This window comes from Amblyomma mixtum, chromosome 2 (assembly GCF_055824585.1).
Source record: "Amblyomma mixtum isolate Tamu chromosome 2, ASM5582458v1, whole genome shotgun sequence".
Classification (NCBI taxonomy): Eukaryota; Metazoa; Arthropoda; class Arachnida; order Ixodida; family Ixodidae; genus Amblyomma; species Amblyomma mixtum.
The window spans coordinates 174946444-175007391 of NC_143013.1; the positions used below are offsets into that span (position 1 = coordinate 174946444).

At 45.8% G+C, this 60948-nt stretch overlaps 1 protein-coding gene and 1 long non-coding RNA gene across 2 annotated transcripts; both read right to left on the reverse strand.

The window, feature by feature from the left end:
* Positions 1 to 21111: 21111 nt before the first annotated feature.
* Positions 21112 to 29615, reverse strand: LOC149361704 (uncharacterized). The gene is made up of 4 exons (XM_089568129.1): positions 29393 to 29615; positions 29045 to 29205; positions 25060 to 25961; positions 21112 to 21115 (listed from the first exon to the last, which is right to left on the reverse strand). Exons 1-4 carry the CDS (start codon positions 29613 to 29615, stop codon positions 21112 to 21114), a joined length of 1290 nt encoding a protein of 429 aa, XP_089424255.1.
* A 3613-nt stretch (positions 29616 to 33228) lies between these two features.
* Positions 33229 to 58810, reverse strand: LOC149361705 (uncharacterized). The gene is made up of 3 exons (XR_016288970.1): positions 58775 to 58810; positions 43541 to 43631; positions 33229 to 33685 (listed from the first exon to the last, which is right to left on the reverse strand). It is a non-coding gene; the product is annotated as an uncharacterized LOC149361705 (long non-coding RNA).
* Positions 58811 to 60948: the final 2138 nt, after the last annotated feature.

A 60948-nucleotide genomic window follows, 5' to 3' on the forward strand; every position in this document is an offset into this window, starting at 1 on the left:
GTCTCAAAGTTTTCATTTCTCGGGGAGTCGAATGGTTTTTATGGCTCAATATATACTCCAATGAGAGTGTACTTTTGCCTGCCAATTAGTGTTAGGGCGGACACGTATTCGGTGTTGCTGTGAGGTGGGACATGAACTAAGGAGGCCGGGATATCCTTGCCAAAGCCTATTAGCAATCTGCTGACGTCATCAGGTCGTTGTGAATAGTGAATGTGGCATCCGTGCACTCGAAAATTTTCCCCGACGCGCGCTTCAGAGATGACTATGAAGGGGAAGTGGTACGCTCGCACAAGCTGCCGGAAATCGGAGAGTTTCTAGCGTAAACTGCGAGCGTTACACTAATACATGGTGCATATTCGAAAGCAGTTATGGATGGTCAGCTGTGGTGAAAGTGTCACTGTTGCAGCCATGATTACTGGTTTCTGGCATTACGTCCCTGCGGAGCGATCGAGGCCGACACCAAAGGCTCCATTGAAAGGAAAGCTTGTACTTCTGGGAGAGGTCGTGACGAGGGGCTGGCGCGGACAAGAGCCTTCTTCGCTGCAAACAGCATCGGAATCAGTAGGCATGTGATGTCTTGTTCGGTGCTTCCGTTTTGCTGGCTTTAGCTGCTGATCCTGTCGGGCTGCGGCGCCTTAGACTGAGAGCGGCAGTGGCTGTTTTTCGGGGCTTGTGTCGAATTCTCCGACAGCGTTGAAGTAGGCGGTGTACCGGCGGGCTTGTCACGTTTGTTTTTTGGTGCTGTTGCTGCTATTACTGCTGCTTATGTGTTTCCATCTCTCTTGCCTTGTTTCGTTGATGCATCTTGGTTAAGGTCTGGCGCATTCGAGAAAACCACCTAAGGGTAAGGAGATGGATCATAGCGCTTTGGTGATTTCCCTTGAACCTGCTCCATAGTGCGTGCAAGCACAGCAGCTTTTTCTTTAATGCACCCTCCGTATGAAGCAGGATGCGGGCCATTGCAGTTCGCGCAATTAGGTTGCGATCTTGGTGTGCTCTCAGTGTGCGAATGGCGGCCAGCACAGTCTTTGCAGCGAGGAGGGCCTGTGCAATGACTCGAGATATGCCATGCCTCTCACATTTGTAGCATTCTGTTACTGCTCCGACACATTCAGTTACAGGGTAACTGCACAACGCCGGTGTTACCTTCTTAGGTAGGGGTGAATATATGGCGAATTCCAAGGTAGCTGTTCTACGGTATAGCTCTCTGACCTTTGTCTTCAGGAACGTGAGCGGTGAGCCTCCTTGCTGAGACAACGCCTTGGTCGCGAAAGTAGTCTTGCCAATCTTTGCTCGGATACGTGACTGGGACGCTTTTAATCTTTTCATAAGCACCCGTGTATCTGTTAGGAAAGCGGGCCTCCGCAGCTACTCCAGCCAGTTTAGTGAAGGCGAGAAGAAGGTTTGCAGCGTGTAGTCTTGGAACTGTAACTATAAGGCTTCAGCCCTTGTTAATTAAATGGCTGAGAACTTTTTCTTGAGCTCACGCTACAGCCGCCGACGCTACGACGCTGGGAGTCACTTTCCATAAGCTTGCTTTTTCCATGGTAGACCTGAAGACTACAGGAACACCAGTAGCTCTCGTTTTCTTTTAGGATACAACAGTGAAGGATGTCTGATCTATCTCTGTATTATCGCCCAAGGGCTCGCAGGTGGCTTGTTCTTTCCCGCAGTCTCTTGTTTGGTGGGCTTTGGTATACAGTGGCCACCGGAGCAGTGGTTGACACGGCTTCCAAGAGTGCAGCCGGCGGAGATGTTCCACGTCAGAGCGGGTACGGCAACGAGCCCCCAGAGGATCGCTTGACGTGCTTTTCACGGTGAGCGGGGTGCTCCAGGTCGTCACACGGCGATTACACAAACCAGAAAAGATCTAAGAGTACTCAGACTGAGAAAAAATACTGAAAATTAGGGACTGGGCTCACAAAGCCGGCTCGCTAATCGTCGTCTTCCTCTTCCCCATGAACCGCAGTAGACTCTCGATTAGACAAATCTCATGGGGATAAAAAATGCATCCATCCCACCCGAAATTCGTATGACTCAAAAGGGACAAATTCGCATGCAGGAGCACTAGAAATGCACTCACGCGCATCTGCTTACAGTGGAAGGGCGGTTGACGAAAGCAGGTATGAAATATATTCGGTTGTAGATTCGCTATATTGTACCAGCTCAAAATAATTTGAATGCCCTTTATGGTCTTCGAACCACTTAGCGCTTTCAAGCGCCTACAACCTTACAACGAGCACGTGGACAGGTAAGTTGATCGTACCAGGTGTGAAAGATTCCTGATGATTATGATAATTAATGTATGCCCTTTGCCTATGTGTCTGTGACAAATGTCGCCAACTTTGGTCTTACGAAGTAGTTTCCAGCGCAGCCCCTAATTCACCGCCACACACTACCTGTACGACGACCTCTATCTACCAAGTGGCGCGGTAAATCTATTGCCATCAGTTCTGAGTTCAGCCGCCGAAATTCTAGGAAATGTGGTGAAATGCTGACGGCGGGTCTGTCTTGCTTGCGAAATACCTCTAAATAGTCAAACTATGCAATCGGCTGCCGAAATAACTACCTTGCATCGAATCTGTGAAGGCAAAGGATTGCAACTTTTCTACGTCAGTCATAATGTGGGCTGTGGTTGCCTTGTGCGTATTTTAGAGTTTGTTATGGCAATACAGAAAAATGAGACTATAGCCGAGTGGTGTGCGCAATCAGGGGATCAAGCCATTGGTTGTGCAATGGTTTCGGTTCTGGCCAAGTTCGCACCGCTCTTATACGTGAAATCCTATTAAGCACATCAACTCTAATGAAATCCATCCAGAACTAAATCCGTCCCGCTTTGTGTGCTGAAATGAACCAGCCGCATCAGTAATTGCAGTGACCTCCGATTCTTCGTGCCAAATGCAGTAGCGTGCTGGAAGTACCACACACAGTTCAGCTCAGATCATCACGAAAGTAGCCATTGCCCTAACTAAGCACGTAGGCATATTCCAGTGTGACGGCCGAGCTCACTTCTGCTCTATTTCCACTGCCAATCGGAGATTCTAGGCGTATCTAGTTGCGCCGACGCAGTGATATCGCACTACAGCCGCTATCGCAATTGCAACGGTTGTATGGGACGTTTCAGGACGACTGGAAGCAGGTTGCAGGTTGCATAGGTTTTCGGTGAAGCCGTGAAGGACATAATTTGAGTCAGGATTGGCTGCACTGCAGTGCAGCATTGGAAATCGCTACACTGATTGCTCATGTGCGAAAGTACTGGGGTGTCCAACGCGGGGGTCACTGCATTGACAACTTCATTTGTCAAATGGAGAACTGTGACAGTAAATGATCAGGGGGCCTGGCACCGTTCCACAACGTTTGCTTCATAGGCGAGGATGTCATGGTATGTCAGTTTCGCAACTCTCATTGTTTTTCGACTCTGGAGCTTTCTTCAAACGCATTCTTGTTCCGGAACAATAGCGGGACGCGATTTTCACTTCGTCTCGGAACACTTGAGCTTGCACTCGAGAAAACAGTTGTACTCAAGCCGCATCCGCTCAAGTTGAAAATTTTCAATTCGCGCAGCCGCTTTTGCTCGTGGATCGATCGGTTCCGAGACACCAGTTAGGTTCGGAACTTCGACTTCGCCATTCTTACCTTTGAGGCATGGTTCTGATTGGCTGAATATTTCTGCGCCTCTCCTGCAAACGCTGATTTAAACTCTAGCTTCTCCCACAGTCCACATAACTAATGTAAAATTAGTAAAACTTGAATACGTTTAGCTTCTTACTAAGTATGTATGCTATCATCGTTATTGCGAACCTTGCAATGTGTTATTTAATGAAGGGTTAGTAAAACGATTCGCCAACAGCCCTGTTATATTAACGTGGGTTTGACAGCAAGTGCATTTGGATCTTCGTGACGTAAGGTGTACTTACTCTTACTACAGTCGCAGGTTCTCAAGAGCTAAACGGCAAGGGCCACTAAGTTTATCGGAGGGCCAGATTGATGATGTTGCCGTACTGCTAACCCCTCTTGTGATGCCGCACCGTGGCTAAACAGTATTACCTGGAACTTGGCAAGCCATGCGCATTCCAGGGGCTAGATGGTGTGTCGTCCTCCTCTCTCGAGCTGCCTGCTGCCTTGCAGGTTCCAGAAGCGTCTTGCGCGTCTAGTAAACTTGCCTTGCGTACGTCAACCGTTTGTCGGTGACATATTTGGTGAAGCAGCTGGGTAATGTCCCAAGTACGCTGACTTTGAGGACACCCTTCACGCCAGCTGTCAACGCGTGACCACAACCCCAGTCCACAAGGCGAGCCGCCGCCAGCGAGGCCTACAACCCGAGTTCGGCCAATTAACAACACCTGTAAAGACCATGATGTCAACCACAGGTAGCCAGACAACTCAGCATTCCGGGAATACCCCACCGTTGATCCTTAACACACCTTGGTCGCCAACATCGTTCCACGGTGACAGGTTCGAAGACGTGAAAGACTGATTGGCCAGCTTTGACGGTGTGACGGGCTTCAACGAATGGGAGAGCGCGCGTAAATTGCGGAACGCCTACTTCAAACTGCAGGACTCTGCGAAGACGTGATTTGTGAACCACGAAGCTTCCTTCACCAGCTGGTAGGTTTTTCAACGAGAGCTCTTAGCGCCTTTCAATACCATGCGTCAGAAAAAGGAAAGCTGAAATCCCCTTGCACTCGAAGTCGCAGCAGCCGAACGAAAGCAACGCCATATTCACCAAGGACATGACGCGACTGTTCAGTCGCGCCGACCTTACTATGCCCCAGGCCGAGTGCGCCGCGTAAAGAGGCAGTTTTATGCCGGGCTGGTCCGTGACTCGCCAAGAACGGCGGCCGACTTTGCGATGGAGGCAACCAGTATGGAGCGTTCTCTGTGGGAACGGGGCGCGCTACGGTCGTGAGGCTAGTGTAGCAGCCGCTCATCATTGCTTGTCTACGTCGCTACAAGGTGAGGAGCTTTGATAGCTTGTGGTGAACCTTGTGCGCGAAGAACTAGGACAGCACACTCTCTCTGAAACCGCGATTTTACTGGAGGCACCAACTACTCCCATAAAATCTGACTTGAAACCGAACCTCCCGTCTTGAACCCGAAGCTCACGTGCTAGTGATCGCTACATTTACGCAGTAGCTGTTGGCTAATCGAGGTGGACGAACGCGACCGAAAAAAGACCCCTGCTATTACACCGGACGGCCTGTACGAATTCTGGGTGCTCCCTTTCAGCCTGTGCTCGGCTCCTACAATATTCCAGTGCATGTTGGACACCGTACTTTACAATCTTAAATAGCAGTCCTGTCTCGCTTACCTGGATAACGTTGTCATCTTTTCCGACACGTTTGAAGAGCACCTGAGACTCCTGGGCCATGCTCGAAGCCATTCGTACGGCTGGTCTTTCCCACAAGCTTGAAAAATGTCTTGAAAAAAGAAACTCGCACTTTCTTAAAGTTCGAGTTTCTGAACCACATCATGAGCGCTAAGAGAGTTAGCTCAGACCCCGATAAGGCAGCCGCCTCGCTGCTTTTCCTGTGCCCACCGATAAGCGAAGTGTGCGCCATCTATGTGTCACTGCGCCTATTACCGGTGTTAGCTGCAAAACGTCTTCCAGATCGCTGAGCCTCTCACGCGCCTCACTAAAGATGCCGAATCGTTCATCTGGGGCCACGAACAACAACAGGCCTTCGAAGTTCTCCGAACTCGTCTCCAAAGTACGGCCATCCTTGGACACTTCGACGAGTCAGCCGACACTTAACGGCACACCGGCGCCAGCAATATCGGCCTCGGTGCGGTCCTTGTGCAGTGGCAGGATGGCCTTGAACGTGTAATCGCATACGCAACTCGCACCTTGTCTAGATCCGAGGCGAACTATTACACCACCGAAAATGAATGCCTGGCATTTTTGGGGGGGGGGGGGGGGGAGGTGAGTGGCGAAATTTCGCTCGTATTTACATAATGCCTTTAAGAGTCGTCAGTGACCACCTCTCTCTGTGTTGGCTGGCGAACCTGAAAGATCTCTCGGGATGACTTACACGTGGAACCTTTGCCTTCAAGAATTCGGTGTCACCATCGTCGATAAGTTCGGCAAGAAGCACAGTGATGCTGTCTGTCGGGTGCTTCTATCAAGGACACCCGAGCTGTCCCCGAAGGCGATTCTGTTTTTCTTGGCTCCATCTCCCCGTTCATTCTCCCAAAACGCCAAGGAGACGGCATTTAACTACGGTCCCTGATAAAGAATCTGGAAAGAAGCGCTTTCTCTCTCCCCGAATCTGGTCACGCGGACTGTCGTCCTGTTTACGCGATGGCGTTCTGTAAAAGTGAAACTAAAGCCCGACGGAAGCTGTCTACTAGTTGTCGTGGTCTACGGCCTTTCTCTACGAATTCTTGCAGGCGTGCCGTAATGACCCATCTTCTGGTCACCTGGGTTTTTGCCGAACTTTCGCATGAATACGACAAAAGTACTACTGGCACAGGGTTGCTGCCGTTGCGAAGCGTTACGTCACAACATGCCGCGAGCGACAACGTCGCAAGACGCCGTCGATGAAGCCATCAAGACTACTGTAGCATATAGATCCCCACAACTCCCCTTCCACCAAGTCGGCATAGATTTATTGTGCCCATTTCCGCAGTCCTCGCTGGGTAGCTTCTACACTGTGGCAGCCAACGACTACCTCAGTCAATACTGAGAGACTAATGCTGTTCCTCGTGGTACCGCTGAAGAAATTACAAAACTTTTCATTCAAAACATTGTTCTTCGTCACAGTGCACCTACCATCATTCTGACAGGCGAAAAGTGCTCACCTCCACCCTTGCGCAGGAGCTTATGCGCCTGAGAGGAACAAGTCACTACATAATAACAGCTTCCATGTATGTCGACGCGGACCACAGGAAATGGGACGCCGTACTCCCTCACGTCCCATTCGCCTATAATGCTGCGATCCAAGGAGCAACGCCCTTCACCCCAGTTCGTTCAGTGCATAGTCACTAAACCACAACCATGGTGAACGCAATGCTGCTTCCAGCTGTAGTATGACCTCCTCTGTTATGGGCGCTGCCCAATTCATTTGCCATGCCTAGACCGCCCGCCAGCTCGCTCGACAGCGCATCCGGCACTAGCAAGGCCACGACGCTCGCCGCTATAGCTTCCGCCACAGAGATGTGCTGCGTCACCAGCCCGGCGAAAAAATCTGGGAGTCGAGCCCTGTTCACATGCGAGGGCGCTTTGAAAAGCTTCTACGCCGATTCTTTGGCCGCTACGAGATGCTCTGCCAATTCAGAGAGGTCGACTGCGAAGTATTTCACCAAGGAAGAGTTCGCTTCTCTAGACGGCCGAATTCCGAAATTGTCCACGTCGCAATGATGAAGCCGTACCATGCTTCTAGCGTCTCAAGCGTGTGTACACCACACGCCACACACATGCGACGTTCCTTCTCGTCCGGCTCCCCATTGCTGCCGCATCGAGTCGGTACCCTTCAGAGAGGGGGAGTAACACGTCTGGTGGCGTCGTAACGCGGCTAAACTGCATTACGTGGCACTTGGCAAGACTTGGGAATTCTAGGGGTTAGATGGTTTGTAGTTTGGTTTATGGTTTATGGGGGTTTAACGCCCAAAGCAACTCAGGCTATGACAGACGCCGTACTGAAGGACATATCGACCACCTGCGCTTCATTAACCTGCACTGACATCGCACAGCCCACACAAATCCGCCTCCATCCAAATTCCACCGCGACAGGCGGGATCGAACCCGCCTCTTTCGTGTCAGCAGCCGAGAGCCATAACCACTGGGTCACCGCGGCGGCAGATGGTTTGTTGTCTTCCTCTCTCGATCTACCTACTGCCTTGACAGTCCCAGCAGCGTCTGCGTCTAAGTAAACTTGTCTGCGTACGTCAACCATTTGCCGGTTACAATATATGTAAACTCACGAAATAGGTACTTACTTCAATTTACAGTGAACGCATTGCAGCGGCGTGACCATTTTAATTAGTGTTCTTATTAGAGCGCAGCAATTAGGCGCCCGTTTCTACGTTTCGCAGCGTCGCCGTCACCGTCGCCGTTGTCCGTTTTAACTAGCAGTAGCATAATGAAAAAAAAACATGAAATAAAAACACAGAACTTCAGGGACCCAACAAAATTTGTTTAAGGGTCCCGACCACTATAAGCTGTTACATATGATGTAGACGACAGCAACAAATAAGGCAACTATATAGCAATAAGCATGTTACAGCAGTAGGCACTGGATACTAGTGAAAACATCAAATAAACATGTTATAATTAGAAAAAAAAACACAAAAAAGCACTAAAGAATGTACACTAGGTTGAACTTAGTAGAAAATGTTTTGTTTTTGAAAGGCATGAAGTGTAGGTGAAATTTGAATGTTATAATCAAGACTATTCCACAAATGAGGACCCGTAAATTGCAACGTTTGCCGACCATAATTTGTGTGTATGGTAGGAAGCAAGAGCCGATGTCTTGTAGTAGACGTGTTGGTGCGTAGTGAGCGATGAAGACGTACTGTAGTTAAATTGAGTGTGTTGTGAAATATCTGATAAATTAAGGAAGTGGTATTATAAGTTACTAGGTCGTATACACTTTGGATACCAAGAAAGGCAAATAATTCATCTAGATGAGTATGCTGAATGTTTTGCGCGACAATTCGAAGAGCTATTTTTTGAAAAACATATAAGGGGGCGATGTGAGATGAATATGTGCATCCCCAAACAGATATACAGCAATTAATATGTGAATGGACAAAGGCGTAATAAAGGTTAACAAGTACATCAACCGGGAAAAAATTTCGGCATTTGGAAAGTGCATGCAGGCCGTATGAAGCTTTTTTAATTACTGAACGGACGTGTAAATCAAACTTGAGATAATTATCTATCACAATACCCAAAAATTTTGTGTTGTTGGCATGCTGAATAGGCCGGGTATTGTAAATTACATCTGTATGCTGAGAAACAATTCTTCTGCCAGAGTGAAAAAGGATAAAAACGGTTTTATTAGGATTAAGGTTGATTGCATTCGCCATGCACCATTTATGTACATTTTGTAATTCTTTGTTTACTTTTCTAATCAGGGCACTTTCATCACGATCTGCTAATACTAAAGTCGTGTCATCAGCATATAATACAGTTTGGGCATAAGTTATTTGGGAAGGCAAGTCAATGATATAAAGTAAAAAAAACAAAGGTCCCAACACGGAGCCTTGGGGAACCCCGACATTAATCACCTTTGCACTCGACTGTGAATTTCCGAAGAAAACAACTTGATGAAGGTCCTTTAGGTAACTTTCAATGAGTGTTAGGGGTGTGCCGTTGACGCCGTAACCAATTAACTTTTCTTTAAGAATACTGTGATTTAGAGAATCAAAGGCTTTGGCGAAATCGATAAATATGCCTGCTGCTAGGGAACCTGAATCAATAAACTTCCTAACTAAGTCAACAAAGGTCGAAACGGCAGTTGTTGTGGAATATCCTTTTCTGAACCCAAATTGGTAGGGTGACAGAATACTATGTTTTTCTAGGTAGCTGTTAAGTCATGCTGCTAACAGTTTTTCAGCGACCTTGCTGAAAAACGGTAATATTGATATTGGCCTGTAATTCTGGATGGTATCTTTTTCTTCTGACTTGTATAATGGAAGAACATTCGCTACTTTCATTTTTGCCGGAAAAACTGCTGTCGAGAAAATTAAATTGACAATATGGGCTAGCACTGGAGATATTATTTCTATCACTAGTTTAGCACTTTGGGCTGAAATGTTATCAATGCCACAAGAAGCATTACGCATGCCGGTTATTGCTGACTTTACCTCATCACAATCTGTAGGAAAAAGATGAAATGAGCGAGTTGGTCGAACGAGGCATGTGGCACAGGGTTCAGTGGGATTTAGATTTTCTATTGATGAAAAGTAATCGCTAAAAGCTGCACAGATATCCTCTGGGGACGTATGCGTTGTACCATTATATGTTACTTTATCAGGCAGTTGTTGCTTTCTTTCTCTGCCAAGGTATTTGTTCACGATGCTCCAGTTTTTATTTTTATGCTTTTATGTTTTATTTTGTTTAATGTTTAAAGATAACACACCACCGTCAGCACGGCGGCCCTAAAAATATGAGTAGCTGCAAACATCTGTAGGTTGTTTGGTTCTTCCCACAGGATTTCTCTATGTTAGTAACTGTACCTAACAGAGTGGTAACTACTTGCAGTTACTCAATATCGATGGGCTAATGTGAGAAGCACTAAGTTTCCCTTAGTAGATATACCGCGACCGCTTTTTCTAAAGAGCGGACGCCTCACTGCTCGTGGTCCTACTCACTCAAACTGAGGCTTCTGGAAGTGCTCATCTACTTGTTGGTTTGAGCATCCGCCTCGCATGCCGGAGGTACGGGGTTCGATCCCCAGTGTCGCTGGATACCCACCGGTGATACAATGGGTACAAGCTTCCCCTGCCTGGTGCTCTGCCTTTTTTGGGTGAAATGCTTGGAAAATGGGTCTTTCACACAGCCTTCTTTAATGAAAACTGCCTTGTGCCACGGTGGTCTTTGGACAAAGCTGCCCTTGTGCCATAAAAAATCATCATCATCATCTTTCTAAACGAAAATTCGCTGGGGTGCATTGGGTTTGCAAGGCCCTCAAACAATGCTGGTCCGTCGATATACGGCGAGAAACTGGAAAGGCAAGGAATTTGACACAAAGAAACTCTGTTGAATGAATGGTGGTTAAACGGAGGCTGTAACGGGGGGGCGACGAGTGAACGAAAACTAAATAGGGAATTCGATATTTACTGCGGGGAGATGGGACGGATGGAGTGTAATCGCAGTGTCAAATGTTTGAACCTTCCAGACAGACTCGGAGCTCTTGGAGATAGAAATGCTTTAAGGCCCATTTGCTATACGCTCTGGCGGTCAAATAAAATAGAAAATCCATGTGCGTTTATTTTCTGTTGGCCCCGCTTATGCCAGAAATAAGCGGGGCAGTAAGGAGACACGATGCGTCGTTAGAGGCCAAAAATTGCAACAAAAAATAGTCTATAATCTTTGCTAAAACTAAAAAAGGGGCCTAAAAAATTTTCAATGATATAAAATAGGTGAGGGAAACAGATAAAAAAAAGCGAAAGGAAAAAGGCTTAACCACCCCATATCTTGAAATAGTTGTCTCGTTTCCTAGGCATCATTTTAAGTGCATTGAGTCAACCAAAATTGGAAAGCAGCTAGCAAAGCCACCAGGAGATTGTAGAAGTAGTGTGAGGCGGTTGGCTGCTTGACTGCTTTAGGCGACTGTCTGCATGAAAGCCGATAGATGTCATCGCCGAACTCTTATGTCCCTTTTTCACACCTGTGCAGGACAGGATGCTGTGAAGAGGGGGGAACTTCCAAGTGCGGTCCCGTTCTCTTTCGGTGTGGAATTTTGATGTGCTCACGACCTCGTGCGTCCCAGCGGGTATATTCCTTGTCGGCATGAACGTAAATGTTGATGCTGTGCTGAGCTCAGCTACGGAGAAGCTTAAAAAGATTAGCGAGCACCCACGGGACCTGGGCATCTACAGGCGCCTGCTCCTGGAGAAGCTTGTGCGCCAGTGTATGTGCGTCAAAGACTGCGACTTGTCTGATGACGATGACTCTTCAGACGGAGGAGGCAGTGCGTCCCAGTATGAGCCACCACCAAAGCACGGACGCCGTGACGAGGTCGAGAAAAAATTGCCGGAAGACTTGTAGTACTGTCCTCCACGTTTACTGACGACCCTTCCCTTTTGAACTTTACAATGACATTGTTTTCCGTATATGTAGAGCGCGCTGGTGGTATTTATTGTACTTAAGCCTGAAAAGAGAGTGCGAATTTTTGTTTCTGCTTTTAGCAAATCAAGTTTCGTATTGTTACTTCATGTGGTTGTCGTATCTCGGCGAAGTTTCCTTTCAGAACACATGCTGTAAAGTAGCTTTCTTGACATCTGTCTTTGTCGACATCCTCAAATGTCTCGGCTGGACTGCCACCGCCTGAAAGTTGATAGTGTTATAGTTTCGTTACGGTTTTTTAGATTATACTTAAATTACTGAAGTAATAGAACAATTTAGAGGGCTCAAGGACGTACGATGACGGCAAATTAATTTGTCATTAGCAAAGGACACAAAATATACTCAAACGAAAACCCGCGTTCAGTGCCTCAGTTTTTCTCACCTGCATTCTAAAAACGATGCCTCATAATCGTCCAGTCCCGGCGAAGTTTGACTGGCTCGCCAATCTCCGTCCTATTTGATACGGACACTGAACTTTAAGCGCCGATTTTTTCCCGCCTAATGGAAAGCTTGCGGTCTAAGGTACTCGATTCCGCTGCGGTGCTATAAACTCTGTTGGCGATTTTTATCGAGAATTGTCGGATCAGTGCGCGCGCCCGTTTTTATTTTTATTTGTCCCGATGATGGAAACCGTAAACAGCGAAGATGATGCCGATTGCACGATGTCAGAAGTGATGTGCCAAATAGCTAATATCACCCCCCCCCCCCCCCCCAGACAATAGTTAGGCATTTTGAATATACGGTAGCATCTTTTTCAGTTTCCGCAAGCGAAGCTGTTACGGCTCTTGAGGTTTTAGTTTTACTAGACCATCATCATCATCATCAGCCTGACTACGCCCACGGCAGGGCAAAGGCCTCACCCATGTCTGTCTTATTAACCCTGTCTTTTGCCAGTTGCGGCCTTTGTATCCCCGCAAACTTCTTAATCTCATCCGCTCACCTAACTTTCTGCCGGCCCCTGGTGCGATTGACTTCTCTTGGACCGTGGCTCCCGCTTTTTCAGAGAAATGCAATCGACTTGCGCCATCTGGTGAGGAAAGCTAAAAGCACATCTTCGGCGATCCGGAGGTTGCGTTGCCTGTCATCAAAGACAGCACTGGAGAGAGCGTAAAATTTAATGAAACATGAACACTCCAGAAAAAAAATAAATAAACGGTAGATTTGAAACAACTCTGATCTTTAAGCGAGTTGTGATCACGCGGTGTGCTACACCGATAATGCTGGGTTTCAGCGGAAGACAGATAGATGCGATTTTTAATGCCAAGTTAAAATTATAGATCCTCTTCGACACTACGGTGCTTAATTCTCTCAATAATAGGCTAGGTCTCTTCACTTCTACCATAAACTCGAGACTCGTTTTGGTCAGCGGTTGGTCCCTTTAAGCGCATCTGCAGGCTCTCTAATATGCTGCTGCTTGTGCTGAATTAAAAAAATTCTACTCAAAAGTACACCTGCGCCCCTTCGAAACAGAAATTATTTCTACGATCATTGAGGTGCTCACTTGACAAGTTCTGCCATTTTTTTATGGCTATTCTCATCATATTTATTTATTTTTTACCCTCAGGGCAAAGCATTACAGAGTGGAGTGCGTGGTACATAAAAACACTGAAAATACAAACAACAGCAGAGAACAAGCAAAGTGTCAAACTATAAATAACTCAGAATAAGTGATAAACACAATATATCATTCAATAGAAGCAGTAACAGCAGTCCGAAACAACACAGGGCCATCAATTGTGGCAACTGAAGAAGGAACGTGGTTCCAGTCATATAACGTGCCGGGAATAAAGGAATCCGAGAATGTTTTAGTTTTGCATGTAGAAATGCCTGCCTTATGTATGTGATCAGTGCGGCGTGAAATATATTGTTACGCCACGTAGCGGCTTACTGAGGACTTGGAGGAAGAAGAGGGAGGCACGCGCAGACTGATCTGGGCTCTGAGCCGTTTCCAGCCAGCTGTGTTCCGTCCAGCATTCACCTGTATAAAACCGATTTCATCCGCTACAATATGAAGGGGGAAGAAGTAATTCGCAGCGAACGGAATCATGATCAAACATTTTGTGAAAAAGGCGCAGGCGTGCAATTTTGCGTCGTGATGCAAGTGAAGTTAGGCCCAATGTATACCCTTCATAGCCGTTACGCTTGACGTACGCCGGAAGTCAGAGAGAATAAAGTGTGCTGATTTGTGTTGTACCATCTCCAGTTGGTGGATCAAACTCCTAACACCAGGGTCCCAGACAGATGGCGGATATTCTAGTTGTGAACGTACGAGTGTGGTATAGAGTAGAAGTTTGATGTTAGTTGGGGCTCCGTGAAAGTCATGTCTCAGATATACGAGCATGCCATTAGCTTTGTTAGTGATGTGCTCAATGTGCGCATGCCAGCTAAGGTTAGACGTAATATGAATTCCGAGGTACTTATATTTTGTAACTGAATCAAGTAGCACACCATTAAGAGCATATACTCGAAGATCACTATTAACACGAGAAATGCGCATAAGTTTGCACTTTTCAGCATTTCGAAGTCACATTCCAAGTTTTGCACCATGTTGAGATAGCGTTAAGGTCAAATTGGATCATGTGCTTGTCGTTATCGTTTGTTATTTCTTGAAAAAAAAACGCAGTCATCGGCAAAAAGATGTACAAAAGAAGAATGATTGGCGGGTAAGTCATTGATAAATATAAGAAAAAGCAGGGGCCCAGGACGGTGCCTTTGGGAACACCGAAAAGAACAGGGTGCATGGAGGAATTTACAATGTTGACGGCAACAAATTGCTTTCGATGAGTAAGAAAAACTTCGAGCCATTTTAAAATGTTAGTGTCTAATCCTACCAAGCGCAGTTTTAGTAACAAAAAATGATGGGAAACCTTATCGCCTTCGCGAAATCTAGGAAGATGCAGTCGGCGATCGAGCGACGGTCTAAAATTGCGTGAAGTTTGTGCGTGAATGAGAGTAGCGGTGTTTCGCATGAATAGGACTTCCTAAAACCGTGCTGAGAAGGATGAAAAAACGAGCTTGATTCAAGGAAAGTGACAATATGTGAAAAGAGAATGTGCTCTAAGATTTTGCATGGAATGCTAATAGATATGGGCCGCTAGTTAAAGGCGAGTATTTATTACCGGATTTACACACAGGAACCAGCTTATCAATCTTCCAATCAGCCGGTAGTTTGCCGTTCTCCAATTATTGCTGAAATATTTTAGTTAAGGCGAGCGATGAATACATTTTAGTACTTTTCAGGAACTTTGTAGTAATTCAATCAACCCCAGCACTGGAGCATATCTTAAGATTGTCAATTATTTTAACTATACCACCAGGATGGTTGACTACTGGATACATTGGGAGGAAGTTATTATGAGCCAGTTGAGGGAAATCCGTAGTTTCATCACCATCATATATACAATTGGTCAGAATTTTTTCACATAACTTGAACAAATCAAGTGCTAGTATTCTGGACTGGAGGGCTAAAAAATTAATTTTGTTAAAGCTCCATATACCACCTTGGCGGAAAATATATCATTTAGGAGAGAAACAAAAATAACGCGTCAGAGGGATAAAACAGGCCGCATAAACACGTCGTACTACCCTTTTAGAGCGTGGAAATATTTTCTGCAGGTGTGCCTCCCTGTTGATTTTCGTGTGTGTTTTTACAGCTAGGCATTTATGCAAAATTGTACCGGAGGTAGCAAAAATTCTGAAGACACTTAAGCTTCGCCTTTAAGGGTATGACGCGAGAGCGGTTCTTCCTCTTGCCCACGCACACACGGATCGAAATGTGGGGACTCGGCTTCTTACCTTCTCTAGATTAATAGCTTAAAGGAACACTAAACGGGAATAATAAGTCAAGGTATACAGACAGGTTAACGTCTCGTTAGAGCAAATATGTCAATTTTACCGAAAACAAAACTTCAAAGCCAGAAAATTGCGTAAAAAATTCAGGGAGACACTTCGTTGACCTAAAGTGCGTTCAGGCGAAAGCCTTAAGCGCGGTGTTGCTGCTTGTGTCATTGATGTGTGGTTAAGATGTTAGCCTTCGCCTGTAAGAGTGGAACGCGACAGCGTATTGCAACCCTGCAAGCTAGTCCACAGAACGCAAGCGCCCGTTCAGCTCCCCAAAGCAGGTAAAGCCGTGACTACGGACAACTTAAGACCCATCTCATTGACCTCGTGTGTGGGAAAACTCATGGAGACGATGGTTCGGGATCGCCTCTCTCCATACATGGAGGGTAAGGGCCTCTTTGCAGACACTATGTTCGGGTTCCGCCCGCACATGTCTGCACAGGATGTCCTACTCCAACTACACAGGGACATAATACGACCCACAGCCATGCAACAAAACGACAAGGCCATTCTCGCCCTCGATCTTAAGGGGGCGTTTGACAATGTTAAACATGCCACCATACTCTTTAACTTGAACACCACTAACTGCGGGGCGAAGGCCTTCGCCTATGTCAGAGTCTTCCTCTCTGCGCGTCAGGCACTCCTCCGGATCGAGGACGAGGAATACGGCCCGTACTCTATGGGTACACGAGGTACAGCACAGGGGGCGGTATTATCACCGCTCCTTTTCAACATCGCCATGATGCACCTGCCCGGCCGACTGGCTCAGGTGGAGGGCATAAAACACGCACTCTACGCAGACGATATTACAATCTGGACCACCGAGGGGAGCCTTGGGGAGATGGAGGACCGCCTTCAGCAGGCCGCCTCCATAGTCGATGCATATGCTGCCGACTGTGGTCTCCAATGTGCCCCGCCAAATCAGAGCTTCTACACGTCAGGACAAACCACAAGGACAACACGTCTCTATACATATCTCTGTCGGGCGGTCCCATCACAGAAGTGGCAGAGCTCCGGATCCTGGGTCTTTTCATCAATAACAAACTTAAGCCGGACTCTACTATAGCAAAACTCAAGAGCATAGGTGAACAGGTAGGGCGCATGATCCACCGTGTTTCCAATAAGCGGGGTGGTCTGCGGGCAGGGAAGCGCTACGGCTCGCCCATGCATTCGTGACCAGCCGGATCCTCTACGCCGTGCCGTACCTACGCACCACCAAACAACAAGACGAGCGCATTGACGCCATCATCAGGAAGGCAACAAAGCGAGCATTGGACCTCCCGGTGGCTACCTCCAACGCCAAACTGAAGGCGTTGGGAGTGGTAAACTCCTATCAGGAGTTGCGGGAGGCCCACCTCGTGAACCAATATACGCGGCTATCGCAGACGGTTCCTGGGCGCCGCCTGCTAAAACGCTTACACATCCAACACACATGCATACCAGAGGGGACGGAGAACATCCCGGTGCTGTGGCGCCACATGCTCTTGGTCGCTCCGCTCCCTCGTAACATGGACATGGCTTCACATGAAGGCAGACGACAAGCGCGGGGTCGCACGCTTGAGAGGCAGTATGGATATAAAGAGGGCGTTTACTACGTGGACATCACAGGGCTGTCGCCCACGGGATTCTTCACGGCTGCCGTAGTCCACCGGGGAGTGAATGTCGATGGCCTATCTTTTCGGGCCCCAAATTCAACGCGAGCGGAGGAAGTCGCAATAGCTCTCGCTGCCGCCGATCCAAAATCGAGAACAGTTATCACGGACTCTCGCCGGGCCTGTGAACATTATCTTGCAGGCGAAATATCCCCTCTTGCCTCCCAAATTCTAAGACGCGCTCCCGCCGATCCAACTCGCACAAAAGTGATCTGGGCTCCTGGCCACCAGGGTCTACGAGGCAATGAGGCCGCTGATGCGGCCGCCCGAGCGCTCACATACCGGGCTCCTCATCCTAGCTCTCCTGGCTCAGAAGCTCATAAACCGCTTCTGCGGTTCCGCGAAATCCTAATTCATTATTGCGACAGCCACCGTCTCTACCCAGTACCTGCCAAGGGGCTGAGTAAGGCGGAGGAGCGAACTCTGCGGCGCCTGCAGACAGGAACTCTTCTGTGTCCTGCCATAGCAAAACACTTCGATCGTAACACAGATGGGCGCTGCCCGCACTGTGGAGAGATCTGCGATATCTTTCACATGGTGTGGGCATGTACTCGGAATCCTCACCTTCCCCTTTCCCCCACCCCCACCCGAGAGGCATGGGAGACTGCCCTCCTCAACTGCTCCACACTGGAGTCTCAAAGGGCTCTAGTAAAGCGGGCGCGAGACGGGTTCTCGTCATGCGGTGTCCCGGACTAAGGATACCGACCATGTAGCAGGGTTTCTTGACCCTCAAACTCTCTTTATAAATTAAAGTTTTTCACCACCACCACCGTTCGGCTCTACGCCTTGCTCGTCGGTGAATTGGTTTTTGAGGAAATGAAATGTATCTGACTCGCATATCTCGGTGGGCACCTGAACCTCGCCGTAACGGGAAAGGAGGAAGATGGGAGTGAACGAAGACATCCTATTTACTAGACGCGCCTTTGTTCATTCCAAACCATCAAGCTGGCATGGCGGAGTAGTTAGCGTGCTCGTCTCGTACTCCGGAGACCCTGGTTCGATTCCCCAAATCGACGAATTTCCTACTCGGTTTTATTTACCTATCTGGCCTTGCTAGAAAGGATAATTAGGCTAATTGTTATATAACTAATTAACTAGATTCAGTCCCACTTACTTGGAGCATCACTATACTATCTCTTCAACTGGTTGCATGGTTGCCAGATAAAGTACAAATGGCCCCGTTTGAAATTCGCGCACTCTGACGTGATGTGCATGTTCACCAATTGAAAAGCGTGATATTTCTGTCGACAACTCCTGATTACAAGGATGAGGAATTACAGGCTTTTGCCTTAAAACTGAAGTACGCATGGCGCCACCTCCTGCTGATTCGTACAACTGCAGAAGGTGACATAATTCTACGCTTTCTCGACGAACGCTATTTTGCCGCCAATTGGCCGTTATTCTCTAAAATACGAGGAATACAGCGTGGCCAGTGTAGGCACAAACGGAGGCTCTAACGGGAAAAATATGCATGACGCCTGCGGTTACGCATATTTTTCGTCTTTTCGGAACTTTCGGTTCTCTGGTCGATGGATGGCTGCTCGATGCTGTTGTTGGCCTTGGTGGCAGCACTTTCCGCGCTACTTGGACAGCAAACGCGCCCAGTAAAGATGCCCTTGTTCTGCCGCTTCATTCTGCACGAACTCACTATTGTTGCGTATTGCCTTTCGGTGCCTTTTTTGACAGTTGCGGGACGCCTGCCTTCAGCAAAATGTTGATGTAGCGGTGCCGCCCAAGTCATTGACCAAGTTTATCACTCCGACCTGGTGCTCTGGGGCTTGCTGGTGACTTGGGCACCACGGCGCTGCTGCTAGGCTATCGGCAGCATCAAGGCCGCGAAACTTAAAGAAGCACCTATCGCCGACCATCTTCACGAGGCACGGAGGCACGAACGCGATGAAACGGTCCCACACGTTTTATTGCGAAAGCAAAACTACTTTCACTTTCAGCTCCTAGCGTGGCGAGGCCGCGGTAGCTACCATTGACCTTTGCTTGACCTCTGCTATGACGTCATACCATCTGCCGCAAAAACCAGGGGCCCAATTTGTGCCGTCGCGAGGCGAGGCCGTTCTTGGTAGCTGCTGCCTAACTCCTGCGCCCGCCGCGCGGGGCGCGCCTGCGGTATGACGTCACAGCTGCAAGAGCAGGGCTCCAACTTGTGCCGTCGCGAGCCGAGGCCGCGCTTGATAGCTGCTGCTTAACTCCTGCCTCCGCCGCGCGCGGCGCGGCTAGCGGGTTGGATTGGATTGGAATGGAATGGATTGGATTGGATTGGATTGGATAGTATAACCGATGCATCACCACAAGTCTAACCACAAGCGCCACCAGCAGCTACACTACCAGCTGAACCATGGCGTAGCTACGCATATTGCTTTCGCAATTACCGGGCTTAACCGCGGTGGCTCAGTGGCTATGGTGCTCGGCTGCTGGCCCGAAAGACGCGGGTTCGATCCCGGCCGCGGCGGCTGAATTTCTTTGGAGGAGAAATTCGAGGCCCGTGTACTGTGCGATGTCAGTGCACGTTAAAGAACCCCAGGTGGTCGAAATTTCCGGAGCCCTTCACTACGGCGTCTCTCATAGCCTTAGTCGCTTTGGGACGTTAAACCCCATAAACCAACCAAACCAAGATAAGCCACAGCCAATTTTTTTTTCTTCTTTTAGCAGGTTGGCTATCTCGTTCGTTCGCCATACGGGTGTTGCAGATCTGACGATGCGCTCCTGATCGTCCTTCCGTGCCCAGAAGCCGATATCGATCCTTTCTTTTCTTTCCTGTTACTCTTGTGTGGAGATGTGGCCAGTAATCCTCTCCCTGGCTTCTCAAACGAGTAACCTTGGAAATCCCTTGCAGAAGTCATGAAGACCGTAAGGGACCTGATAGAACGATCTAATGCCCAGAAGCCGATATCGAGCCTTTCTATTCTTTCCTGTTACTCTTGTGTGGAGATGTGGGCAGTAATCCTCTCCCTGGCTTCTCAAACGAGTAACGTTGGAATTTTCTCGCAGAAGTCTTGAAGACCGTAAGGGACCTGATAGAACGCTCTAATGCTCAAAAGAGGTCCAACACACAGTATATGGCATTGTTTGTGAACTAAAAGCCTAGCAGCCATCATTGTCTGGGACAATATCTGATATTGGAGTAAGGTTCGAAAACATTTTCAGATCACATCGCTAATTGGCACAGTCACCTAAATAAACTATGTAAAATGGTTGCCCGAGTAGAAGAAGAAGCCTCTGCATTACGCTCGCTGAATTTAATGCTGAATTTCAATCTACATCAAACAGTCTCCCATCCAACTCGCATACTACGCAAAGCAAAAAGCATTCTCGACCTAATACTTGTAAGCGAGAATTTCCCAATACGCCAGACTAAGCTTGACATAATCGACGGAATTTCTAATCACAGTATACCAGCCTGTGAGCTACCACTCGATATTGTAATAACGACCCGCTCATCCCAATCGACTGTAAGTAATTTTAATAGAGCCGACGACGCTAGTATATTAGCCCATCTTGCACACGAGTTTCAGACGTTTGCCGAAGCAGAATCTAAAGCAGGCTCAGAGAAAAACTCTCTCTGGGTACAGCTCAAGGAAATCATTTTTTACTCTATATGCAGATATGTCCCCTAAAAAAACAAGCGCGTTAAAGCACAGAACCCATGGATCACGCGAGAGGTCATTCATGCAAAACGCAAAGTGAAAAGGCTGCGCCGCTCCATTAATAACCCCGACGGAACACAAAAATTAGCCAGTGCAACTGAAATATTCAAGAATAAAATGATGAAATCAAAGGAATACTACTTTAGTGTTACGCTGCCTGACTTCCTTACCTGTAGCCCACACAGGTTCTGGAACCACTTCCGCAACAGAAACACAGCAGGACACGAACAGACACCAGAGGTAAACAGTGCGAAGGCTAATTACTTTAATGCCTTTTATCAGTCTGTATTTACTACAGATAATGACGTTACTTCCCAGATGGCAACAACCCGAACTTCAGGTATCAGAAAAATAAACATAACTGATGACGTAATTTTCTGTCTTCTCTTGCGAAGATCGATCCGAAGAAAGCCAGCGCGCCAGATAACATACCCAATGCGTTTTTAAAAAGATACGCGGAATGGTGCAGCAAATACCTCGGCATAATATTCCGCAATACACTTGCTGTGTCAAAACTACTGGATGACTGGAAGCTGGCGAAAATCATTCCGATCCATAAAGGAGGAGATATTAGAAGTGCATCAAACTTAAGGCCCATCTCACTGACTAGTACAGCATTTAAAGTTTTCGAACACATCATCTCCAAACATCTAACCGATTTTCTAGAGCATAATAAGTTGATACCATCTGACCAGCATGGTTTTCGCCGAGGGCTGTCGCCTATCACTCAATTAATCGAAGTCGTTCATGACTTGGCCCTCAGCATCGACACCTGCAGTCAAACTGACATATTGCTACTAGATTTTTCCAAAGCGTTTGATTGCATGTGCCATAACAAACTAATCGCAAACCTGGAATGCATACTTGGTGGGAAGGCAGCGCAAAAAAATGACAACCACAGGGGAGGATAAGACAGCGTTCTTTTGTGTCTTGGGGAGCTGATGGGTCCCAGGAAGGCGTCCTCATCGTCGTCTGGCGGCGGTGCATCTACAGGGGCTGGTGACAGGCAGTCGGCGTCAGAGTGCTTGCGTCCGGACTTGTAAACGACAGTTACATCAAACTCCTGGAGCCGCAGGCTCCTTCGAGCGAGGCGGCCGGAGGCGTCCTTCAAACTGGCGAGCCAGCACAGTGCGTGGTGATCGCTGACCACCTTGAACGGTCGTCCGTACAGGTAGGGGCGGAATTTCGACGTAGCCCAGATGATGGCAAGGCACTCCTTCTCAGTTGTCGAATAATTAGCTTCGGCTTTGGACAGGGAACGGCTAGCGTACGCGATGACCTTCACCACTCGGTCAATTTTCTGAACGAGGCCAGTGCTAAGCCCACACTACTTGAGTCGGTATGAATTTCAGTCTCGGCGTTTCCATCGAAGTGCGCGAGGATCGGTGGGGCTGTAAACGACGCTGAAGTTCCTTTTAGGCTTCCACTTGCGGCGCTTCCCATTTAAATGGCTTCGTCAGGTGGGTCAGTGGCTCGGTGATCCCCGAAAAGTTCTTCACAAATCGTCGGTAGTACGCGCACAGTCCGAGGAATCTGCGCACAACTTTCTTATCGGCCGGTGGAGGAAACATTGCGATAGCAGCTGTTTTCTGCGGGTCTGGGCGTACTCCCTCCTTGCTAACAATTGTGGCCCAGAAACAGCAGCTCTTCTTAGGCAAAGTGGCGCTTCTCTGCTTTCAAGGTTAGCCTGGACGATTTGATTGCGTCTAGTGCTGTTCGAAGCCTTTTTAGGTGTTCCTAAAAGTTCGAAGCGAAGACAACGACGTCATCTAAATATACCAGACAAATCTGCTCCTTCAGGCCTGCTAGCACTGTATCCATTACTCGCTGAAATGTGGCTGGTGCGGAACAGAGACCTAATGGCATCACCTTGAACTCCAAGAGGCCATCTGGAGTGATGAATGCGGTCTTCTCGCGATCTCTTTCATCGGGATCAATTTGCCAGTAGCAGCTCTTAAGGTCCATCGATGAGAAAAAAAATTAGGGGGCACTTTGTCTCTCTAAAGTGCTGCAAGGCGAAAGCGTTTCCTGGCCACTGTTTGTTTTATTTACTTCTTATTTTTCATATTTTGTTTTTATTTATTTTTGCTCCTTTTCTTACTTTCATTGTTTTTATTTTTATTTTCGCATGTTATTTTTATTTTGTTTTCATTTCAGCTATCTTTTCTTATTTTTATTTTTATTCATCTTTTCTTGACTTTACTTTTTTATTTCGTTTATGAAGCCCATGCATTCACTAGATGCGCCTTTATTCATGTTGGAACCTTGAGCCTTTTAAGCAGTGACGCCGAAAGGCGGACGAATCTGCCGACGCGTCTGTCGACACGGCTGTGACGCGTCTGTCGACACTCCTGCCGACGCATCTGTCGACACTTCTGCCGACGCGTCTGTCGACACGGCTGCCGACGCGTCTGTCGACACACCTGCCGACACGTCTGCTAACGACAGTATGAGGCATTATAGGCTTTCGCCTTAATACCTGGCGTTGCAGAGCCGTTCCAGTGTGTCGTCGATGCGAAGGAGGGGGTAGACGCCCTTCTTTGTGATGTTGTTCAAGCGCCGGTAATCAACGCAGAATAGAATTGCACCGTCTTTCTTTCTCACTAGAACAACAGGTGCCGCCCAGGGGCTCTTCGAAGGCTGAATAACGTCGTCGCGCAGTATTTCTTCCACTTGGTCCCGGATGGCTTGTCGTTCTCGCGGCGACACTCGGTAGGGGTTCTAGCGGAGATGTCGGGCGTGCTGGTCGGTTATAATGCAATGCTTGGCAATCGGCCTTTGTCGGACCTTCGGCGATGACGAGAAGCACTCGCTGTAGCTTCGAAGGAGATTGCGGATCTGGTCTTGTCTGTTCCGGGGCAGGGCTGGGTTTATGTCGAAAGCTGGCGAGTTCACTTGGTCAGGCGAATCTTCTACGGATGGGTCGGAGAGCGCGAAAATTCTCGTACGTCGGATATTGCGTCGAGGAATGCAGTCGTCGTTCCTTTGTTAACGTGCCGGTATTCTTCGCAGAAGTTAGTCAGCAGTACTTCTGTTTGTCCTTTGCAGAAATGTGCGATGCCTCTTGCGATGCCGATTCCTCGGTACAGAAGCAACTGCATGTTCCCCTCGATAATGGCTTCACTGGTATTCGCTTCTGTGGAGCCTACGGTGATGATGACGCTTGATCGGGGTGGGACACTCACTTGTTCCTCCAGGACACTAAGCGCAACGTGATGTTCCGGAGTTCTCATCGACGGGATGGCCTCGTCCGTGGAAAGTGTGATAATTTTGGATCGCAGGTCGATGATCGCTGGATGTTCATTAAGGAAATCCATGCCCAAGATTACTTCGCGGGAACATTGCCGTAGCACTACAAAGGTCGCCCCTTCCCTTGTATGTCCCTTGAGAGTCACTCGCGCTGTGCATCGAGGTGGCCCCCTGCGGTGCGAATTTGGGGGCCGTCCCAAGCGGTCGTTGCTTTCCTCAGCCGCGCAGCGAATGGTCCATTCATCACCGAATAATCGGCTCCCGTGTCGACTAGAGCGGTTACTTTCCGGCCGTCGATAACCACTTCTAAGTCGGATGTCCTGGCTCTGGAGTTGAACATCGTCCTCGGCGTCGGGCCACGGCTTCTTCGGGTGTGTGAATCGTGGGTGGGTCGTGTGGTCGAAGCTTTTCTTGATGGCGGCGTCGTTTTGAAGGTGGTTCGCGTCGTGGTCGAGGTTGTCTTTGTATGCGGCGTCGGCGTAGTGGGTGCGGCGTCTTCATACGGCGTGGTCAGTGGAGGATCTTCGTCGTTTCCTCGGCAAGGAACCTGACCTCCACAGGTTGCTTTGTTTAGTTTCCCCTACGGGGGCTAGGGGTCACTCCTCGGACAACCGCGGCGTAGCTGCGGCCTGGTGATGCAAAACGGTCGGTGGACGGCGATGGGGAGCGGGAAAGACGGCTTGACGACACGTACTCCCCCCTTTGCAGGTAGTCGTCGATTTCCCATGGTCGCTGGCCGGGGAGCGTTCGTGGGGCGTCGATAGCGAAACCTCGCAGGCCGATGCGCCTGTAAGGGCAGTGGCGAAGTATGTGGCTGGCGTGGACGCAGTGGAAACACAGTGGGCGGTTGTCGGGAGTCCGCCACTCGTCGCATTTCCTAAAGGTGTTGCGTTGCTCGTAATGTAGGAGTGAGGGAGCTTGGGGCAGTCGTTCCTGTAGAGCTGGTGCGCGCCGAAGAGGGGTTGGGGGGTCTCGTCGAGGCGGGGGACTGCGCAGTGCTGCAGCGTAGGTCATGGCGGTAGCTTCCTTTGATGTCGTTGGTGACGGGGAGCCAAGTGCATGATGCACTTCTTCACGGATGATGTCCGTGAGCGACGCCACCTGAGTCTCCTGCGTCGGCTGTGTTGGGGATGGCAGCAGGCGGCGAAGTTCTTCGCGAACAATTTCGCGTATTAGATCACGAAGGTTATTTCTACTTGCAGGGGTATCTGCTGGGGCGCTTGCCGACAGCACTTTAAGTGGTCTGTTGTAGTGACGGGTACGGGCGTCAAGGGTCTTTTCCATTGTTGAAGCTTCAGCTACAAACTCGGCGATGGTTGTTGGAGGATCCCGGACCAGACCACCGAAGAGTTGCTCCTTCACGCCTCGCATTAGGAAGGAGAGTTTCTTTTCTTCGTTCATGTCAGGGTTGGCGCGCTTGAAAAGGCATTTCATATCTTCCACATAAGCAGTCACGGTCTCGTTTGGGCGTTGAAATCGCGACTGCAGCAGAATCTCCGCTCTTTCCTTGCGTACGACGCTAGTGAACGTAGTCAGTAGTTGCTTCATGAAGGTCGCCCAGGTCGTGAGGGATGATTCGTGGTTTTTAAACCACCTTCTGGCGGAGCCGTCCAATGCAAAATAAACGTTCCGAAGCCTAGCGCTGTCGTCCCAGGCGTTCAGTGCTGCTACACGGTCGTACATGTCCAGCCAGTCTTCCCCATCTTCGTGTGGTTCTCCACGAAAAGTCGGTGGCTCACGGGGCTGGCGAAGCACGACGGGCGTTGGCTATGCACCAGGTTCCATCTTGAAGGGCATAACAGGTCAGCACCTCCACCAGATGTCACGTAGTGGTGACTGCAGTCCGGCGAACAGGAAAACAACGAGGATGTCTTCGAAATGGAACTCTTTATTCGGGCTGACTTGCGCCCGCAAAGAACTGAATCACTCGGCTGCGGCGTGGAAAGAGAAGTTTATTTTTTTTCGAAAGCAACAAAAATACATGACAAAACGATTGAACTGAAAAGTCTGATCATTCAAGCACATGCGCAGTGCCGCTGCACTGAGCACGTCAGTAGGGCAGTAATGAGGCCGACACTCGACCGCCGCGTAGGGCGATGAAGTACGTCGACCACTTGCGCAAAAACTCAGCCTCGCTCATTGACAGTGCGTCCACGCATTCTTGCTCAAAGAGGCGCGTGCGGAGGCGCTGCAACATCGGAAACATCGCTCTTTGCGGACGGCCATTTAAGGAAGCCACTCCGCGCTGCCGCCACAAAACGAACATGCCGACACACAAGAGTATATTTAAAAACAGTTCGCGTGAACTAGTGCGCGCTTCCAGGCGGGTTACAAACATCCGTGACACTTGCATCCAAAAGGTGCGCGCCCCTCAGAGACCGCATTGCGTACATCGGGCAGAGGGCGCCACGCCTCACGCCGCAAGGCGGTCTCTTGTGGGCAGGACCCGCCAGCCTCGCAACCAGCCGAAGTCCCTGATATCTGCAGGAAGTGGAGGTGAGGTCAGTTGGCGCCAGCGCGCCCGTCTCGTGAAGGGCATAGCAGGGTAGCAGGTCAGCACCTCCACCAGATGTCACGTAGTGGTAACTGCAGTCCAGCGAACAGGAAAACAACGAGGATGTCTTCGAAATGAAACTCTTTATTTAGGCGGACTTGCGCCCCAAAGAACTTAATCACTCGGCGGCGGCGTAGCAACAAGCGTGCTCGGCTGTCGTCGAACAGAATGAACGCCGCTGTCGGCCGTGTTCTTTTTAAAGCTCATAGCGAACCTTCGAGATAAAGCTTTAGAAGTTACTAGAACATTCTGGCTGAAACTAGAATCGGCTTCGTCCGGATGCGATCAATCGAAATCATTCTAGGCGCGTCTTGCGTCACAAACGAAGCATAAAGCAGCGCGCCGACAGCCTTGAAGCATGAACAAATAAACACAACAACAAACACTACAAAGACTCGCGGCATTATTAATGATATCACCACTCAGATTAACTGTAACATTAAGCTATTTGCAGACGACTGCATCATCTACAGGAAAATAGAAAGTCCGGAAGACCACATCGCGCTTTCCCAGTCACTTGACACTGTGGTGGATTGGTGTGATAAATGGCAGATGACTGTTAATTCTAAAAACATCAGTGTACATGTCAATAACCAGGAAAGAAAGTATCCTCATCTTTCGCTTACAGCATTCACGTTACGCCATTATGATAGTCTCCCTGCATAAATATCTTGGTGTTACACTAACCGCTGATGGGACGTACTACACATAGCTAATGTGACACGGGCAGCATTACGAAAACTGTTTTTTCTGAGATGTATCCGACTCGCACCAGCATCTACTAAACTCCTCTCATACAAAACTTTCATAAGACCTATTTTAGAGTACGCCCACACTGTTTGGTTTCCGCAAACAACCACTAACATAGCAAAACTAGAAAAAATACACTGAAATGCACTACGGTTGATCCATAGCAAAAATAAGCGTACTGACTCCCCCTTCGATCCTTGCAGCTATTCCAGGACTCCCGGCGCTCTGAATGAGAGCAAAGTACGCACGTTTAAAATTTTTATACAAACTGTTGCATAACGATTATAATATCAACGTGTCAAAATATATTTTCCCGTCTCAGGCTTGACCGACACGACACAAACATGCACTCTCTCTAACTGATTATTCCTATCACGCAGCTGCATTTAAACATTCATTTTTTCCTGCCGCCATCCGAGAATGGAACGAACTGGATGCCTCGATTACCCATGCGCCGACCTCAACAACATTCGCTGCAAGGCTCGAGGCCAGTATTGCCGTAGAGTAACGCTCTCAGTGATACACATGGGCCTCTGAGTATTCATAATCCGTTTCATTTCCGTTCCTTCTTTTCGTGTTAATCAGTGCATCACCCCTTGCGTAGTAATAGTTTGTCTTCCTGTGTTCGATTGTCCGCTATCCTTCAGTATTATTATTGTTTCTATCATATACGCATCTTGTCTTGAGCGCCAGGTTTTTTTATTTCATTTTTTATTTTCCTTTGTACGTGCATGTTGTTCACTGTTAGCCGTGTTTGATCACTTCATATGATAACCTCGTCTAGAGCCGATTGTACATCGTTTGTCCTCAGGTAGGCAAATGAACCACTGTTCTACCAGATTTTATCTTGGCATGTGTTCTTGCCGCATTGTGAAATTTCCTTGTGTTGTGTGATGTAGTTCTTGCCTCAGTGTAACTGTTGTGTATGCCCACCTGCTAGGGCCCCGTAAAGGGGCCTGCAGTATTGAAAATAAATAAATAAAGCATACTCGTATGTCTCCACTAAATCTACTTATCTAAGCACAAGTCATCCTATATAATGAAATAAGCGTCGTGCGGTATCAAAGATAGCAAACTTTACGCACGGAAAGACAGACGGACCGGGCAAAACAAAACTAGCAGAAGTCGCTTATGTACTTTGGGCCATGCTGCGGTTGGTGACAGTTCGAAAAAATTTCGGGGGGGGGGGGGGGGGGGGGGGCGAGTTCCATAAGCACCCCCCTGGCTGCGCCCCTGCGCTCGGCTGTTTCTTTCCTCACAATGATCGTGAATTTATGCCTTCAATAGTTCCTTCTTGAAGATGACCCATGTCGTTAGATCAGAATCATGGTTTGCAGACCACGTACCGTCTTTGCAAAATGCAACCGAACAACCACGATGCCAGCGGCAGCGGGCACTCAGCGGAGCGGCGGCGCTGCTGTCCCTCTCGCTGGCCGCTGCTCCTCGGCTGCGAGTGTAAACTCGGTGACCTAAGCCAGCGTTCTCAGCGTCCTCCTTTGTATGATAAGAAGTAAACTTGTGGTATGTGCGGCGAGAAAATTCGCACCTTTGGTGCGCTGTCGTACTGAGCGAGGGCCCTGGCTGACGTCTGCCAGTTAACACTCGCAGGAGGAGAGCAGCGGCCAGCGCCGTCGCTCGGCTGCAAGCCCGCTCCGGCCGCCTGCGCGGTTGCTCTGTTACTTTTGGCAAAGACGGCAGGTGCTGAGCCTTCCAGTGAGAATAAAGAAGCGTCCTATTTTTATCGCATGATCCCTAATTTTGAACGATTCCACGCGCTCTAAATTGGTCCAATAATTCTTCGGGGTCTTCGCTAAGCGATCCATTGAGCTTTGGCGGCGCCCGCGGCTGCTTCAGGATGACCAGGGTCGACATCTGTGGCGAGGTTATGGCGCACGTAACAGCGTCTTTTCGCTGTCGGGTGCGCTCCGGCAGGGTCCTGAACTCAGGTTCCACCCTTTGGAGACATTTGCCGGCTCGGTGAACTGGTGACACGTCCTCCGGTGTGAAGCGCAGATGGCTGGCGTCACAGCGTGCAGGGGCGGCCACACAGGACCTCCACTGAACTGTTGACACGCCCTCCGGTGTGAAGCGCAGATGGCTGCCGTCCCGGCTTGCATGGGCGGCCACACAGGACCTCCTCCAGGTGTCACGTAGTGGTGACGGCAGTACAGCGAGCAGAAAGACAGCGAAGAGGCCTTTAAACGAAACTCTTTATCTGGGCTGACTTGCACCCGTCAAGAACTGAATGATTCGACGGTAGCTTAGCCACAAGCGTGCTCGGCGGTCGTCGAACAGAATGCCGGCCGGTCTCGGCTGTGCTTAGCTTAAAAGCTTATAGCAAACTTTTGATATACGGAGTGCAAAATTAACACAACAGTATGGATCAGGTTTGGTTCGGTTTGGTCTTATAGGGCTTAACATAGGGCTTAAGCTATGAGGGACGCCGTAGTGAAGGTCTCTGGAAATTTCGACCCCCTGGCGTTCTTTAACGTTCACTGACATCGCACAGTACACAGGCCTCTAGAATTTCACTTCCATTGAAATTGGACCGCCGTGGCCGGGATCGAACCCGCGTCTTTCGGGTCTGCAGTCAAGCGCCATAACCAGTGCGTCACTGCAGCAGGGAACAAATGGAATCCGCTCCGCTGGACGCGATCAATCGAGATAAATTTGGTCGCGTCGTGCAACAGAAACAAAGCTATAAGGACGCGTGCCGGCAGCTTTGAAGAATGAACAAACCAACAGTACAAAGGTTCGTGGCATTGTCAGGAGTAACACGTTGGCCTGGGATCAGTGATCATGATGTTTTACATTACACCCTAATCTTCACAAGTTCCCCTTTACCTAACCGCTCTCAATACCTGTAAGAATTACATTAAAGTTATCATCGCGAACATCAACAAAGAATCGCACAGTTTAGTGACACATCTTAATATTTTTTGAACGGACATTGCACGAAAGCTAGTGCTTATTTAAAAATACAATTTCTTTCTTGACCAAGAATATTCATACTAGGCGCGTTTTCCTTAACCACAAAGCCCCGCAGTATAACAGCTCCATCAAGAAACTTGCTAACGGAAAAAAACGTCTTTCCCAGCTTCCAACCGCGATCTAAAAACAATCTATTGGTCAGCATAACATGCAGCATGCTATCAATATTCATCGGCTCTAAAGACTGCTAAGTTCCCATTTTCTAACACAACCCTATACATACATACCCTATACATACATATACATTAAAATCTGGCCCCAAAATTTCTTGAACACAATGAATAAACAAACAAACAATATCACAAAATCGACATCAGGCCATCCGGCGTAGAAAACCAATGTGCTTAAATGCTCAGTAACGCTTTCAGTAAATAGTTTTCATTGTCCTGGCCAAGTGATTAGCCTAATTAACACTCACAGTATCATGAAACGACCCCCATACCATACGATTCTGTTGGCAACAAATGTATTGCTCAACTTAAATTGAGTTAAAAAAAACTCTACTCAGAACTCCAATATTTCGAAGTGCATTTTCAAACCCAGTCTGGATTGTGCATCACTGCCGAGCGCTAGAATAGCGGGTAGTTCATATTTATAAATCAGGTCAGGTATGCTGTGGGCGTGTGTTCTCTCCCCTTTTGTCCGTCGTCCTGGTTTTGCGCTACTCTTATGTTACCGGTCAAACGCTTCACCCATTCAATTAGAGGCCAATATCACTTCCATCAGTTTCTTGAAAAATAATGGCGTTTGTTGTCTTCACTCGCGTTAACTTTCTAAAAGATGTTAGGTTTTTCCGCATTTAAACAATGATTTCTGCAATGATTTTCATCTACACAGAAGTCGTTTTCTCGTTCACCAACAACGTGTACGCGCTTCTACATTCCAGTTCGTAATTGATTGCATTTTTCTCGACTTCTCTAGCGCATTTGACAAAGTTAACCACTTTCTTCTTTTGCATGAACTACGTCCTCTAAATACTGACCCAATTGTGTTTGACTGGATTATCGCTCTCCTCTCGAAACGTTTACAAATGTTCACTGCTAACGGCGCTAGCTTCATACGTGCATCCGTCAGATCAGGAGCACCACAAGGATGAGTTCTGTACCCTCTCTTGTAATGACTGCGTAATGTCTCGCAAATTAACCGACGATTCTAACTACACTGAGGTCCCACTTCTACTGGCTTAACTGAACAGCGGAGTCAACTGGTGGTGTACACGAGAGATAGAACTCAGCATTCGATAATGTAAGTCGATGCGCTTTCGCACTTTAATATTGTGTGTCCTGCATACGAACTAAACAACCTTCAACACAATGTCCTGGAAATCAGAATTGTTTACAGCCAAAGCCAATAGATCTCTGGGATATCTAAAAGGCAGTTTTTATCTTCCACAATCATCAATGAGAATGCATCTTTACACAAATTTCGTTCGTCCACAGTTAGAATATGCCTACTGAATATGGCATTTTATCACAGATAACTCAAGCACTAGAAGCAGTGCAGTATAGATCAGTCTGTTCAGTAATAGCTAACTAGAGCTTCAAGCCAGTGGGACGCAAATAACAGCAGCACTAAGCATTCAACCACTCCCTACCTGAAGGTAGATAGCGCGGATCTGTATCACGAAATGTGTGGCTGAAACGAGTCACTCCGAACATTTTCGATTCCAAATTTCATCTTTTGCTCGCTACGATCAACAACACAAAGTTTACGTGATTCGTTGCACAGCGGCAAACTTTACCAATTCATTCCTCCCAAAATCTTGAACTGAGTGAAATAACTTTAATGCATCATTAATAGACATTAATGTTCTGATTAACAGTGCGTTAAATAAATTATTACGCCATTCCTAAATTCATCTTCATTCTTTCCCTTCGTTGCAACTAGCCATACTTACCAACTGTTGTAACATTTTTTGTGCATTTTTGATCCCCATTGGGCCTTTGGGTTTCTTTGTGGTTTTTTTCGTCAAGGTGTACATACAGCATGTATTCTTGTACTTGTTGTTGTTGTTTTTTTATAGATTTCCCGAACCATTCACCGTGTTGGATGGTTGTATGTTGTATTTATTTTGTTATTACAGCGCGCCTTCATGATATTCAGTCTTTTTCCGATTACTCTTGTTCGCCCCTCCACTCTACAATGCATTTTACCTTGTAGTTATCGTAAATAAATAAATAAATAAATAAAAACGAATGTGAAGAGTCTCACAAATGAAACAGTGCGAAGATGGCGCCAGAGAGAAAGTCTAGATTTAAACAAGGTCGCTCAATCTTTCGCCGCGTATTCTGTGCAGTTAGGCTGAGTTTGGTCGTTGTAAGCACCACACTGTAAAAAATAAAACACCTCTAAAGGAGTTTCCAGGTGTCTATAACTCGCACCCTTGCACCCGGCCCAGAAGGGTGTTTTGTGATTTCAATACACCTTTAACGTGGGGTGTTTCATGAAAGAACCAACCCGAAAATGATACAACTTGACCCAAAGGTGTTGAGGTGTATCACACACTATTACCACTGAGCCACAGGAGTTTTATGCTTCTTACACCCCTACACCCTTCAGGAAAAAGCATGCAATGGGTTCATAATTTGTTCCCACTTTTATTACTTTTCTTAAGCGTTCTTTAAATTTACCATTATAATGCCTACGTATTGCAATATACCTGTATTACTGGAGCTCTTCATAGCAGTAAACAGGCTGTATGCACCTAAGAAAAACGTTTATTGACAAAACTCACAAAACTGCAGAAATGTTGAATGTTTTTATTAGAACAAAACACATCCATAAAACAATGCACAAGAAGCTTCTCCAATGAATTCCTCACTGCCATCCAAAGAACTTAAAATTTTAAAGTACAACAGCACCATACCTGCTGTTATTGGGTTTATGGTGCTGCAAGAATAAGGTTCCATTGCACTTACTCTACATCCTAACTTTTCAGAGCAAACAGAATGAAAAATTCATGCCTGTGCAGCCTTCTATACCAGCCTGAAGAAGGCTTGGACTGTGACGCTAACTCCCAGGAAAAAGCAAAAAAGCAAACTTAAGGCAGCTTATGCTGAACACCCATATTCCTGACATTATGGCAGTTGTGGAGTGAACCGCAGTGGTAAGCCTGCTGAGTAGTCATCCTCCCTCGACGAACAGGTTCTCAGCCACCTCAGCATTGTCTTCGGTGAACAGCATACATGGTGTGAGTCTGCATTTCAGACAAAAACAGTAAAATATTTCATATCAGTTTACACTGCTCAATGGTCCTTATAAATGCCAACATATTGCTCATTAACAATGTGTTTTATAATGCATGCTAACGCTAACAGAAAGAAGAAAATCTGTCCAAGTGGCAAGCAGGCGCCAGCTGTTATTTTTTGAACCATTCCAAAGAGGCCACACTGTGGTTTAGAAAAAATAGCTCTAAACGGCATTATATAAACAATGTTTTAGCTAAAAAGCTAGATGTTATGAAATGGAATGAAGGTGGTCAGGCCATGCAATTAATTCTGCACGAACTGCTACAAGCTAGTGCAAACCACTGGCCTGCCTGGCGGGTAAACTGATTATAAAAGCCACAAAACACCATGACAACAAAGGCGAAAATAGAGCACTTCAAAATGCTTTACAATAAACCGAACGACAAGTAATGTGCAACATTCACTGTAACAGAAAGCACAGTATCTGATCAAAGTCAGCAATACGACCCCTTCTATGAGAGTGGTCAGCTGCAACTAACACAAAGCATACATTCGTTACTACACCAAGCAAGTGACATCTTGAAAGGCAGGCAACAGTGCTAAGTTAACATATCTCCCATGTCCGCAGCCAGCAAACTCAAAAATCCATCAAGAAAAATTTGCACAAGGCCACTAAACTACTACAAGAAAAGGAGCTCGGCCAGTTGGTGCATGAATCTTTGCAAAACCACGCAGGATAACAGGACACAGGCAAGACAGGTGCAGCGATAACAACTTCGGAATTCATTGTTTAGTTTGCAATGAATACAGGAAGCATCATCCAAAATACAAAGAAGGAAAGTCATGGAATCGTCATTTTGTCAAATCTGTCGTGATTATTTATCCAGGTAGTTGATTTCTTTTTCGTTAGAGTTAGTGATGATGTGCTTAAACAGGTTGAACAATTCTTATGTACTATGCACGTCTCTTACATTTCCTCAGAATTTTACATTGTCGAAAGTGTGATATACTCACAGTCCGATACGTGTCTTGGTAGCTTGCTACCATATCCTTTCTCAGTATTCCGACATGTTGCATTAGATAAATGTTAAAATGCTGGCCTTATTTCCCAACACAGGACGCTCCGCGTGACGGAGTGATCTTGTAAACTAAGCCACTGTCGCATGCCATGAATTTGTCTCTGTGCTTCGTCTTATGCTGGGCTGTTTTTGAAGCACCTTTGCTAGGAGCATTGCATACTACGTTCAGCTACTTTCTGTGAAAAAGCAAATGAAGCCACTGCAAAGAACTTCCACAAGCTGCAAACGAACGTCAAGCCAACAACTTGACCAAACTAGGGCTGGTTGTGAAAAACAGTGAGGGCCTATGCCTGAATGCCTTCTTTATGGCAAAAACACGGAACGATAACTAGCCTTTCAGAGTAATTGTCTCTGAACAAGGATCGTGGCAGCAACCCTTAGGGCAGTATCTGCAAGAATTGCTCTCCTTGCTCACCGTGGAAGACCTTTTCCTGGTAAAGAAGCCAGAAGTGTCCGCATTCCTCTTGAACAGCCGTCTAGAAGGAGTGTCTTCTCATTGTCATCAAGGAATAACATTACACGCTGCCACATACCACCTTGTTTGAGACGGTAAGAGAAGGCATTGATTCAATGGGAGCAGCACGATTCCAGAACCAATGCAGAATTAATGCTGATAGATTCCTCGAGCTGCTAACCATCTATTATTTTAGTTTAATGACCTGCACACACAGTGGCAAGGAGTATGCACCAGTTCCTGTGTTGCACTAATTCTCATTGTCCGCTAGCCTGTGAAGATAAAGATAGCCAACTATTAAAAAGCTTTGCATGACACCAATTTGATAATGACCTTCGAATTCTTGGACGACTTCCAAGTAATCCACAAGTTTCATAAACAAAGGCAACACAACGACATTGTTCACATATTCAAGACCTTCTCCGAAGTCCTTGCTGGAGGTACAGCTTCTCGATCTATGGCTGCACATCAGAGAGGCCCATATGTGCTGGTGTTATGTTCCACAGTCGAAAAAAAGACTGTTGCTACTGGCACACTAAACAATTTCTCAAACAGATTGTGTATTGACTGTCGGCAGGAAAGCGTTGAGCCCCAACTAACATAGTTACCTGAAGCTAGTTTCCCGGATGACCTCGTCTGCAGCCTTCGCTTGAAGATAATGAAAGAAATTTGCTGATCCACCCCAACGAGGCTTCAGAAAGAAGAATGGAAGTTAGCTGTGGCGGCATATGTGCATGGTATCAGCCACGCGCAAGAGAAAGTGGTCAGGCGAGCTGGTGTGAACTTACTAAACAAGGTGCCTAAGTCACTGTCGCATGCTGCAGATTTGACAGCCTTCTTTTATACCAGGCTGTCTTTGAAGCACCCTAGCTGGGCGTGTTGCATACTAAGTTCACATCAGCCTGCCTGACCACTTTCTTTAGTGCGTGGCTGATACCATGCACCTATGACCTTAATCACCGTGTTGCCCACTACCCTACTGGCTTCCACGTACTCCTCTGGCTCCCTGCACACCATGTGGGCCTGGGTGAGAAGCTGCTGCCTCGTTGCGTGGTTCCTTACCGCGTCTTCTCTTCAGGCAACTGAGCAATGTGACCTATGAAATCATGTCCCTGCACTCCCGCACTCTTCTTCCGGCCCCCTCCACAAAGCTCGTGCACGTCACCTGTCTTAAGCCCTACCATTCACACCACCTTAGGGCGCCCAGGGGCTGTGCTTCCTTCCACGAGGCGGAGGGGGTAGTGCTACAGTGCAAGTCGCAAGGCGAAGAGGACGTTGTTTTGACACTGGGCAGTTGACGACAACAGAGACGCTGCAGCTAGCGCTCGGGGTGACTTGGTTTGGGGTGCCTTCTGAGTGCAACCTGTAGTGCCTGCTGCTGAGCTAAACCCCATAATAATATGCTATGGCAGCTACGTTCCGTTCTTTCTGAAGCCTTTTAGAGGTAGATAGGCAAATTTCTTTAAACTGAAGCCAAGGCTGCAGATGAGGTCATCTGGGAAATCAGCTTCAGGTAGCCATGTCAGGTGGGCCTCAAGGCATTCTTGCTGACGGTCAATACACGAGCTATTTAGGATATTTTTCAGTGCGCCAGTAGCAACAGCCTTTTTTCGACCCTGGGAAGTAACGCCAGCACATATGGGTCTCTACAAAGTACAGCCATAGATCGGGAAGCTGTACCTCCAGTGGCATTTCTTTGGTCAGCTCAAAGTTAGCAAGAACTTCGGAGAAGGTCTTGAAGATGTCAACAATGACTTTGTGTTACCCTTGGTAATGAAGCTTGTGGATTACTAAGAAGTCGTCCACAAATCGGAAGGTCGTTATCAAACTGGTGCCATGCACAGCTTGTTAATAGTTTGCTATTTAGACAGGCTAGCAGCCCAATGAGAATTAGTGCAACGCCGGAACTGGTGCATACTCCCTGCCACTGTATGCACACATCATTAAACTTTACATAGGTAGAACGGAAGTAGATGGTTAGCAACTCGAGGAATCTATCCGCATTAATTCTGCACAGGTTCTAGAATTGTAACGCTCCCATTGAATTAATACCTTCTCTTATCGTCTCAAACAAGGCAGCATTTAGCAGCGTGCAATGTAAGTCCTCGATCAGAATGAGATGACAATTCTTCTGTACAGCTGTTCGAGAGGAATGGGGACACTTCTGGCTTCTTTACCAGGAAGAGATCTCCCACGGTGAACAAGGAGAGCAATTCTTACTGCCCTAAGGGTTGCTGCCTTGATCCTTGTTCAGAGACAATTACTCCGAAAGGTCAGTTATTGTTGCGTGTTTTTGCAATAGCGAAGGCATTCAGGCATAGGCCATCACTTTTCTTCATAGCCAGCACTAATTTGAACAAGTTGTTGGCTTGACACAAGTTTTTAGGTTTCGTTCTTCACTGTTTGGCGCTTGACCTTCTTTTGCAGCTTGCGGAAGTTCTTTGCGATGGATTCATTTGCTTTTTTGCAGAAAGTAGCTGAACGTAGTATGCAACGCACCCAGCAAAGGTGCTTCAAAAACAGCCCAACACAAGATGAAGCACCGAAACAAATTCACAGCATGCGACTGTGGCTTAGTTTACGAGATCCCTCTCTCATGCGGAGCGTCGTATGTTGGGAAATAAGGTCAGCGTGTCAACATTTGTCTAATAGAACAAGTCGGCAATACTGAGACAGGATATAGTAGCAAACTAGCAAGACATGTGCCGAACTGTGAGTGCACTCCACACTTTCGATGATGTAAAATTCTTAGGAAATATAATTAACAGCTCATGCCGAGATATAAGAGACGTGCATGACACAAAAGAATTGTTTAACCTATGGAAGCACATCATCACTAACACCAACGAAAAAAGAAATTGACTATCTGGATAAATAATCCCGACAGATGTGACCAAATGATGATTCCATGACTTTCCTTCTTTTGTATGGATATTTCCTGTATTTATAGTGAGCAAAGCAATAAATTCCTCAATTGTTAGTCAGCGCAGTACCTGTGTCTTCCTGTCAGTGCCCTGTTACCCTGCACGCTGCTTTGCCTAGACTAATATACTATCACACATTAAGAGATGAAGTCTACGTCTGGAAAAAGACCACAAGGGGTTCCAAGCTGTTTCCTTTCTGGTTCGCGTTCCCTTTCTTGGAGGCATACATGCACTACGTAGTGAACAAAAGTACAAAGTAGATAAATAGAATTGATCATCTTGCAAATATCAGTACTGTAAAATGGTGTTAACAAATGGCCACATTCATCCTTAGGACAGATCTGCATTTCATCTGTCATTACATATGAAACATGAAACTACCAAGCAGCCAGGTGAATGAATACATTTTTCCCAGAAATTTACCAAAGGTACACGCAGTGATACCATTCCAGTGGATCAGTTGAGTATGCTGCTCAGGAGCAGCAATATTCATATGGGGTGAACGCTAGCAGCATAAAATATTAGCAACGCAATACAAGTTTGCATACAAGATGCGAAATAAATGGCATGATATGGAACCATTCCAATTATGCAAGCAGAAAAAATTGCATTCAACCTACACTGCAATATTAATCGAGCTACAAAAATAATATAAAGGCTTCTTCAAATCAGCGCACAGTTGGCATTTATATGCCATTGGGTCATTCCAAGTCAACTGTTCCGGGCTTAGCACTGAATCTTCGATTTCTTAAAAAAAATTCATGGCTTATTGCATTACTTAGGCAAACATTACATCAGCTTGTTTTAGGCGGAGTAATTTTTTCCCGTCGTGGCCGCCATCTCATGTTTGAAAGTGATAGCCAAACGTAACTTTGCAAAAAAATTTGTAAAAAGAAACATTCGTACGCAGGACTATGAAGTTTCTGTTATATAAATTAAAGGTATAACATATCCAATGCAGTAAATTGAACTTATTTTGTTTTAAATAAAACATGTAATAAGTACAAAATATAAAAATTTGAAATCTTTTATCAAATTTTATGTTCTCACAGCAGTTATTCTCTTTTCTAAGCTGTCGAGAAGGCAAAGGCGATAAAAATGTTTGAGAGCAAAACACGTAAGGCAAGCCAGTAAAAGCATTCCAAAGTTGAGAAAATTTGCTTTTTGTGACATATTCAGTAGTCTACTACATAATTAGGTGATCTTAATTAAATTATGAAAGATAGAAAGTTAAACAGCACTATTTAATGGCATTTATTTTTAGTTTATTTGGAGCTCTTTTTTTGTTTTAAGCGAGAAAACAATCTTAAAAGTTGAGTCCCTGCGTTCAACATCGACACTGCTCAGTGCTTCCTTTTCACTCCAGCACACTTTGACACCAGCTGTAAATTACACAAAACCAGCACTCCGCTGCCCGAATACAATGGTGTGCTGGTCTTCGATGCCACCAGCTTCAGCAATAAAGAAACCTGCTGAAGGATAGATTTACAAAAAGTAAAAATGAAGTGGCCACATGGCAGGACGGCTCTCGTTCCTCGACACAAACAGTACTCAACCGGGAAGCACTTTAACGGCATTGGTGGAAGTGTGAGGCCCCCTGCAGCAACAGAAAGCATTCAGAGGCCATAGAAAGGTCAAATACTGATCCTCTATAAGCTGTTTACATGGGCGGAGAAAACCATTAAGAGTGTCGTAGCCCTCTGGGTGCTCCAACAAATGATTCAAGAAAATAAAGGTGAACTGACTAGGCGGTTTACAAAAGTGCTACCATTAAAAGGAATACGCATTTTTCACCACATCAAGCCTTTATCTTTCTCTCAATGGTGCATGCTGGACTTAAGTCATGCTCAAGTTTAAACTGACAAAATTGAGCGAATATGCCAGCAGACTTCTCAAAACCAAAATATGAGGACCATCCACATGGAGCACCGTGCAGCAAAGCTTTGTGTCTTCTTGATGCCGGCTCTAGCATGCACCGCATTGTCGAGCAAGCAGCCAGCAATGCTGGGGTTGAAGGTAGAGACTCAAATTGCGAAATTATTTTCACGCCTAAAACGAAAATTGCTCCAATTAAAATTTTAGAAATGTCACAGCCATTAGAAAGTAAATGAGGCCAACCTCACTGTGCAACTGGTGGCTGAATATGCCTCAAAAATGGAATTTTTTTTAGCTGACTGACATGCCTCGCGTTTTTTTCATCTCTGAAACACTTTTATTCCATCCTTTGCCTTTTGGATAACCCAGAAAAATGGTTTAAATGACTGTTATGAGAACATAAATTGGATAAAAAATATCAATTTCCAATATTTTTGTACCTTCTTTCATGTTTTATACATGAGTCCAATTTATTGGATATGAAAGCACATCCTTTATTTACATGAAAAAGTTTCAGTCATGCGTAAAGCGTTTATTTTTAACATGTTTTTTGCAAGACTTAGCTTTGCTATTGCTTGTAAACATAGGACGGTGGCGACGACATGAAACTTCTTTTTCTCTGCCAAGAACATGCTGGAAAAATCTTTGTCATGGTAATAAAATAAGCCATGATTTTTTTGTCTCTTTAAGAAATCAAGTGCAGTCGAGTGCAAAAGTCTGGATAAGGTGGCGTGGAATCACCTTATTCAGTATTGCACAGCAACAAAATACACAGCCTACTTATCACCAGGCATATAGCAGCTTCCATATAGGTCAATATATTGGCTCGACTTTAAGAGGCTTCTCTAACACTAGAAAAATTACAATTGCAAGTTACAAAGAGGACACCAATCTGAATGTTTACATTGTACAGATGTATAACCCTGACACTGAGAACTCCCACTCCCCTACTTCGACGGTGGCATTGTTCCTGCCAGTCTACCTAATATAGTCCCCGCAATATCATAATGAGTCGAGCATTTTGCCTTCTGTAGACGTGAGCAGCAAAGGAGGCTTAATGCTGCTAATAACAAACATAAGCATCCTAAGAGTTTGGTAAGCTTGCAAAATTTAAGCTTGTTCGGTTCCAAAAAGATGCAATAGCAATCTGAATGGTCATTCATTCAAACCATGCGAATGCAATTGGTAAAATGGCTTCACAATGTAAAAAGTTACTTTCTTGAACTAGTCGGTACATGTTCGTCAGCATGAAGGGCAAAGCATGACAGTAATGGGATGAAAGAACTAGACAGACTCGGCGCTGACTGACGATCTAAAGATCGCCACAAAATAAACAAGTGAAAAAAGGGCCCAACCAACTTTTTTTTGCAACAGTTTGCCTGCTTGCAAAACATGTGGCACTGCATTAAAGATTGTCTGCAAAGGGCAAAAATGCTGGCAAATAAAAACAAAAAAAAGTGTTTAAAAATGTAGAAAAACCATTACTATGCCGTCTAAACTGCTGAGGTAGCCTAGTTCTTTGCATGTGAGCACAACAGTAGGTTTGCTGATGCATTTTCCTTGCTCCTGACGGATCAAACGCATCAACAACAATCTCCCGCGTGTGCTGGTCCTTATGTAAGTGAACAGTATGGTTGGCTGAAAGCAGAGACGCAGTTTTCACACGACAGCCAATATATGACCATATTGCTTTCGGGAGGTGGTTTTAAGGAGCTCTTGTGATCGCTCAGACAGTCGTTTAGGCATCTCCTGTTTGACTGATACAGCCCGTTCCGCGGGATAGCTCACTTCTGTGCGCCACATTTTTGGGGCACTTGTACATAAGAGAATTCTTGGCTATTTTCGCATTCTGCAGGTGCCAACCCTTCACAGTTGACACTCTTGCAGAGACGTTGCAATTTGCTTGGAGCTGAGAATACTACTCGCACACCGGCCCTAGCTCCTATTCTTTTCAAGTTGTGAGACACGTGTGAGACGAGATTGTTGTTGATGCGTTTGATCCATCAGGAGCAAGACAAGTGTGTCAGCAAACATTCTGTTGTGCTCACACGAAAAGAACAATACTTGGGGACAGCTTTCTGTGGCTATGCAGTGGAAGCTATGAGGGCAAGGCTTTTACAAGCGTGCCTCTTATCACACCGTCACGAGGGACAGAGATAGGTGTTTAAGCTGGCGGTGCGTGCTCGTACCTTCCACTGCATAGCCACAGAAAGCTGTCCCAGACTATAGGCTACCTTAGCAGCTTAGAAGGCAGAATAGTGATTTTTTCAACATATTTATTCCTTTGTTTTTATTCGCCAATGTTTGTTTTGCTTTATGCAGTCAATCTTTGATGCAGTGCCACGTGTCGGTAGTGCTCGTTTTTATCTATTTATTGCCCATGCTCTGCGCAGTTCAAATAATTGTGATGCCAGCTACTGCTACCTCAAAAAAAAAAGAACAGTGGGGTTATGAGCCACACAGTTAGCTATTCTGCTTTAACATAGACCGGACTTGCATAAGTGACTGTACAGGAAATAGAAGATGTATTAAATCCAAAAAGCCATTCAGCTTGCTCTTGCCTACATCTGTAAGTGTGCTCTTGGTGCCAGATGTCCCACAAACTAACCCTCTAGGCTTTCTATGCCACCGTTATCAATGGCTTTTAGTTGATTCTAGCTGCAGCTAACTAACTTGAATGCTGACGCTACAGTAAGGGTCTAGGTTTTTTTTTAAATTATCACTCTTGATTGTCTAAGTATTCATACCTGCTTCTGCATTGGGCTTCTGACTGGCTTATTTAAATGAGTGTACCTGCATTATATTTGTCATGCTGAGACCCTTACATATGCCCACATATATTTAGTTACAAAAGCAGGTCTTAAAGTGAGCACCCAGTGAGTAGGGGTTCTGTTTTAGCACAGGATTTTATTTTGCAGCACTTTTTGTAACAACCCATTTTCCATTATCAACGACTGATAACGACAATGTTTAGAAATTCCCAACTTCATGACACACAAATAAAGATGCACCAAGAAGCTCTAGTTTCTGTCCTAATCCCATTCACATCATACAAAACAAACCCATCCACACATTTGGCACTTCATTTGCCGTCTCTTGGAATCCACTCCGTTGGTCCTCAAGTGTAACGGAGAGGATTCCAAGAGAAGGCAAACGTAGCAGTGGGCGGCAGGAAGTTAGGTGGGTGGATGAGGTGAAGACATTATGCGGTAGCACACTTTTTATCACCAAATGCTAGTACCAAGTTCGCAGGGATATGGTAGCCGCAGCTGGCAAAGGCAGTCCTTTGCCCTGCAGTGGGTGTAATCAGGATGATGATGATGACGAGAAAACTACGTTCAACAACACTCAAACTGGTTTGCAATAACCCTATGCTGACAACGAACTAGCAAGGATGTACAAATGAATGAGGGCATGGCTAGGCTATGTACCCTGTTTCATGAAGCAGCTTGATGAAGGAAAGAAGGGAAAATGGCCCAAAAGAGAACCATACAACATAAAAAGAAGCTTGCAGCAAGAACTAAAACGCACCTTTGCTTCCATACTGCTCATGAATATTGCCCAGTGGCAACAAGGTGCAAGCTGTGGCTGTGGACTCCCATGTGGATGTAGATGTTTCCCCCTGCAGACATCCATTTAATACCATCACGATTACAGACCGCCAAAATTCAGAAATTAGGTCACTATGGCCAAACAATGGAGCTTTTAAAAACTTGAAAAAGCAAGCTAAATATACCTAGCTGGCACAGCACAGGATTCTTTTATCTGGATGACGTTGTAAAAACAATTAAAAACCAAAATAGATAGCAGCATCAACAAATTTATGCAAAAACCTGGCCTGATGCAAAAACGACCAGCAGTCAGCGCCTGCAGCACACAAAATTGAAAGCTTATCTCAGACGTCCCGCTGACGCAACGCATTTTACGCAGAGATACAGAATAGACCTTACGCACGGGTGGAAAAATTACCATGTGCTATCTGCACATGGTAACCGCAGGACAACGAATTTGACGAAATAGCGTTAAACGGCTTTAAATTTGACAGAGCACACATACTAGAGCTCTTAAGTAGCATGAGGCAGTACTTTGCAACATTCGTTTCGTCAAAACAAAAACAGCTCTGAGTAGAATGATTCTCGGCGAACTCTGTTCAGTGCTGCTTCTCTTCCTGGATACACGGAAAGAGCTGCCTGTCTGCAGATCTCGGCACTTTGGTAATAGAAGCGGCAAGCCTTGAGCCCGCTCTTCCGTAAAATATGCTTTGAATAATGCAAACCAGCATGCATGAAGACATAGGATTGCTTACCATTCGAGGCAGGTGCGTAGCCGTGCCGAGCTGAAGTACGTCTCCAAACCACCGCAACGCTCGTGTTTTTCATTAACGCTGACTTCAGGACAACGTTTCTACATTACAAATGCATTGTGGTGCATAAACACGCTCACATTATAACTTCGCCCTTGCTTCCTGATATCAAACCTTCAAAACGTGAGCGAGCGCCGGCCTTTCTGCCAATCTACAACAAAGAAATGCATTCGGCAGAGCCTCCAAAGGCTGCTTCTGTTCCGATACGTGAGATACGAGTACTTGGACAGCAGTGAACGAACCTACGCACTACTCAAGTTATATATGCACAAAAAACACTTCAGTTCAATGCGGTACCTCGGAAAACGCGGTCGAAAACGCAGTTCACGTCAACTGCTGTAGCACGCACACCACGACGCCGCGGCCACACCACGTGACACGCAACAGGCGGGAACATGGAGGAAGGAAAGAAGGGCGGGAATAAATCAACAAAGGCCCGAAGGTACCGATGGCCGCCTAGCGGCGGAAATGCAGTTTCAGTTTCAGTTTTGAATTCATTTTATTGGGCTTTTTACAGTGCGTACGTAAGCTAGAATGTATTTGCAGCACCGGAACAGCATACGCAACGATTGCCAACAGTTACCAGCTACGGAAAATGCGAAGTGATTAAATTAGATATATCTCTTCGGATTCAAAAGTTATCATGAATCGGCCCCCTTGCCGTTTTTTTCTTTTACGTTCACTCCAGCGGCTGCAATTCGGTGGTGGCAAAATATATATTAAAAAAAGTGTAGCCTATATCGTCGTCGAAAGTGGAGGGAGCATGAAATGTATGGCAGGCAGGTCGTAGCACATTTTAGGACGGCGGCCTCACCGTCAAGCGACACCTTCGAAGCGCCGCACAGGGACGGTGCCAGGGCATTCGTGGTGAGGTAGCTCAGAGAGGTAGAAGGTGGGCGGGAGGGCGCTAGGTTATGATGGATAGGCATAATGCCCCTAGGCCTGTGGCATTGCTCTTCATAAAATTAAATGAACCAACAAAACCCAGCGGTGATTGAGAGGAACACAGAAGGCCGAATGCGTACTGCAAGGTCTGATCGCGACAGATGTTTCTGCGGTCAAGTAGACCTTTGGCTCCCTTGGCGCTCTCATGGGCCCGCACAGCGTGCTTCCACTCGCGGCGCGCCTGTTACAAGATCAGCGGGAGGATGGAAATGTTCGCTTAAGGTTCTAAAAGTTCTAGCTCATGTTCTATGTCCTGTGCGCTGCTGTGCGTAGACGATGTTCGCTAGTTTGTACAGAACGGAAACCGGAAGCACTAAATGCCTAAATTTTCCGTGTGTTGTGCGAATGTCAGTGCTCGTTAAAGGACCCACGATTGCCGAAAATAGTATGTAGTCCTCCACTACGGTGTCTCCGATAGCTCAGGTTTAGCTTTCAGACATTAAACGCCGTATACCACAGCATTTTTTTGTAATGGGTTTGCACAGGTACCTTCTGCTACTCGTTCAGTTTTTGTTCTCCTCCCTTAGATCTTTGAGCTTCTCAAGCTCTTCTGGGAACCTAATTAACTTCAGGTCTCCATAGTTACCTTTCTTCCAGTTGACACAGAGGTTGCTTCAAGAAATTGCTAATTTGGGTCTTGTTGTTTGTGCGTAGTTTCGTGTGTAAAGTAGAATGATTTCGCGTAGACAGTACTCCGTTTGAAACATATACAGGGTGTTTCACGTAACTTGAACCAAGGATTTTAAAAAAGCGGTACACCGCAGCCAGCTGAAACCAACGATGCACTGTTCGCCATTATGTGGCGCTCCTCAGAATATTTTTTATTGCGCTTAATTTGTTAATTAACTAAGATGAATTATGCAAATTTTCAAATATTCACTTTAGTGCCAAGACCGTTACGTTAGGTTGTAGAGCAGATTTATAAACAACCAATCCAGTTCATTGTAGCATCGTATCTCATACGGGGTCCTTTTTTCCGGCATCTAAAAAAAGCCCGCGCGTCAGCACTTTATGCAGCGGCGCGGCGGCCGTTCACTTCGCCACGGTCAGCGGGCACGCTGCGTTTGCTCGAAACGCCGTTGAGAGCGCTGCAATTTGGTAGCGCACGAGCGTAGTCACATGGTATTTTTTCATATTTCGCGGGCTTTCTTTAGATGCCGGAAAAAAGGACCCCGTATGAGATACCATGCTACAATAAACTGGATTGATTTTTTATAAATCTGCTCTACAACCTAACGTAACGGTCTTGGCACTAAAATGAATATTCGAAAATTTGCATAATTAATCTTAGTTAATTAACTAATTAAGCGCAATAAAAAATATACCGAGGAGTGCCACATGATGGCGAACAATGTATCGTTGGTTTTAGCGGGCTGCAGTTAACCACTTTTTTTAAATACTTGATTCAAGTTACGTGGAACACCCTGTATTATCGCAAGACATTAACGTAATGTTTTTTCTATTCACTGCGATGCAGTCGTAGCAGCTTCACCTTGATATGGATTCAATACAGGAGCACGTTATTATCAAAACAAGCAATGAGCACCCACATTCGTGGCATAGATATTATTCCAGCAATTTTTATTAGCATTTGTAATAAAATCAATAACTTTTTTTTTGAGCTGCGAGTGAACCAATATTTTTCTCGCCACTGCATGTATGTTCTCAGCTGCGAAAGATGTAAACCATGCCTCAAAGTGCAATCCTCAAAAGCGCATACTATCGCCCCCGTCAGAGCGTTTGTACTGCCTTCATAATTAGTTAAGTTGGGATCGCCATGTGGAATGTTGCCGTAACAATCGCGTCCATGCATCAGTGAAACGTGGATAAAATGCCGAAAACGCATGTTACTGCTTCACACGTGCACGTGTTGTTGTCACAGGAACCACGCAAACATATTTTGTCCCATAAAACACACGAGCTACAGCTATATTTTGTTTTTTACATTTCCCTTCCCCAATTAGTCCGGCATGCATAACTGAGGTGAAGCCAGCTTTACATTTTTTAAAGGAACACCCTTGCTTGCACTGGGGGGTTTTTTGGCCATATGCACCCGCCCCTAAAATGCTAGGTTGCAGGACGGGTGCAGGACGGGTGCACGAGTAACAGAAACTCCTATTTTTTCGGGTGCGAGGGTGTGTTAGTCAGTTTGTTCCCTTTAAAGGTGTGAAATTTTTTACAGTGCAAGTTCAGAACCGCAAGCTCACAACGGCATTCACGTTCTCCTGTGCTTGCTAGGTAGCGGATGAAGTGGTTTCATTCTCTGTTTAGCCGCTTAATCAGCTACTTTGTGTAGGCTGTAGGCGTGATGAAATTTAAATGTGCATGCTTTTTTTTACACACTCATACAGAGACCCGAATCTATGCACATTCACTGTAAAAAATAAAACACCTCTAAAGGAGTTTCCAGGTGTCTATAACTCGCACCCTTGCACCCGGCCCAGAAAGGAGTTTTGTGACTTGAATACATCTTTAAGGTGGGGTGTTTCAAGAAAGAACCAGCCCGAAAATGATAAAATTTGACCCAAAGGTGCTGAGGTGTATCACACACTTTACCACCGAGCCACAGGCGTTTTACGCTTCTTACACCCCTACACCCTTCAGGAAAAAAGCATGCAATGGGTTCATAATGTGTTCCCACTTTTATTACTTTTCTTAAGCGTTCTTTAAATTTACCATTATAATGCCTAAATAATGCAATATACCTGTATTACTGGAGCTCTTCATAGCAGTAAACAGGCGGTGTGCACCTAAGAAAAACGTTTATTGACAAACAAATCACAAAACTGCAGAAATGTGGAAAATTTTTGTTAGAACAAAACACATCCATAAAACAAGGCACAAGAGGCTTCTCCAATGAATTCCTTACTGCCATCCAAAGGACTAAAAATTTTAAGGTACAACAGCACCATATCTGCTTTTATTGGGCTTATGGTACTGCAAGAATAAGGTTCCATAGCACTTACTCTACCTCCCAAATTTTTCAGAGCAAACAGAATGAAAAATTCATGCTTGTGCAGCCTGATATACCAGCCTGAAGAAGGCTTGAACTGTGACGCTAACTCCCAGGAATAAGCAAAAAGCAAACTTAAGGCAACTTATGCTGAACACCCATATTCCTGACATTATGGCGCTGTTGTGGAGTGAGCCGCAGTGGTAAGCCTCCTGAGTAGCCATCCTCCCTCGACGAACAGGTTCTCAGCCACCTCAGGATTGTCTTCGGTGAACAGCATACATGGTGCGAGTCTGCATTTTAGACAAAAACAGTAAAATATTTCATACCAGTTTACACTGTTCAATGTTGCTGATAAATTCGAACATATTGCTCATTAACAATGTGTTTTATTATGCATGCTAACGCTAACAGAAAGAAGAAAATCTGCCCATGTGGCGAGCAAGCACCAGCTGTTATTTTTTGAAACATTCCAAAGAGGCCACTGTGGTATAGAAAAAATAGCTCTAAACGGCATTATACAAACAATGTTTTAGCTAAAAAGCTAGATGTTATGAAATGGAACGAAGGTGGTCAGGTCATGCAATTAATTCTGCACGAACTGCTACAAGCTAGTGCACACCACTGGCCTGTCTGGAGGGTAAACTGACTATAAAAGGCACAAAACACCATGACAACAAAGACGAAAATAGCGCACTTGAAAATGCTTTACAATAAACCGAACAACAAGTAATGTGCAAAATTCACTGTAACAACAGAAAGCACAGTATCTGATCAAAGTCAGCAACACAACCCCTTCCATGAGAGTGGTCAGCTGCAACTAATGCAAAGCATGCATTCATTATTATATCAAGCAAGTGACATCTTGAAATGCACGCAACAGTGCTAAGTTAACATATCTCCCATGTCTGCAGCCAGTAAACTCAAAAATCCATCAAGAAAGATTTGCACAAGGCCACTTAACTACTACAAGAAAAGGAGCTGGGCCAGTTGGTGCATAAATCTTTGCAAAACCACGCAGGATAACAGGACACAGACAAGACAGATGCAGTGATAACTGAGGAATTTATTGTTTAGTTTGCAATGTATACAGAAAGCATCATCCAAGATACAGAGAAGGAAAGTCAGGGAATCGTCATTTTGTCAAATCTGTCGTGATTATGTATCCAGGTAGTCAATTTCTTTTTCCTTAGAGTTAGTGATGATGTGCTTAAACAGGTTGAACAATTCTTATGTACCATGCACATCTCTTAAATTTCCTCAGAATTTTACATTGTCGAAAGTGTGATACACACTCACAGTCCGATATGTGTCTTGGTAGCTTCCTACGATATCCTTTCTCAGTATTGCCGACATGTTGCATTAGATAAATGTTGACACGCTGACCTTATTTCCCAACACAGGACGCTCCGCGCGGCGGATAGATCTTGTAAACTAAGCCACTGTCACATGTCGTGAATTTGTTTCTGTGCTTCGTCTTATGCTGGGCTGTTTTTGAAGCACCTTTGCTAGGAGCATTGCATACTACATTCAGCTACTTTCTGTGAAAAAGCAAATGAAGCCACTGCAAAGAACTTCCACAAGCTGCAAAAGAAGGTCAAGCCAACAACTTGACCAAAGTAGGGCTGGTTGTGAAGAAGAGTGAGGGCCTATGCCTGAATGCCTTCTTTATGGCAAAAACACGGAACGATAACTGGCCTTTCAGAGTAATTGTCTCTGAACAAGGATCGTGGCAGCAACCCTTAGGGCAGTATCTGCAAGAATTGCTCTCCTAGCTCACCATGGAAGATCTTTTCCTGGTAAAGAAGCCAGAAGTGTTCGCATTCCTCTTCAACAGCCGTCCAGAAGGAGTGTCTTCTCATTGTCATCAAGGACTAACATTACACGCTGCCACATTCCACCTTGTTTGAGACGGTAAGAGAAGGCATTGATTCAATGGGAGCAGCATGATTCCAGAACTAATGCAGAATTAATGCTGATAGATTCCTCGAGTTGCTAACCATCTGTTATTTTAGTTTAATCATCTGCACATACAGTGGCAAGGATTATGCACCAGTTCCTGCGTTGCACTAATTCTCATTGTCCTGCTAGCCTGTCAAGATAGCCAACTATTAAAAAGCTTTGCTTATCACCAATTTGATAATGACCTCCCGATTTTTGGACGACTTCCTAGTAATCCACAAGCTTCCTAAACAAGGGCAACACAACGGCATTGTTCACATATTCAAGACCTTCTCCGAAGTCCTTGCTGGAGGTACAGCTTCTCAATCTATGGCTGCACATCAGAGGCCCATATGTACTGGTGTTATGTCCCACAGTCGAAAAAAAGACTGTTGCTACTGGCACACTAAAAAATGTCTCAAACAGATTGTGTATTGACTGTCAGTAGGAAAGCGTTGAGGCCCAACTAACATAGTTACCTGAAGCTGGTTTCCCGGATGACCTCGTCTGCAGCCTTGGCTTGAAGATAATGAAAAAAATTTGCTGATCCACCCCAACGAGGCTTCAGAAAGAACGGAAGTTAGCTGTGACGGCATATGTGCATGGTATCAGCCACGCGCAAGAGAAAGTGGTCAGGCGAGCTGGTGTGAACTTAGTAAACAAGGTGCCTAAGTCACTGTCGCATGCTGTGGATTTGACAGCCTTCTTTTATACCAGGCTGTCTTTGAAGCACCCTAGCTGGGCGTGTTGCATACTAAGTTCACACCAGCCTGCCTGACCACTTTCTTTAGTGCGTGGCTGATATCATGCACCTATGACCTTAATCACCGTGTTGCCCACTACCCTCCCGGCTTCCATGTACTCCCCTGGCTCCCTGCGCACCATGTGGGCCTGGGTGAGAAGCTGCTGCCTCGTTACGTGGGTCCTTACCGCGTCTTCTCTTCAGGCAACTGAGCAATGTGACCTATGAAATCACGTCCCTGCACTCCCGCACTGTTCCCCCGGCCCACTCCACAAAGCTCGTGCACGTCACCTGTCTTAAGCCCTACCATTCACACCAGCTTAGGGCGCCCAGGGGCTGTGCTTCCTTCCGCGAGGCGGAGGGGGTAGTGCTACAGTGCAGGTTGCAAGGCGAAGAGGACGTTGTTTTGACACTGGGCAGTTGACGACAACAGGCACGCTGCAGCTAGCGCTCGGAGTGACTTAGTTTGGGGTGCCTTCTGAGTGCAACCTGTCGCGCCTGCTGCTGAGCTAAACCCCATAGCAATATGCTATGACAGCTATGTTCCGCTCTTTCTGAAGCCTTTTAGAGGTAGATAGGCAAATTTCTTTATCCTGAAGCCAAGGCTGCAGATGAGGTCATCTGGGAAATCAGCTTCAGGTAGCCATGTCAGGTGGGCCTCAAGGCATTCTTGCTGACGGTCAATACACGAGCTACTTAGGACATTTTTCAGTGCGCCAGTAGCAACAGCCTTTTTTTCGACCTTGGAAAGTAACGCCAGCACATATGGGTCTCTACAAAGTACAAAGATCGGGAAGCTGTACCTCCAGTGGCATTTCTTTGGTCAGCTCAAAGTTGGCAAGGACTTCGGAGAAGGTCTCGAAGATGTCAACAATGACTCTGTGTTACCCTTGTTTATGAAGCTTGTGGATTACTAAGAAGTCGTCCACAAATCGGAAGGTCGTTACCAAACTGGCGCCATGCAAAGCTTTTTAATAGCTGGCTATCTTGAAAGGCTAGCAGCACAATAAGAATTAGTGCAACGCCGGAACCGGTGCATACTCCCTGCCACTGTATGCACACATCATTAAACTTTACAAAGGAAGAACGGAAGTAGATGGTTAGCAACTCGAGGAACCTATCCGCATTAATTCTGCACAGGTTCTGGAATCGTACTGCTCCCATTGAATTAATGCCTTCTCTTATCGTCACAAACAAGGCGGCATTTAGCAGCGTGCAATGTAAGTCCTTGATCAGAATGAGAAGACAATTCTTCTGTACAGCTGTTCGAGAGGAATGCGGACACTTCTGGCTTCTTTTCCAGGAAGAGGTCTCCCATGGTGAACAAGGAGAGCAATTCTTGCAGATACTGCCCTAAGGGTTGCTGCCTTGATCCTTCTTCAGCGACAATCACTCTGAAAGGCCAGTTATTGTTGCGTTTTTTTTGCAAAACAGAATGCATTCAGGCATAGGCCATCACTTTTCTTCATAGCCAGCACTAAATTGGTGAAGTTGTTGGCTTGACACAAGTTTTTAGGTTTCGTTCTTCACTGTTTGGCGCTTGACCTTCTTTTGCAGCTTGCGGAAGTTCTTTGCGATGGATTCATTTGCTTTTTTGCAGAAAGTAGCTGAACGTAGTATGCAACGCGCCCAGCAAAGGTGCTTCAAAAACAGCCCAGCACAAGATGAAGCACCGAAACAAAATCACAGCATACGACTGTGGCTTAGTTTACGAGATCCTTCTCTCATGCGGAGCGTCGTATGTTGGGAAATAAGGTCAGCACGTCAACATTTGTCTAACAGAACAAGTTGGCAATACTGAGACAGGATATAGTAGCAAACTAGCAGGACATGTGTCGAACTGTGAGTGCACCCCCCACTTTCGATGATGTAAAATTCTTAGGAAATATAATTAACAGCTCATGCCGAGATATAAGAGACGTGGATGACACATAAGAATTGTTCAACCTATGGAAGCACATCATCACTAACGCCAACGAAAAAAGAAATTGACTATCTGGATAAATAAGCCCAACAGATTTGACCAAATGATGATTCCATGACTTTCCTTCTTTTGTATTTTGGATGATATTTCCTGTATTTATAGTGAGCAAAGCAATAAATTCCTCAATTGTTAGCGCAGTACCTGTGCATTCCTGTCAGTGCCCTGTTACCCTGCACGCTGCTTTGCCTAGACTAATATACTATCACACATTAAGAGATGAAGTCTACATCTGGAAAAAGACCACAAGGGGTTCCAAGCTGTTTCCTTTCTGGTTCGCGTTTCCTTTCTTAGAGGCATACATGCACCATGTAGTGAACAAAAGTACAAAGTAGATCAATAGAATTGATCATCTTGCAAATATCACTACTGTAAAATGGTGTTAACAAATGGCCACATTCATCCTTAGGACAGATCCGCATTTCATCTGTCATTACATATGAAACATGAAACTACGAAGCAGCCAGGTGAATGAATACATTCTTCCCAGAAATTTACCAAAGGTACACACAGTGATACCATTCCAGTGGATCAGTTGAGTATGCTGCTCAGGAGCAGCAGTATTCATATGGGGTGATTGCTAGCAGCAAAAGATATTGGCAATGCAATACAAGTTTGCATACAAGATGCGAAATAAACGGCATGATATGGAACCATTCCAATTATGCAAGCAGAAAAAATTGCATTCAACCTACACTGCAATATTAATCGAGCTAGAAAAATATTAGAAAGGCTTCTTCAAATCAGCGCACAGTTGGCATTTATATGCCATTGGGTCATTCCATGCCAACTGTTCCAGGCTTAGCACTGAATCTTCTATTTCTTTAAAAAAATTCATGGCTTATTGCATTACTTAGGCAAAACATTATCCCAGCTTGTTTTAGGCGGAGTAATTTTTTCCCGCCGTGGCCACCATTTCATGTTTGAAAGTGATAGCCAAACCTGACCTTGCAAAAAAATTTGTGAAAAGAAACGTTCTTATGCAGGACTATGAAGTTTCTGTTATATAAATTAAAGGTATTCCATATCCAATGCAGTAAATTGAACTTAATTTGTTTTAAATAAAACATGTAATAAGTACAAAATATAAAAATTTGAAATCTTTAATCAAGTTTTATGTTCTCACAGTGGTTATTCTATTTTCTAAGCTGTCGAGAAGGCAAAGGCGATAATGTTTCAGAGAGCAAAACATGTAAGGCAAGACAGCGAAAGTAGAGAGAATTTGCTTTTTGTGACATATTCAGTAGTCTACTACATAATGAGGTGATCTTAATTAAATTATGAAAGATAGAAATTTAAACAGTACCATTTAATGGCATTTATATTTAGTTTATTTGGGGCTCTTTTTTTTTTAAGCGAGAAAACAATCTTACAAGTTGAGTCCCTGCGTTCCAACATCGACACTGCTCAGTGCTTCCTTTTGACTCCAGCACACTTTTCCACCAGCTGTAAATTACACAAAACCAGCACTCCGCTGCACGAATACAATGGTGTGCTGGTCTTCGATGCCAGCAGCTTCGGCAATAGAGAAATCTGCTGAAGGATAGATTTACAAAAAGTAAAAATGAAGGGGCCACATGGCAGAACGGCTCTGGTTCCTCGACACAGGGAAGCACTGTTTGTGGTATGACCAATCAGAGTTAAAACCTCTACTACCATGAAAATTACTAAAACTTTTCAGTGGAATGGACTTTTTCACCCCATCACATGGGAGGAGCGCTTGTGACGGCATTGGTGGAAGTGTGAGGCCCCCTGCAGCAATAGAAAGCATTCAGAGGCCATAGAAAGGTCAAATACTGATCCTCTGTAAGCTGTTTACACGGGCGGAGAAAACCATTAAGAGTGTCGTAGCACTCTCGGTGCTCCAACAAATGATTCAAGAAAACAAAGGTGAACTCACTAGGCGGTTTACAAGAGTGCTACCATTAAAATACGCATTTTTCACCACATCAAGCCTTTTTTATCTCTCCCAATGGTGCACGGTGGACTTAAGTCATGCTCGAGTTCAAACTGACAAAATGTGAGTGAACATGCCAGCAGACATGTCAAAACCAAAATTTGAGGAGCATGCACATGGAGCACCGTGCAGCGAAGCTTTGTGTCTCCTAGATGCCGGCTCTAGCGTGCACCGCAGTGTCGAGCAAGCAGCCAGCAATGCTGGGGTTAAAGGCAGAGACTCAAATTGCGAAATTATTTTCGCGCCTAAAACGAAAATTGCTCCAATTAAAATTTTAGAAATGTCACAGCCATTAGAAAATAAATGATGCCAACCTCACTGAGCCACTGGTGGCTGAATATGCCTCAAAACTATTTTTTTTTCAGCTGACTGACATGCCTTGCGTTTTTTTCATCTCTGAAACACTTTTATCACATTCTTTGCCTTTTGGATAACCCAGAAAAATAGTTGAAATGACTGTTATGAGAACATAAATTGAATAAAAAATATCAATTTCCAATATTTCTGTACCTTCTTTCATGTTTTATACATCAGTCTAATTTATCGGATATAAAAACATGTCCTTTATTTATATGAAAAAGTTTCAGTCATGCATAAAACGTTTATTTTTAACAAGTTTTTTGTAAGACTTAGCTTTGCTATTGCTTGTAAACATAAGACTGTGGCCACGACACGAAACTTCTTTTTTTCTGCCAAGAACATGCTTTAAAAATCTTTGTAATGGTAATAAAATAAGCCATGATTTTTTTGTTTCTGTAGGAAATCAAGTGCAGTCGAGTACAAAAGTCTGGATAACGTGGCGTGGAATCGCCTTATTCAGTATTGCACAGCAACACAATACACAGCCTACTTATCACCAGGCATATAGCAGCTTCCATATAGGTCAATAAATTGGCTGGGCTGTAAGAGGCTTCTGTAACACTAGAAAAATTACAATTACAAGTTACAAAGAGGACACCGATCTGAATCTTTACATTGTGCAGATGTACAACCGTGACACTGAGAACTCCCACTCCCCTACGCACTTGGATGGTGGTATTGTTCCTGCCAGTCTACCAAATATAGTCCCCGCAATATCATAATGAGTCGAGCATTTTGCCTTCTGTAGACGTGAGCAGGAAAGGAGACTCAATGCTGGTAATAACAAACATAAGCATCCTAAGAGTTTGGTAAGCTTGCAAAATTTAAGCTTGTTCGGTTCCAAAAATATGCAATAGCAACCTGAATGGTCATTCATTCAAACCATGCGAATGCAATGGGTAAAATGGCTCCACAATGTAAAAGGTTACTTTCTTGAGCTAGTCGGTACATGTTTGTCAGCATGAAGGGCACAGCATGACTATAATGGGATGAAAGAACTAGACAGACTCGGCGCTGACTCAAGACTGACGATCTTAATTGCTGCCACACAATAAACAGGTGAAAAAAGAGCATAAACAACATTTTTTTTTCGCGACGGTTTGCCAGCTTGCAAAACATGTGGCACTGCATTAAAGATTGACTACGAAAGGCAAAAATGCTGGCGAATAAAAACAAAAAAAAAATGTTTAAAAATGTAGAAGAAACTGTTACCCTGCCATCTAAGCTGCTGAGGTAGCCTATACTCCGTCTCACAAGATGTTTGCAGCACTACGAAAGGTAGAGCTCTCTCATCCAATCAGGATGGCGCGCACTAAATTAGTGTGTTCCTACGCGCCTGTGGCTCAATCCACCTGATGTCCAGGTGGCTTCTTTCTACCTCTAGCAGGTGGCGCTTGATGTCTTTTTATTCTATTTTAGTTTGTTTTTGGACAGGCGGACGCCCGTTGCAAAGGGACTAGCCCCACTTTTTTTTTGTCGCAACCTGTTCTGATCAGTTCCTCTGTTGTCGCGAAGCCACCTGCTTCGCCTGCTTGGGGAAATAGCGCTCTGTCGATGTAGAGCACACAGGAGACACAACAGACTCGACCGACGCCATGTTGGAAAGTGGCAACGCATCACTACCTCGCAGCAGGCCTCCGCAGAGCTGTGTCCGTACGGGCTTTGTCTGGTAATATCACCAGTGATTGAAACACTCCCTACCATTTAAATATACCTGTCCAAGCCATGTTTTTAGTTTTCAATGCTTATTGTTTTGATTAATAGTCATACACTCCTCAAATATTCGAGGGACTATTTTCTGTGTTTCTGCAGTCCTGATTGGACGAGAGAGCTCTACCTTCCGTAGTGCTGCAAACATCTTGTGAGACGAAGTATAGCTCTTTGCATCTGAGCACAACAGAATGTTTGCAGATGCATTTTTCTTGCTCCTGACGGATAAAACGCACCAACAACAATCTCCCGCGTGTGCTGGTCCTTATGCGTGTACTGTATGGTTGTACGGCTGAAAGCAGAGGTGCAGTTTTCACACGACAGCCAATATATGCCCATATTGCTTTCAGGAGGTGGTTTTAAGGGGCTCTTGTGTTCGCTCAAACAGTCGTTTAGGCATGTCCTGTTTGACTGATAGAGCACGTTCCGCGGGATAGCTCACTTCTGTGCGCCACATTTTTGGGGCACTAGTACATAAGAGAATTCTCGGTTCTTTTCGCATTCTGCAGGTGGCAACTCTTCATGGTTGACACTCTTGCGGAGACGTTGCAATTTGCTTGGAGCAGAGAATACTACTCGCACACCAGGCCTAGCTCCTATTCTTTTCAAATTGTGAGACACTCGTGGAAAGGACGCGTTCACAAGCAGAAGTACACAGGACTGTGTACTTCTCCTGCTTGTGAACACATACTTTTTGAGAGGAGGAGATTAAGACATTATGTGGTAGCGCACTTTTTATCACCAAATGCTAGTACCAAGTTCGCAGGGATATGGTAGCCGCAGCTGCCAAAGGACTGCCTTTGCCCTGCAGTGGGTGTAATCAGGATGATGATGATGACGAGAAAACTACGTTTAACGACACTCAAACTGGTTTGCAATAACCCCATGCTGACAACGAACTAGCAAGGATGTACAAATAAATGAGGGCATGGTTAGGCTATGTACCCTGTTTCATGAAGCAGCCTGATGAAGGAAAGAAGGGAAAATGGCCCAAAAAAGAACCTAGCATACAACATAAAAAGAAGCTTGCAGCAAGAACTAAAACACACCTTTGCTTCCATACTGCTCGTGAATATTTCCCAGCGGGAACAAGGTGCAAGCTGTGGCTGTGGACTCCCATGTGGACGTAGATGTTTCCCCTGCAGACATCCATTTAATACCATCACGATTAGAGGCCGCCAAAATTCAGAAATTAGGTCACTATGGCCAAACAATGAAGCTTTTAAAAACTTGAAAAAGCAAGCTAAATATACCTAGCTGGCACAGCACTGGATTCTTTAATCTGGATGCCGTTCTAAAAACAATTAAAAACCAAAATAGATAGCAGCGTCAACAAATTTATGCAAAAACATGGCCTGATGGACAAAGATTAGTGGTCAGCGCCTGCAGCACACAAAATTGAAAGCTTATCTCAGACGTCACGCTGACGCAACGCATTTTACGCAGAGATACTTAATAGACCTTACGCACGGGCGGAAAAATTACCACGTGCAGATAAACCGTAGGACAAGGAATTTGACGAAATAGCATTAAACGGCTTTAAATTTGACAGAACACACATACTAGAGCTCTTAAGTAGCATGAGGCAGTACTCTGCAACATTCGTTTCGTCAAAACAAAAACAGCTCTGAGTAGAATCATTCTCGGCGAACTCTGTTCAGTGCTGCTTCTCTTCCTGGATACATGGAAAGAGCTGCCTGTCTGCAGATCTTGGCACTTTGGTACTAGAAGCGGCAAGTCTTGAGGCCGCTCTTCCATAAAATATGCTTTGAATAATGCAAACCAGCATGCATGAAGACACAGTATTGCTTACCATTCGAGGCAGGTGCGTAGTCGTGCCGAGCTGATGAAGTACAGTCGGGGACAAAAGTCTCCGGACCACGTGTTCCTCAAACGAAGCTTATAGCTCTACTATCAGACAGCGGCTGGAGACCGCACTTGTGGAGATGAAAGAACAAAACTTTAGCTTTTACTTCCACAAGTGTGGTCTCCAGCCGCCGACTAATAGCGGAGCTACCGGCTTCGTTAGAGAAACACGTGGTCCGGAGACTTTTGTCCCCGACTGTACGTCTCCAAGTCACGGCAACGCTAGTTTTTTATTAACGCCGACTTCAGGACGTTTCTACATTACAAAATGCATTCTGGTGCATAAACAGCGCACATTATAACTTCGCCCGTGATTTCTGATATCAAACCTTTAAACCGTGAGCGAGCGCCGGCCTTTCTGCCAATCTACAACAAAGAAACGCATTCGGCAGAGCCTCCAAAGGCTGCTTCTGTTCCGATACGTGAGATACGAGTACTTGGACAGCAGTGAACGAACCTACGCACTACTCCAGTTATATATGCACAAAAAACACTTCAGTTCAACGCGGTACCTCGAAAAACGCGGTGGAAAACGCAGTTCACGTCAACTGCTGAAATCCGCACACCCCGACTCCACACCATACACAACAGGCAGGAAAAAATCAACAAAGGCCCGACGGTACCGATGGCCGCCTAGCGGAGGAAAGGTAGTTTCACTTTCAGTTTCACTTTCAGTTTTGAATTCAGTTTATTGGGTTTTTTACAGTGCGTACGGAAGCTAGAATCTATTTGCAGCATCGGAACAGCATACGCAACGATTGCCAACCGTTACCAGTTACGGAAAATGCGAAGTGATTAAATTAGATATATTTCTTCGGATTCAAAAGTTACCATGAATTGGCCCCCTTGCCGTTTCTTTCTTTTTACGTTCACTCCAGCGGCTGCATTTCGATGGTGGCGAAATATATATAAAAAAAGTGTAGCCTATATCGTCGTCGAAAGTGGAGGGAGCATGAAATGTATGGCAGTCACGGCGTAGCATATATTAGGACGGCACCCCCACCGTCAAGCGACACCTTCGAAGGGCCGCACAGGGACGGTGCCAGGGCATTCGTGGTGAGGAGGCTCAGAGAGGTAGAAGATGGGCGGGAGGGCGCTATGTTATGATGGATAGGCATAATGCTCCAAGGCCTGTGGCATTGCTCTTCATAAACTTAAATTAATCAACAAAACGCAGCGGTGATTGAGAGCAACACATAAGGCCGAATGCCGACTGCAAGGTCTGATCGCGACAAATTTTTCTGCGGTCCAGTAGACCTTCGGCTCCCTTGGCGCTCTCATGGGCCCGCACAGCGTGCTTCCACTCGCGGCGCGCCTGTTACGAGATCAGCGGGAGGATCGAAATGTTCGCTTAAGGTTCTAAAAGTTCTAGCTCATGTTCTCTGTCCTGTGCGCTGCTGTGCGTAGACGATGTTCGCTAGTTTGTCCAGAACGGAAACTGGAAGCACTAAATGCCTAAATTGTCCGTGTGTTGTGCGAATGTCAGTGCACGTTAAAAGACCCACGATTGCCGAAAATGGTATGGAGTCCTCCACTACGGTGTCTCCGATAGCTCAGGTTTAGCTTTCAGACATTAAACGCCGTATACCGCAGCATTTAACTTTTTTGTAATGGGTTTGCACAGGTACCTTCTGCTACTCGCTCAGTTTTGGAGAGCTAGGTACGTCGGGGCAAAATAAAATTTTTGTTTTCTTCCCTTTGCTCTTTGAGCTTCTCAAGCTCTTCTGGGACCCTAATTAACTTCAGGTCTCCATCATTACCTTTCTTCCAGTTGACACAGAGGTTACTCCAAGAAATTGCTAATTTTGGTCTTGTTTTTTGCCCGTAGTTTCGTGCGTAAAGTAGAATGATTTCGCGCTGACAGTACTCCGTTTGAAAAATATGCAGGGTGTTTCACGTAACTTGAACCAAGGATTTAAAAAAAGCGGTACACCGCAGAAAGCTGAAACCACCGATGCATTGTTCGCCATCATGTGGCGCTCCTCAGAATATTTTTATTGCGCTTAATTAGTTAATTAACTAAGATGATTTATGCAATTTTTCATATATTCACTTTAGTGCCAAGATCATTACGTTAGGTTGTAGAGCAGGTTTATAAACAACGAATACAGTTTATTGTAG

Excerpts from the sequence above, each read along its gene's own strand:
- LOC149361704 (XM_089568129.1), bottom strand. The coding sequence starts at position 29,615 with ATGCAAGCCGGGACGGCAGCCATCTGCGCTTCACACCGGAGGGCGTGT. Across the intron at positions 29,206-29,392 it reads CAGCGAAAAGACGCTGTTAC|GCTCAGCACCTGCCGTCTTT; the intron begins GTGCGCCATAAC and ends TCTCACTGGAAG. Across the intron at positions 25,962-29,044 it reads AGTACGACAGCGCACCAAAG|CCAACGCCCGTCGTGCTTCG; the intron begins GTGCGAATTTTC and ends CCTGGTGCATAG.